Source organism: Monodelphis domestica, chromosome 2 (assembly GCF_027887165.1).
Source record: "Monodelphis domestica isolate mMonDom1 chromosome 2, mMonDom1.pri, whole genome shotgun sequence".
Classification (NCBI taxonomy): Eukaryota; Metazoa; Chordata; class Mammalia; order Didelphimorphia; family Didelphidae; genus Monodelphis; species Monodelphis domestica.
This window is the reverse complement of record NC_077228.1, coordinates 337,122,545-337,189,072: the sequence shown is the minus strand read 5'-3', so window position 1 is coordinate 337,189,072 and position 66,528 is coordinate 337,122,545. Positions and strand designations below refer to the sequence as shown.

General features: G+C 36.7%; 1 protein-coding gene across 3 annotated transcripts; it reads right to left on the bottom strand.

Annotated features, from left to right (window-relative positions):
* Positions 1-18,795: 18,795 nt before the first annotated feature.
* Positions 18,796-22,134, bottom strand: TPBG (trophoblast glycoprotein). Of its 3 annotated transcripts, none has more exons than XM_007484256.3 (2): positions 21,808-22,134; positions 18,796-21,227 (listed from the first exon to the last, which is right to left on the bottom strand). In XM_007484256.3, exon 2 carries the CDS (start codon positions 20,862-20,864, stop codon positions 19,557-19,559), a length of 1,308 nt encoding a protein of 435 aa, XP_007484318.1. In that variant the 5' UTR covers positions 20,865-21,227; positions 21,808-22,134; the 3' UTR covers positions 18,796-19,556. The 3 variants fall into 3 exon arrangements, with proteins under 3 accessions (XP_007484318.1, XP_001366205.1, XP_056674500.1); XM_001366168.4 differs by having other exon boundaries at positions 21,910-22,038; XM_056818522.1 differs by lacking the exon at positions 21,808-22,134 and adding an exon at positions 21,404-21,723.
* Between the last annotated feature and the right edge of the window lie 44,394 nt (positions 22,135-66,528).

The window sequence follows — 66,528 nt, the reverse complement described above, 5'->3', positions numbered from 1 at the left end:
TTAGTCTCTATGAGACTCGGGATTTTTGTTTGTTTGTTTCTATAAAAATGAAAAGGTTGGAACTAAATGACCTGGAAGATCTCTTTCAGCTCTAAATTTATGATCCTATGCTTTACTGCACAGTTAAAAACATTATTTTAGCAGTCATATAAAATACATTTCATTCCACAAATGTCTGAACCAAAATTCTTACCAAACCAAAATTATCTTAACCACTCCCCTCTATCAAAATGACTTCTCTTACTTTTTATCACTATTAGTGCCAACCTAGTAGAGGTCCTCTTTACCTCCCCACTGGATTATAGGAAAGGTCTTTTCCTCTTTGTAAAAGTTAAAAATTAAATCTCAATAACAAAAAGATTATATTTTAAGGGATTTATTAATGATCATTAGAAATCAAGGAATAAAGAGGATTCAAAATAAAGGCCATGTGCTCATGGTTGATTAGCCTATTTAAAATCTCCGCTCTTACCACTGCCACCAAGCTCGCTGTCATCAAGCAAAAGAGTACAGGACTCTCCATGTCCCTGCCTATCCCCTGTCTACAGGAAGGACGTAATGACAGGAAGTCAGTGGGCTCACGGAAAATGTAACTCTTTTTTAAGGTAACCAGATTTTCAGTTATACATCTTCTCATATATCCCACACACTGCTGCCAAAGTATTCATTTTTATGTGGCCTTTATTTTATTTTGCCTTTTTTAAATGAAAAAGCATTAATTTTCTCTCCTCTCCATTTCACATTTCCAGATTTAAAAAAAAGAGAGAAAATAATTTTAAGAAACATGCCATGGCCAATCAAAATAAGTTAATATGATTGCCAAGTTCAAAAATACTTGTCTCATTCTTTCTCTTGATTTCATCATCATAACTTTGTTGGCAGGAGGATGCCATGATTCCTCATAGGTCTATTGGAATTATGCTTGCTACTATGCTACTCATAGTTCTTAAGTTGGCATTGTTGTTTGCTCTTACAATGGTGGTGGTGGTGAACAATTTTTCTCTTGGTTCTCTTCATAGGAGCAGCTGGCATCCAGAATGATGGAAGGATATGGACCCAGAGAGGAGATACATGGCATGGCAAAAGGGAAGGGAATTATTCATGAGTAGGATAGAGGTGAGGAGAAATAAAAATGAAAAGAAAGTAAGAGTCAGATAATTAAGAAAAAAGGAAAAAGAAAGCAATAAATTATATATTCCTACTTTCTAAAACCAAGAAAAAAAAAAAAAGCTCTCTTAAAGTACATTAAGCCAAACTAGTCATGGAAGAAAGTGCGGAAGAAAGTGCTGGCTTAATAGGAAAGGAAGTTTTTTTTAAAATTCTAATTAAAAAAAAAAAAACTAGAAACTCAAATGGAGAAAAAATAAACCTAATTCTCACAATTTTAGTTATGAATGGATTAAACAAGCCAATTAAAAGAATGGCAGATTGGTTAATAAAATGAAACCCCACAATCTGTTTACAAGAAACAGCTGAAAGCAAAGACACATATAGAATAAAAATGAGAAACTACAACAAAATTTACTTTGCAGCAGGTGAATCAAAAATCTGCAAGATCTGCAAATATGTGACCAGAGAATGCCCAAATAAAAATTAAATTTATTAACAGATAAACAAGAAAGTTATATTATGCTTAAAGAAACATAGAAAGTAGATAATAGCAATATTAAATTAAAATGCTCCAAATTTCATAGCATTAAACCAAAGGAAAAATTTAATGAATTAAAAGAAGATGTAGTAAGAATAGTAATAGCAGATTTTCACATTCTCTCAGAGTTGGACATAATATCTACTATAATCTTACAGATTTTTTTAAAAAGGGGGAATAGAGAATTGCACAAACTACCTATGAATTAGAACCAAAAGACTTATGCAACCTTCTTAATGAAACAACCAAAGACTATACATACTTCTAAACAACACAAATTACTTTACAAAATCTGATCATTAAGCACAAAGAAATTACAAATTAACTAAAAGGGCAGAAATATAAAATACATCCCAATATATCCTTAACATACCATAACACAGAACAGTGAACCAATTCAAAAAGGGGGGGGGGTGAGAAGTTATAGGATTATATGGAGATTTAATAATTAAATCCTAAATAATAAATGTGTTAGAGAAGAAACAACAATTATGTGAAAGACAATGATAATGTTGAAAAAAGATGATATTTATAGGATGTAGGTAAAATAATTATCCAGATGAAAAAATATAACCTGATAAGCTTATGTTAACAAAATAATGGGAAAGGGATAAACTGAATATTCATTTTTTTGCCTTCAAAATCCTTTATTCAATTATTTTGTTTTGTTTTATTCTTTTAATGACAAACAAAATGGCGCACTCTAAAAATGTGATGGATTAATTTCGTGATTCCCGACCCTCACACATGGGTTGGTTGGCTGCCCTTGGCCATCTGCTGTACAAAACGAAACCTTCCCTGACCCAGACAAAACAGGCAGATGAAATGGATCCCATTCCCCCAAACGGCCATAAATTCCTCCCCCCAAAAGAGCAGGGTGGAACATCCTGTGCACACAAGCTACCAGAGTACCCTTCCTTCCCAGACGGTCAAAGGCAGTAGCCACACACTGGTAGGATTGAAAGGCAGAAAAGGCCCTCAAAGATCTCCCAAAGTCCAACCTTATCCTGTCAAAGAATGAGAGGTTAAGGGACTAACCTCTACCACACAGCCTTTCACAGGAAACCAAAGAGAGATTACAACTTGAAGCAGAGACAATGAGATCTAACCTTCCACGGGTCTTGTTGATCATTGAATCAAGTCATACACTTATAGATTTAAAGCTTCAAGTGACTTTAGAGGATATCTAGTCTGAGACCTTTGTGTCACAGATGAGAAACTGAGGCACAAGGAAGTGTGCATCAGGAACCACAAACGAATAGCAAGGAAGTGATTTGGGAGAATAACTCTAGAGCTGAAAGCATCCTCCAAGGTGATGGAGTCCAATCCCCTCATGGTAGAGATGAGAAAATGATAACCCAGAGAAAAGACATGACTTGGTCACACAGGTAATGTCAGAGGCAGGATTCAAAACTGGGTCCTCTGATTCCCAAACCATCATTCTTTCTGCTGCCACCAAGAACCCAAGCTCCTTAGCCTTCCAGTCAAGGTTCTCTGTTCTCTGAGCCTGACACACATTCTTTACACATTCGATCCTGTCCTTTCAATGACTAGCTGAGTGACTTGGATACATTCTATAACTTCCTCATTCCTAACATCTTGTGCCACTTTGTTCAGCCTGTCCTCCCACCTGGAATACCTGGGATTGACCTACAGAAGCCTTGATCTTTCGAGGTCTTTATCAAGGGCCCTGAAGCTTTGTCTGGCTCCGCACATCAGATATGATTTCCCCTCCTCTTTCTTCCCATAGCACTGTTTTAAAAACTCTCACCTTCTGTGTTAGTATCGATTCCAGTACAGAAGAGTGGCAAGGGCTAGGCAATCAGGGGGGCTAAGGGACTTGCCCAGGGTCACACAACTAGGACATTTCTGAGGTCAGATCTGAGCCCGGGTCCTCCTGACTCCAGGCTCTATCTACTGTACTCCCTAGCTGCCCCCATGGAACTTCTTTTAAACCTTTCTTAGGGCATGGAAGACATGCCCTGGCCCTCAAGGAGCTTTCAGAATGGTTGGAGAAAAACAGCTAAGACGTATATGGGGGGGGGGGGTCAGCTGGGTGGCTCAGTGAATTGATAGCCAGGCCTAGAAATGGGAGGTCTCAAATTCAAATCTGGCCTCAGTGAATATTCATTTTTAAAAATTAGAAACCAAAAAACAACAAATGCTAAATAAGCACTTAAGAGGAACACTTAAAATTTCAGAAGAAATAGCTGGAAACAAACAAACAAAAAGATTACAAAACTATTAACTTAAAGAAAAGCTGCTCCAAAATTGATAAACATTTAGCCAACATAATTTAATGAGGCTAGAAAACTGAATAAACAAAATAAAAATTAATAAGGCAAAACCACTGCTAAACCAGAGAAAATAGCATTTTAATAACCTGTTTTGCATAGATATTTGCCAAATAACCTGAGAACCCAAACAAAATGGTATTATATTCAAAAAATAAAATAAAATAAGAGTTTCCATAATGCAAATTCATAAAAGGAAACTAATTATAAAAGAACTATTTTTAAAACCTCCTCTGAGTGGGCATCTGGTTGGCTCAGTGGATTGAGAGCCAGGCCCAGAGATAGGAAGTCCTAGGTTCAAATCTGGCCTCAGACACTTCCTAGCTGTGTGACCTTGGGCAAGTCACTTAACCCCCATTGCCTAGCCCTTACCACTTTTCTGCCTTGTAACTAATACACAGTATTGATTCCAAGACTGAAGGTAAGGTTTAAAAAAAAAGATTAGAAAAACAGTCATAATAATTATTATTAAAACAAAAAAATTCCCAAATTATATAATTTTTTCTGGGATAGTGTATAACACTTATTTGTTTTAAAAAACCCTAATAAACAGGATCTTTTTATCTTTATTTTTAAAATAGTTGTTATTTTTTATATTCACTTAAATTTTTTTTAAGTTCAGAATTCCCTCCCTCCCTCCTAATATTCTCCTACCCGCTGAGAAGGCAAGAAATCTGATCTCAATTATACATGTATATGATGCAAAACGTTTCCATATTAATCGTATTGCAAGAATAGAAGTCAAAAACAATATTTTAATCTGCACTCTGACTCAATCAATTCTCTCTCTGGTATTGGATAGCATTTTTCATTATAAGTCCTTCAGGATTGTCTTAGATCTTTGTATTATTCAGAATGTCTAAGTCATTCACAGTCGATCATTGTATGGTTTGCTCATTTCACTTTATATCAGCTCATAAAAATCTTCCAAAGTTTTCATGGAAGTATCTTGCTTGGCATTTCTTATAGCACAATAGTATTCCATCATGATTATATACCAAAATTTTCTCAGACATTCCCCCAATTAATGGGAATTCCCTCAATTTCCAATTCTTTTCTAACACAAAAAGTGCTGCTATAAATATTTTTTGTACATATAAGTCATTTTCATTTTTCTTTTAATTCTTTGGGATACAGACCTAGTAGTAATATTTCAGGCAGGTAGATGGCACAGTGGATAGGATGTCAGGCCTGGAGTCGTGAAGACTCATATTTCTGAATTCAAATCTGGCCTCAGACACTTACTAGTAGTGTGACCCTTGGCAAATCACTTAACTCTGTTTGCCTCAGTTTCCTCATCTATAAAGTGAGTTGGAGAAAGAGATGGCAAACTTTTCTACTATCTTTGCCCAGAAAAGCCCCAAATGAGGTAATGAAGTGTTGGATGCAACTGAAACAACTAAACAAGCAATGGTATATTGCTGGGTCAAAGAGTATGAAGTTGTACAGCCATTTGTGCATAGTTCCAAATTGTTCTCCAGAATGGTTGGACCAGTTCAGAACTCCACCAACAGTGCATTAATGCCTCAGTTATGTTAGTCAATCTGATGGGTGTGAAGTGATACTGCAGAGTAGTTTAAATTTTCATTTCTCTAATCAATAGTGAGTTAGAGTATTTTTTCATGTGACTAAACTAGAACCTTTTTAAAAAATGACTCTACCTAAAATCAAAAACAAGTCTTATGTGCAATAGAAATAAATATGCTAGAAGATTTTCCAGTGAACCCTGGAGTAAAACAAGGGCATTTACCTTTTTCTTCTGCCATCATTTGTTATAGTTCTAGAAATATAAGTGATAGCAATAAGATAAGAGAACCAAATTAAAGTTACACAGTTGGGCAAAGAGGATAAAAATCTATCTCCACTTATTAATGACATGCTGGTATACTTGGGAAAAACTCAGTGAATCTACAAAGAAACTAACTGAGATAATAATTTCAATAAATTTATAAGCTACAAAATACTCCTTTCCAAATAGCAGAATTTCTAAATAATAAGAAAATTCATGAGGCACAAAGAGAAAGTAAATATTATTCAAAATAACTACAAAGGCATAAAATATTTGAGAGCAAATCTACAAAAGCATATTCGATATTTGTATAAACTCAATTACAAAATGCTCTGTACTGGTTCTTCCACATCTGGTACAATGGATCACTCAGCCCTGAAAGCATATTCCACTACATTTAAATAGAAGCATTTTTGAATGCTATTCAAAGAAGTTCAGAAAAATAAAATCAAATAAAAACCTCCTACAAGGAGATAAACAGAATATATAGAGGTTTCCTAGGGTGTCATGAAATCTCCACTAAAGTCCTAAAAGCTGTTTTTATAATATTTTTGTCTATAAGGTCCACAGCTGGGTCCCAGAGTAATCCATTTGAGCTAAAATTAACCCGGATCATCCCAGCTCTGCACTGCTTCACCACAGTCCAGACTGATGTGGGGGTTCCACCTAATTCCACCAGTATCTGAACCCACTTATGCTTATTACATAAATAAAGAACAACTAAAATGGTGGAAGGAATGCTATATGTTTGCATATAGGCATGTGCATATGTGTCTATGTTTGTGATATACGTATTTATATATATTCTGTTTTGCTTCATTATACATGTTTGTAGCAGGTATTTTGTTTTTCTTTCATTTTCAATCAAGGATGTATAGGAAGGGAAGGAAAAGAGGTAGATATTTTGCTCATTGGAAAAATAAAATTTAATTTAAAAAATAAGATCTTTCCAGAATAAATTGGGGATAATCTTTGAAGGAAGTCACTAGTATTAAGGAGGAACTAGGAAAAACTTTTTACGGGAAGCAGAATTTTAGCTGAGATTTGAAGGAACGGAGCAACCTCTGCTGGGTGGTTTGCTATGATAGGTTCCCAGGATTTGATCATCTTTATTATATAACTCTCTTCTCTGCTACTGGGGTCATGCTTCTCAAATCTGCTCCTTCCTTTGGATGATTAACACTGTAGCTGTGACTGAATTATATTTGTGTCTCTGCTTTCAGTTAGATGTAGTGTCTTCTATTGGTCTAATAAATTATCTTCAAAATTACATTACTTTTTTTAACCTTTATCTTCCATCTTAGAATCAATACCAAGTATTGGTTCCAAGGCATAAAGGTGGGAAAGGCTAGGTAATGGGAATCAAGTGATACGCCCAGAGTCACACAGTTAGGAAGTGTCTCAGGCCATATTTGAACCAAGAACCTCCCAGCTCCAGGTCTGGTTCTTTATCCAGTGAGCTACTTAGTTGCTTCCTCACCACATGGCTTATATAGGAGATGAGCAAAATGGCAGGGTTTGGGAATTCTCTCCTTCATCTTGCCAGAGGTTCTTCCTATAGGCAACTCCCAGATTGCAATTGTTCTTAGTCTTGAACTTCTGAAAATGTTCTAGGGTTTAGCTATTTAAATACCCCAGGGCATGGCAAATTTGTTTGCTCTGGACTCAGTCAGAGAGGTCTTCACAGCGCATAAAGGGACCACAAGGTGTCATACCTTATTAAACATTAAAACGTCATTGCATATGGCTACATTCTGTAACTATATCACCTGAGCTAAGGATGGAGGGTAGATGATTTGCCCCACTCCCTTACAGGTAAAATAAGAAGTGATGTTTAATGTCTCTTCCCTTTCTTAATAATATAATCCTCCACAATCTGAGTTCAACTTATTTTGGCCTTATTTCATAATAGTCCTCTATCTATACTCTAAGTTCCAGGGGAAATGGATCATTAATTGTTTTCTGAACTTGCCATGCCATCTTCCACCTCTCTGAATTTATTCAGGTAGTTCCCCATTTCTGAAATGAAGTCTTTATTCAGCTCTGCTTATCAGAATTCTCTCTTCCTTCTCTTCAAGTTCAATTTTTTAAGATTTTATGTAACATCCATGGCCCTCAGTTCTTTCAACTTTGAAATAAAGAGGTTAGATCAGGGGTTCTTAAGCTTTTTGTCTTGCAACATAGACCCCTTTGGCAGTCTGGTAAAGCTTATGTATATTTGGATTTCAGAATACTATTTTAAATGCCTACAATCAAATATATAGGATTAAAAAAGAGAATCAATAATTCTAAAATATAGTTATCAAGACATAAAAAGGTTACATAGGCTCCAGGTCAAGAATACTTGATTAGACTAAACAACCTCTGAGGTTCTCTCAATCTAGATCCTATCAAGTCTCATCTAAACTGTGGGATAACTTTGGGACTAAACTGTACTCCTAGAGACCATAGTCAGATATTACAAGCTCCAAAAGCAAGTCTTAAAACAGTCTATGAGTGACTTGAATTCAAATTACTTGAATTCAGGAACTGAAATGATTCTTGACTCAAAGAATATATTGCATGGTATTTGATTCATGGCATTCAATTATATGGATAGCTAAGTGGCACAGTAGATAGTGCTAGATGTGGTGAGGTCAAATCGGGCCACAGACACTTTAGCAGCTGTGCAATCCTTAGCAAGTCACTAGACCCTGTGTGCCTCAGTTTCCTCATCTATAAAATTAGATGGTGAAGGAAATGGAAAACCATTCTAGTACCCTTACCAAGAGGTTTACCCCCCCAGATGGTTTCGAGAAAAGTTGGACACAACTGAAAACAACTGAAAAATGACCACATTCAACTCTGTTGGTCAGCATGCCAGCAGGATTTCAATTAATCAGCAAACATTTATTAAATGCCAACTAAGTGTCAGGAACTGTGAATTCCAAATCCAATCATTCTGAATCAAAATTGTGCCCATTTTGCTCAGCTAAATTCACTAACTATGTTTTAGTGGCAAGAACACCTGGATTTGAATCCTGGATTTTGACACTCACTAAACTGACTTGGGAAGTCAAAAAGACCTCTATAAGTTTGTTTCATCATCTGGAAAATGGGGATGGTGTTGTTTACCTAGTGATAAGAAAGGATGACAGGAGACAGTCAGAATAACATACTGGTACCCTTGCATTGTCAAAAGAAATTGAGCAAGCAACACCATATTGAGAGAGGATCCATAATGGTGAACATCTGTGAAAACAAGAACAAGAGTCTCTAGGACTGTCAAGCATCAATGGGCAGGGATCTGCATTTCTAGAGGAAACACTGAAAGAATCACTAGTTTCCAAATTATTAAAGCACAAATTCACTCAAAGTGGGAATAATATTTATTTATACCTGCTCCACAAAGTTTTGACAAATGTGACCTTATAAAGAGTAAGCAGTGAATAAATGTTTGTCTAATTGGACTGAATTGAATTGAATGGGTTGGTTGGGTGAAATTGAATATAAATGTAAGTTGTAGGGAATAAAGAGACATTCCTCCTAGTTTTGCCACTCTAGTTAGCAAAATGAAAGATTAAACTTGATGGCTTCTTTCAGCTTTAAATATATAATCTAGTGAACAAATTTAAATATTGTTTTCTTTATCTCTAAAATTATTGTTGTTCAGTTACATCCAATTCTTCATGACCCCGTGGACCACAGAATGCCAATACTGGCCTTGGAATCTTCTTGGCAATGATACTGGAGTAATGTACCATTTCCTTCTCCAGTGGATTAGGTTAGTCCAAATCAGCAGTTTTCAATTTTTTTTTAATCTCAGAATCGTTTAACATTATCCAGAATTATTGAGGACTCTGCAAAGAGCTTTTGTCTATGTGTATTATAATCACCAAATTTTACTGTATTAAAAAATTGTTAGTATTATAATAAAAATAGCTTTCACTTCAAAAACCCACTAAAAGAGTCTGAGGGACCCACCATATAAACCTGGACCAAACTTTGAGAATTTCTTGTCTAGATCATTCTTAAGCTATCTCACAACTCTAAAATCTTACAACAATGTCATTTTTTTGGTCTTTGACCATTCCAACTCAATTTCAACCTAGAAGTAGCCATGACACAATGAAAATATAGCTCATTGATCAATAACAGTTCATTATATGGACACCTCACTGAATTATAGAATATTAGAAATGAAAGGAATTATAGAAGTCATTTATTCTTACCTCCTAATTTTATAAATTAAATAACTAAAGTCCTAAGAAAAATTTAAATGATTTATCTAAGGTCATATAAATTATTATTATTATTAGCTAATGCATTTGATTCAATCAGCATGGAAATTCTCCATAGTAGCATCATGAATGGATGAGTATACATGAGGCATAATAGATTTAAAAATGAGGTAGAGTAGCATTAATCTTGGGATCAGGAATATCTGGGATCAGATTCCATTTCAGATGCTTAGTGTGACCCTGAACAAGTCACTGACTCTCTATGCCTTGGTTTCTGCATCTTTAAAACAAAGTGGTCTAGATTTGATGCATCAAAGTTCCCTTCTATGATCCTGTAATTACATAGAATCATAGATTTAGAGCTTAAAAGCACCCACAATTTATAGACTTAAAGAGTAACTTTGGGGTCACTCAATCATGTGCCATTTGGGGAGTAAAGGCAGTACTAAAATATAAATGAGAAATTGTAAGGGGGTCAAAAAAACTTTATTGAAAAAGGTTCTTAGTCAAAAACTGTTTTTATTTGAACTGTTGTGAACCATCAAAAAATTGGAGAATAAATTGGCTCTTCCTTGGGAGAATCACATATGGGATGGAGTTAAGTTCCCCACTGTTGGGACAATTTATATAGTCATACCAGAGCTGGAGTTTGTGTGTGTGTGTGTGTGTGTGTGTGTGTGTGTGTGTGTGTGTGTGTGTGTATTTCCAGTACAGAGGGCTTAACATCCCTGGCTAACCAAAAGAGCAAAGGCTCTTGTTTTCAGCACCTCAACTATACAGGGGGCAATGGTCCAGCAGAGATTAAGCTGAAAAGACTTGACAAATGACCCAAATCTCTGCTGGCACTGAAAGTGAAGGGGAGGATTTAGCAATTATCTGATTCCTATGATTAATGTAGACAGTCAAACCAGATAACTGAAGCCAAAATATTTAAGTAGGGACTGAATTACTTCATTTCTCTGCATTGATCAAATTATCCAGATTTTTTTTTTTGGACCTAAACCTTATGGAATGTTTCCTTAAAGTCTTTCATTCAGAGACTGATTTGGCTAAATATGCAGAACTGAACAATTTTAAGCCACAAAGAAAAAATATGGATGACTAAGTTGATAGTTCTTATTAAAGAAAAACAGAAGCAAACATAAACATGTTTAGCTATAATGACATTTATAGGAGACTATTTTAAAAGGGTACTATTGTGGAAGGCATTTATATAGTGAAGTTCTTTTTTGAATTTTTAATTGATAGATTTCATTTTTATATCACCTTCATTTCCCAAAATATCCCTCTTTCAACTCAAAGAGTAATCACTTTTAACAAAGAATAAAAAAGAAAGATGAAAAAGACAACTTTTGTAAAGCAAATAATTCAAGCAGTAGGTTCTACAGTATATATAGTGCTCTGTAACCATTGCCTCCCACTTTTACAAAGAAGGGAGGGAGGTGCCTTCTATCTTTTCTTCAAGGCCTTTTCTTTTTTTAACAAAAATGCCACAGCATTTCTTAAAAAATTTAAATTGCCTCAATGTAGTGGTTTTATATCAAAACCTACTATTGTAATAAAATGCAAAATTTCCCTTATAATAAAACCAAGACATACTGAAACATATACTCCTTCTTGCTCCCCTCATCCCACACTACACATGTACTAATTTTTTAAGCACTGAATTATTTTTTTCCAAGTGAAAATGATTTCAAAGGAGACAATTCAAAATAAGAGTTTGATAGTGTCTAGTGTACTACTTCAGATTAAGCTCCACTCTTTAGATATGAGCAATTTATCATAATGACTATTTGAACTTAGAGCTACATTCTTTTAACTTGATTAGGCTGTTAGTGAATTATCCATTTTGCAGATTATTCAAGCTAACTACTCCTCCTTTATTCCCTTCTGACCACTCTTGGCCAATTCCTTTCTCATTAAAACCTCCATCAAAGGATAAGCCTAAGAAGAGAGGAAATGAAGTATTTATCTTTATTCCTGTCAGATACACCTGACACACTACATTCATTTGGAAGGCTAAGAAACTGATTCAATTTAATAGCTTAATTTTGGGAGGGTTTCTTAAATATCTGTAGACTCCCCCACTAGACTGTGGGCTCATTGATAACAGGGACTTCCCCCCACTTTCTTTACTTCTTCAGCATATAGCACAGTCCCAAGCACATAAGTAGGTGCTTAATCTATTTTAGTTGACTGACTGGAAGAGGTTGGAGGAAAATTTTATTTCTTAAAATAGTGACTTACCAGCCAAAGGGTCATGGTGACATGCTGGACTTTAAAATTAAAGATTAACATAAGAAAATTACTTGCATTGAATGTAAATTCAATCTAAGTATACTGACAAAAATAAAGCTTAATTTAAAAAAAACCAACAGTCTAAAAATTGGGTTAGTTTGAGTGAGTTGGACTTTCCTTTTCCTCCAAAATGGTTTAAAGGAAAGTGCTTGTACACTTTGAAGTGGTAGATAAATGCATTGATTATGGAGGTCCCTTGCTGGAATAGAAAGAACACTGTTTCTGCAGGCAAAGATCTCAGTTCAAATCTACCTCTGAGATTTATTTCTTATGCTTTTATACAAGGTAAGGGAGTTAAGGGAATAAGCACTTGTGCAACCCCTACTATGTGTCAGGCTCATGTTAAGAACTTTACAAATATCATTTTATGTAATTCTAACAATACCTGAGAAGATAAGTGCTATTATTATTCCCAGTTTATAGATGAGGAAACTAAGGCTTATAGCAGTTAAATGACTCTCCTAGGTTCATGCAGCTAAGTAAGTGTCTGAACTCTGGTCTTTCTGAACCTTGAAATAATTAGATATATGCAAACCATGACTCAGATACATAGAAAAGTATCAAGCCAGGCTCCACTTTCAGTTTCTAGTTTCTCTAGTTCTTAAGTAGCCCCAAACATGTATCCTGTTAGATGATAATTTTTTGTTTGTTAGACATGTACCGTGGTTGAATCCCTCTGTATGAAAGATATGGGGGATTCCTTCTGAAGGTTTTGAAGTTATCACCTAAAAAGTAACTGACAGAGAGTAGTACCTTCCGTGTTTGGGGTGATTTCTACACCTAGGTAAATCCACATAGCAAACATATCTATTCTCTTAGTCTGATTCTTCATACAGTCCATATTTATTAGCTCTCTTTTTGGATAATCAAAAAAAGCAGTAGGAATAAGGAAAAAAGAAAATCATTAGATCTTTTATAAAAATTATTGCCTCTATAACCTACCACCAACACGCTCGTTAAAATGATTATACTAGAATTTCATAGATTCATTAAACAATGCAGTAATTGTCATGGTTGGTTGTATTTTAAAGCACAGACTGCCCCAAAACAACTGTTTTTCTTTACATTAACCATTTTTCCAAGTTAAAATAAGAACCATAAATAAGTCCCTTTATCATAAAAAATATTAGTACATAAACTGTGCTTTTGTAAACAGTTTAATATACATTTACATCGTTGTAATCATGAGTCTTAATATAAAAACTATAGTTTCATTTTTTAAACAATGAAGCACTATAGATGAAGCAAACTACTTTGGAATAGAAGGAAAGATTGTGGCAAAGTGACACATGACATAGAACCATTATAGACATTCCTGAAAATTCAGTCTCAATATAAAATAACCTGGAATTGCACATGCCTAAATCATAAGCCTTTTGGAATCTGAAACAGGCATAACATGTCTGAAGGGAACTGGGATCCTAAAATGCTGCATTTCATATCTAAAGATATCCCCCACTGCTGGGCACACATGAATTGTCTTCCCAGTAGTGGACATGGATTTGTGCTAATCCAGCATCAATTTCTCACTCACCATTACAGCCAACAATTTAGGCGTGGCTGGTTAGGGTTAGGAGCAAAGTGGAGACACAGAAAACTAACTGAATCACATGAGCCCAGAGAATGTAAACTTCCAGAAGACAGGGGCTTTTTCATTTTTGTCTTTGTAGCCCTGGCACATAGTAGGTATTTACTAAGTGCTTCTGAAATCTAATTGAAATCAGAATTGAACATGATTTCATTGACTTGCTAAACACCTGAGCTACCTAGTCTCCTACATGGGTTAATATCAATTAATAAAGATGTCAAGAGTTTAAATCTTTCCTTTCCATGAGATATAACTTTCATTTGTTCTATAGGAAGGATTTCACAATACTATGCACAATGCACTAGAAAGTCTATGATATAAAATGACTGAATATTTGACCAACATGCCATTGACTCAATGCAATTTCTTAAAAATATAAATACTATGAATAAAATAACCAAATAAATTTAAGTGCATCCAGTGACCTGCAAATATTTGTCTTAATATTTATGGTTAAAAAGATATAAATATGCTTAAACCCTGTGTTGTTGATAGATTAGCTAATAAATTCTCTTTACCGATAGACTTCTCCATTAAATAGGACAGTCTCAAGGGCTCCAACTTAGGCAATTAGAGTCAATAGAAAGAGAGCTATTAAGAATAAAGAGATCTGAACTGTAAAGTAAGGGGGCTTGATGACATAACCTCTGAGGTCTTTTTTAGCTCTGTAGCCATTATCTCATGATCTGTTATATAAACCCAGTTTTAACAATGACTAGCTGAGCCTGCTTTAGGCCTCAGTTTTCACATCTGTAAAATAAGAGGCCTGATTGGTTAAGGTGATCTTTAAGATCCCTTCAGCTAAAAAAATTATGAATTTTGTTCTCTGTCAATCCTACATAAATGTGTGAAAAATACAAATGAAAATATTACATGATTAGATCATTCCAAAGGTATAACTTAAACCATTTAAATTAAAATACTACAGAAGTTGGCTTGGTTTATTTTATAACAAAAATCTGCAATGCAAGAATAGAAAATTAGCTGTACACAGTATTCAAAAAGAGCTATTTGTCCTCTACACAAAGGTGAAAGGATCTCATGCTCAGTACAGGGAGCATATTATCTTAAACCAATTATTTCTAGTGTATCAATCAAGTGTACTGTGACCAGTATTCCTGACAGATTTTAAAAGAAGGCTGTCAAGGTATTTTTCCTACATTACTTAGAAATGTAATTCCTTACCTTCTAGAATTCTCTTAAAGAAAACATAATCTGATTTTTACCTAATTCATTTCTTTTTTCATTGTATAGGATTGTTCTAAAGACTGGGGGGGGGGGCTTAATAGTTTGGGGAACAAGCAGAAATCTTAAGTCAGTTGGCTTTTTATTTCTACAAATATAAATGCTATATCAATATGAAATCATAGGTTATGAATAAATATGACAAGTCAAATAATAAGGCAGACATATAAGCTAGTTTTATCTGTTAATAGTCACATTGTATAGGATAAGGTTAAGCTGTATAAATAATAGGACTATTAGACAAATGGACATACTGCACAGAAGGATCCACAATACCCAAGGATCTGATTTCCCTCAACTTCCTTTTAAATCTATGTTGACAAAAAAGAAATAAAATAAAAAGGTTATTTTTTTCCAATTAATTGTTCAAATAATTACAAATTAGAGACAATAAAAAACTTTAAGCATCATGGTTCTCTACTCTGAAATTTTATATCAACAACTTTTCTTTTGTAGCTAGCTCATTTTCATTTACAAAATCAGGTAAAAAATGTTTAAATTCACACTTGAGCGTTCTCAACAACTATTAGTCATGCAATGTTCTATGTAGACACCATTTATTTCTCCTTCTGGTAGCAAAATTATGACAAAGAAGTAAGTGGAAATGCCAAAGGAAATGAGAAAAAGGGATGATTTCATTATCCTAAACTTTGTGCCATTTATAATGGAGACTTATTGGATAATTAAAGACATTTAAATTGAGGCAATTGCCAAATACTTAAATATGTATCTCAAGTATTTTACGTAAATGAACTTTGTAAAGAATTACTATTTTACTTTTGCTCTGAAAACTCTGTTACTCTTAGTAGTTCTATAAACAATGTATAAAAAATTAAATGTTTATTACTGTTCCAAATGCTTTTATATGTACTGACATCAACTGAACATGAACCTTAGAAAACAGTAGTTATACAGAATACAAATATACCTAGGATTTTCATTTCATTTCAATTTTATCCTGTATTTTCTGACTTTTGTTGGATTAATAGAGGTGCTACCTTCCAAAGAGCTCATGGGACTGTATTTATTATAGATTTTACATGGAATAGTATTAACTTTTAGGTCAAATAATATTAATATTTCTAATATTATACCACTAACTTTCAGTTAACAAGTACTGTTTAATGTTGAATGCTAGGGGATCAGAGACAATGAATGTAATAGGAAAGAAAATGAGGCAGAAAAACTCATGTACACAGGGGAGGAAATGATCAGAAGAAAAGGAAACAAGTAATGATAACTTCTGTTAGGGCTAAAGTCTTGCTTTATAAAGACTGTTGATTCTCATATAGGCAGGCAGATAGACAAGGCCAGAGATGCAGTATACTATCTCTTGCAATATGAATCTTATAATTCAGTTATTAATTACTGGTCTATGCCTATGCTTTCATTTATGTTGGGAACTTACAAAGAGCAAAGTCCTCTTACCCCATCAATTTAGATCAACAACTGTTTCTCTTAGCAAGTTGCCATGGACATTTAAAACTTAAGTGATTTGCTCAGGGTCACTTAGCCAATATATATTGCAGGTGGAACCTGAGCCCAGACTTTCCTGACTAGACTAGTTCTTTATCCACTATTTTGCCCCTTCTATCATTTCCACCAAACAATATGGCACAGAATAAATCATTCCTTCTGACATATGCTACAGAAGACAGTTCTGGCATTTGTTTCCCATACAAATTACTGATTTGTTGCACTCCTGAACAGTTCAATAGACTTAAGTGATTTTCCTAAGGTCTTTTATGAAAATTTATCTTTAAGTATAGCTTTATAAAATTATGTTATATTATAATTAATGATATGCAAATAATTCATACCTTACTTTTGGAAAATAAGGGCTTGCTAGTCAAGAATATGAATCTCTGGTGAACATTTCAAATGAATGGCATAAAAATGCTTTGTTTTCTCAAAAGTAATCATGACTCTAAAACAAAGCTCAAAATTAATGAATAATTTAATATTTCATAAAATAAAGTATCATTATTAAACTATTTGAGGTAGTTTGAAATGTACCTGCTTTTCAATATAAACAATGAACTGAAATAAATCTTTAGCCCTATTTTGAGAATTTTGACTCATGTAAATTCTAAGAAAGAAGTTTATGAACTCTGAACCATAGATTTGCATAAAGCACTAATTCTTAACTTCTGTCTCATTTATGAAAACATAGAAATTCATGTTATTTCATTTGCATCACAAATGATGAAAATAACCACTTTAAAGCGCAAAAGGGGGGGGGGGATTCCTGAGACTAATACAAGCTAGTTTAAAAAACTAAATGTAATGAAATCTTGTAAGTTAAATTTTTTAAATTTAATTTTATAGATAAGAGGCTAATTAAGAATATTCCCTTTAGGGTTTAAATCCTTATGGCAAATATAGAACAATGACAGCTACCTTGTCTTTTGGAAACAGGCCAAAGACTGTAAATGATGAAGCTAGACTAAATTATTGTTTTTTTTTTACAAATTATCAGTGTTTAGCATAAAATAAGTCAATGAAGATCTTAAATACCAAGTTACAACAAGAAGATATTTTTCACTTTCAAAATTTTAATGTTAAATTTAATTCTAAAAGGACAATCTTATCTGTTCCTGATGCTTCAAAATGATAAAGGATCTTCTTTTGCCATCTATGTCATCTAAATCAAATTCTCATCTAAATGAAATTCTAGGTGGTTCTGTCCTTCACAAAGTAGTGTCTTCAAATAATGACTTATATAAGATTGACATCCCAACTCCTTCCAACAAGAATTTTTAGTTCACATTTTCAAATTCATAGCTTGGTTAAAGTCAATAAGTGGAACAAAGGATCCAATCACTAAACACTTACCTGCCAAGTCATTTAAACTCCCTGAGCCTCAGTTTCCTCATCTGTAAAATGAGGGGGCTAGAAAACATGTCCTCCAAAGTTCCTTCAAACAATTAATCAACAAGTATTTATTAATTGCCTACTATGTACCAAGCATTTTGATAAACACCAGAGATACAAATACAAAACAGGTCACAGTTTTCTAAATGTACTAAGGCCACCCACATTTCACCATAAATGTGTTCCAGTTTAAATGAAAATTTCTACTCCAAAAAAACTAAAAACAGTAACAAAAGAGCAATACCTATTTAGTTTATTTTGTGATTTTGGAAAATGTATTTTAAAAAACCTAAATTCTATATTTTTTAAATTCTCCATTTCATAATGTTAAGATATATTTTTTAAGCCACTCCACATTTACACATTTTAATTTTTTAAACTTTCCAAAGATTTCACATTCTGCTTTGAGACCCCAAGGAGTGATTTCACCTGCAGAACTTATTTATAGTTAAGCATTCTATTAACCTCTAAAAGTAACTTCATTAGCATTAGCAGAGCAGCAAATTCAATTTGATTTACAGTACAGAAATTATTATCCAAACCTACTGTATAATGCTCTTCTTGAAAATCTAGTTCTTGTTTAGTGGACATCAACTTTTAGACCAAAAGAAAGCAGTTTTAAGTAAATATTCAGTCAATACAACTAGAATCTCTTAAATCTAACCAGACTCAATATTTCAAAAGGAATCTCTAACTTCATCCCATCCAATAATTATTCAGGGTATGCAATAAAGATGGCAACATAAATAATGACTGATTTCTTAGTCTGAACTAGTCAAACTATTGTCCCTTTAGAAAATCTAATATTAACAGCATACATAACTTTGACACTGTAGTAGTTCTTTTAAGAACCTTTATTGAAATTTTTAAACAACTCATTCTATTGAATCTGGATGCAGTTTACATTTAAAAAACTTGAGTATCTTCATGTAAACTGCAGTCAAAAGCAATTTTTTTCAAAGAAACTTCCTTTTTTTCGAAGAATTGTCTGTGTTTGGGAGTTATCTTTTGTAATATGCAGAACAGTTACTGTAGGCATGCACACTCTCTAATTGTTTGCTCCTCTGTGCACTACTGAAGAAGAAGAAAAAGCTTTCTAGACTGCAGGCAGTTTATGGAAAGAAACTGTTTTCTTTGCAATTTAGGTATACAAGAATAAAACCAGCATTGACAAATAAAATAGGTTCTCAAACAAGTTGAGGCAGCTTTTGTTGAATGGTATGTACAATTGCTACACCTTGCACTGTACTGTGAGAAAACCAGACTGCAAGAAGTCCTCAGTCAGGATGAAACTTGAAAAATCCCTCCAAACAAGTTCGGACAAAGTTCCAAAAACAGGTGGAGAGTGGGTGGGAGTAGGGAGACAGCAAGTCTCTTTCTGTCCAGTCAATACTATGTGCAATTGTCCAGTGTCTTAGGTTAACAGAAAACACCAGAGAATGCTACATAAAACATGGAAGCAGAGTTCCTGCATGGCTTTCCATCAAAGTTTGTAGTTTCTTTAGTGAAGGGTGGAGGGGAAGCAAGCCTAGGGTGCTGTAAAGCTTAAGTCTACATCTCATGCATAGCTGTTGTCAATGCTCTGCTTTCTTCACATTTCTTAGACATCTGAATTAGAGCTGAGGTTTGTTAACCTGGGGTCTGCATTGATTTCATATCTGTAGTGATAACCTTCCATGTGATCCCTGCAGGCATCTCTGATGTTATATAGCCACTTTTTTATGCCTTTGCGGTTCAAATACAAAACCAATAAGAAAATTGCTCCAATGAGGGCTAAAACTATCCCTAGAAAGACATAAGAAGTCTGCAAAGGGTCTACTAGAGAGGGAGGACCACAGTCCAGGTCAGAGCTGTTGAGTTTCACCAGGGGACGATTCCTCATTTTTTCTGGGGAGAAGCAGGAGAGGGTGGTTTTGCCTTCCACTAAATTGGTTTCCTTGAGCCAGGCCACCATATCAGCCAGTTCGCAGCTACACCGCCACGGGTTGCTGTCTAGGTTGACCCGCAAATTGGGTAGAGCCTGCAGCTGGACCAAGGTAGCATTGTACAAGGTCTTGAGCGCATTGTTCCCAAGGTCGAGGGTCTCTAGTTGCGTTAGGTTGCTCAAGGCCAGGTTGCCCAGACCTACCAGAGAGTTGTTGTGGAGATCCAGGTGCTTGAGTTTGGGTAGAGCAGAGAACATTTCCTGGGGCAGGGAAATGAAGTTGTTGCCGGACAGCTCCAGACGGACCAGGTTGCGCAGAGCACCTCTACTTTGCAGCACCTCCACCATGCCACTGAAGCTCAGATTGTGCAGGTCCGAGTAACCGGGTGGCAGAATGTTGTTCAGAAACAGCTCTGCGAGGGAACTCCGATCCAAGCCGCTGGCATTGCTGCTGCCGCCGCCACCAGAAAAGGAGAAGGGGCTGAGGACTACCAGCGGGTTGTGGCTGAGATCCAGTTGGCGCAGGCTGGGCAGGTGCTCAAAGGCGTCAAAGCTCACATTTTGCAAGTGGCTGCCACTGAGGTTGAGAGCGGCCAATTCGGCCAGAGGAGGGCGAGAGGCGAAGGCGCTGGCAGGGAGCACTGCCAGATGATTGCCTGTGAAGAAGAGTGTGCGCACGTAGCGGGGCAGGTCCCCCGGCACTTCGGTCAGATTTTTGTTCACACACTTGACGGTCCGGGCCGCCTCGGAGCACTCGCAGGGCGCTGGGCAGTGGCCAGGAGGCGGCGGCGGTTGGGGCGGGGGCTGAGCAGACACAGAGGATAGAGAAGACGAAGAGGTGGAGGAAGACGATGGAGACGATGAGGAAGTGCTGGTGGACGAGGAGACCCAGCCCAGGAGAACGAGCAACAGCCGGGCCAGCCGCAATCTCCGGTCCCCGACAGCGGCTGCGGCAGCGGGGCCCCGGGCGCACCCCGCAGGCATCGCGTTTAGCTGTCTATCCTGGGCTGGGCGGGGGACGCTCCCCACTCGCTAAACAGGGCGCCAGGGGCTGGGGCCTTCCGGAGGAAGGGGCTTCCGGAAAGTGGAGACAACTTTCCTTTTCAGAGTGAAACAGCTCCCGGGGAGACAGGAGGGACGCCACAGTCCAAACGCCCAAAGCTTCGCTACAGTCCCACTCCGCCCACCCCAGCCCCCAGCTTCCAGAGAGCGGGCGCACTGCGCGGCCGACTGGCAGTCGGTCCGTCCCAACACTCTCCTAATCCCTCCTTCTCTTCCCGCCGCCGCGGGTGGCACTTCCTTGGCTTTATTGTGGCCGCTTCTCCCAGCCAGTATTCACAGCTCGACCTGGGACAAGGAAAAGAGAAAGATGAGGAGTCGGTGGCGCCGGCAAAGTCCAGGGACTGATAATTCGTATGTCGAACGTGAAAGACTAGGCAGCGCCTCCTCACCCTGGGAAGCCACCCCAGGGCAGCCCAGACCTGGAGACAGGGTGTAATTACCTCCCCAGCCCCAGCGCATACCTCTTCTCTCTTTTTCCTTCTTTCTCCCTGCTGCTTATCCTGCCGGCAAGAATTAGTGCTCAAATATCCAGATTATATAGCCTACCTTCTCCTCCGCTCTGGACCAGACTCTTACCCTTGGGTCTCATTTCATTAAAAGTCCCCCGGGCCCTCTTTTCCCAAACTTCTCTGCCACCCCTCTGCTCTGCTTCTTTCCCAGCCTGCAACCTGCCTGCCTTCTGGGGGTCTCCACTCCGGCTCCTGGCCCCTCAGGATCCCTGTTCGAGAGTGAGGGAAGTTTCTCTATCCCTTCTCGCTCCCTCCTCTCCCTTTCTCCCCCCTTAGGTCCCAGCCCCTCCAGGGAGAGACTGGAGAACAAAGCTGCGAAAAGAGTCTGGGCAGGGCAAAGCCTGAGCCATCCCCACCTTCCAGCTGGCCCCAGAGTGGAGAGGATGAAGGGGCCGCCTCCACTGGCTGGTCTTATTTCAATTTCAATTCCCGATGCACCGGCTCTTTCGGCTACTCACCACCTCCCAGATTTCCCACTGAGCCTCCAGGTCAAACTCAGCCTGAGTCCCGCCTGAGTCAGAGTGACTTCCCCCGCACCGCCGGCGTCGACTCTCCCCACACCCCAGCCCCTGGCCCAGCCTCCGCAGTAGGGAAAAACCAATGGAGAGGGGGCGTGGGGGGAGAAGAGGTCGAGGCCCAATTACCTACACTTCTCTTTCCTCCCCAGGTCCCTGGGAACACCGTGCTTAGGAGGGTGCAAGGAGGTGGTATTTGGGGAGGAAGGTTCTTGGGATTCGTACCCTCCTTTCTGTGGAAGTTAACCGCGGATTTCCGGAGAAAGGTGAGGGAGCTCCTTTCCCCGTCTCCCCCTCCCGGGCATCTTTCCCTGGTTCCTTATTTTGCATACTGTACTTAACCATGGAAAGGCACCAAACCTCTGCCTTTGCATGTGAAGCTCACCCCAAGTTCTCCAAATATAAAGGAGCAAAAGGCTGTAGATCCGAGGAGCTCAGAAATGAGACTAGGACTAAATAGGAGAAAGGGAAGAAAAAGAAAGAAAAATCTCGGATAAATCCAGAGAGCCATACAATCCAGAGCACGTAGAGAGAGACTGGAACAATCTCCCGATCCATGTGGGGCTTTCAGGTTGCTAACTATGGGGAAAGAAATAGTTTTGGTAATGATTGGTCCTCCCCCTACCCCCTTCTTCATACACACACTGATCTCCTTCGTAGGTAACCACGGAACTCGGCGAAGAGGCAGAATCCACTTTAAAAGGAAAGTTATGGAGGAGAAGTCTATTCTTGATTCATTAGTTTTCCTCCCGGAATTAAAAACAGAGGGAAGAGAACTGCAGCCAAAGCATCTTAGAAACAAAGGGCAGAATAACAACACTGTTAGTCACAGTAAATTTGTCCCTGCCTTTCCCACCAGATGTGGAACTGTCAGCCTGAGCAGAGTAACTTTGGGGAATAGTTACTGACCAAAAGAATGTTATGGGTAGGAAAAAAAGAACCCGGTGGAACAACACTCTTAGGTATAAAGAAATCGTTTGGGGGCTAATAGTATGAAAGGAAGTTAATATTTAGTTGGTGGGGAAAAGACTTTGCTACTCAAGAGTTTACTTCTTGCTCTCTGTCTCTGTCATATTCTTTACACCATCGAATATCCAGGGTAAAGGTTGGAAGTTACTAATTCCTTTGAATTCTTTCATATTAGTTCTCAAATTGAAACTGAGAAAGACTGATAGTAATCTTAAAATCTGGGCATTTATGAAGTATGATTGCACTTCAGAATGATCATATAGGCTCTACCATGAAAAATGTGAAAGAGAGAGATAGGATTCTTAAGCAAAAACAGCAAGAATTGCTGAATTAATTGTCAGGTAACTTCAAAGGAAAGTACCAAAAGACATTCTGAAGAAAATTAGAAAATATAGCTCAATAGCATGGTGTAATGGGTAAGATACTAGATTTGGAGTGAGGAAGCCTGTGGTTCAAATCCCACCTCAGGCATTTAACAGCTTTCTAATGCTGGACAAATCTCTTGATCTCTTGATCTCTCTGTCTTAGTTTCCTCATCTGTAAAAGGAGGAAATTGGATTCCATCCAGCCTTTAAGATCCCTTCTAGCTCTAAATCTATGATGCAATGAACTTGAAGGTTAACTAAACCATATTTTATGATCTAAACTATATTTTGATGTTTGTTTTGCTTGTTTGTTTGTTTGTTTTTTGCCTGAACCTTTCATTTCATTGGATTGAGTAAAACCCAGTAAAGAAATTCCTTCTACCAATGCAAACTAGCATCTGATCTCCAACTTGGGTTCTACCTAACAAAAAATGATGTATCAGAGGCAGGAATTGAACTCAGGTCTTCTCATTAAGACAGACTACTTCTTGTTTTGAAAATTAGCTCAATGTAAGTAGTTACACTTTATTGCTGAAAGCCTGTAGTATTTCCATATAAGATGCCAGAGTTTCAGAGCAAGTGATCCTAGAATTTTCCTTCATTTATTTCCCTCTTTCCAAATGAAATTTTAAGAAGGGTCTAACTGTCTAGATGTTCAAAAGTACATTCCATGTGTTTCAATAGGTCAGTTTTTAGCTTCTAGGAACACTTGTGTTTTTTTTTTAAGCCTCCCTCTTGAATCATCTATTTAGCACAATGATTCTGCAGAAAGCATTTCTCTTCCAATAACTTAGATCAAATCATTAGTCAGCTCTTAGAATAATGCTGCTAGTTTCTAGGGAGATGGAGAATAAAGGAGGTTTCATTTATAGTCCGTGATTTTTGGCTAATATGATAGTTGGCAGAAATCAGTATTTTTGTCCACCTTAGAGGAAACAAACACCAGTTTTCTAAAAGCAATTTGTTTGGATCTCTGCTAGAGAGTAAGAAAAACAAAACAAAACAAGTTCTATCTTAGCCTATTAAAGAAGTTGATAAAGGAGAAGATACTCCCAGCTAAGAGAATGCCAACAGGGAAGACTGGTGGCAATGAATATAAATCAAATATGTCTTAAAGTAGGGAAAAAATAGCTAATACTAAATAAAGGAAACCAAGCAATCCAAAGCATGAAATTGTTTGTCACTTTCAAGTATCACTTTGGTAATATAAGAATGTTAGGGAAAATAATACATTTCAATAAAAAAATAATTTAAATAATAAAGTAAAATAAATGATTAAGTGAGAAGTAGTATTCTATAATTTTAATAGGGTTATTTAAATTGCTTTTAAAGAATTAGATTATAGCTACTATACATAATCTGGAATATAAAAAATATGAGTTAGTGAAAAGACCAAAAAAGAACATTTTTACATTATATGCAATATACACAATATGAATTTTAGCTAGCTGAATAAAAGTACAGTTGTATAAAAGTAAAAACTATTTAGAAATGCACTGAATATCAATTGAATTTCAATTAAAAAGAAGTCCAGAAGAACAATGATGAAATAAAAAATTAAATTGAACGGGGAAAAAAAGTGATGTTAAAAAAATGTTGTTTTTTGAGGTTGGAAAAATGACTGAAATTTCTAAAAGGTTAAGTAGAAAGTTGAGAAAGTTTCCAGAGAGAATTACACAATGATTACATAATCATCATTTAAAAGTAATATAATGTGATCACTATTAAAACAGTCAGAATATGCTTTATGCCAGAAATTGTTCTGGAATTTGAAAAATTGTAAACATGGTTTCTACATTTTAAGTAGTCAACTATAAATGATTCCAAGAATTATAAGCTCATTTATGAGTTATAACTTTTCTTAATGAAGCTAATTGACTAGCGAAAGCTAGAGCCATATTTAGATTTGGAGAAGAACCTGAGAAATATAAACTTGGTAAATTATTTGGGAAAAAGTTTAAATCTACATTATATCTGCAATCTTCCTATTGCATAGGTCATAGAATTAGATCATAAAATTTTTGTTTTGAAAAGTTCTCTACAAGCTAGCACCACACCATCTATACATGGAGTCATTATTTAAAGGAAATGGAGATATTTCAAATGCTATGGATGTTTTCTTACTTTGGTAGCATGCTTCCTAGGGATACACTCATAGATGATGAGGTTGATGCATACATTGCCAGAGCTAATTCAGGGTTTGGGAGGCTCTGAAAGAAAATATGGGAGAGGAAAGGTATTAGGTTGCCTATCACACTGAAGATCTATAGAACCATTAGTCTGATCTCATTGCTCTATGCCTGTGAAACCTGAACAATCTACCAGTGTCATTCCAGGAAATTGAACTGCTTCCATTTGAATTGCCTTAGGAAGATCCTGAAGATCATATGCCAAGATAAGGTACCAGACACAGGTCTTTTCTTGAGTAAACTGTTCATCATTCAAACAGTACTTCTGAGAGTACAACTCTTGGGCTAGCCATGTTGTTCAAATGCCAAATGCATGCTTGCCTAAAAGACTGTTTTACAGAGAACTCACATAGGGCAAGTGCTCATACAGAGGTCAAATGAAGAGATACAAAGGCACCTTAAAGGTCTTTCTGAGGAATTTTGTTATAGAATATGAAACATGGAAGATACTAGTACAGAACCTTACAGGATGGCATGCCTACATCAAAGAAAACCGTGCTGTATGAGCAAAGAACTGCAGTTATTCAAAAGAAATGTGAGCTGTGCAAGTGTAGACATCTCCATCCCAAAGGATCATATGGGCTATTAATGCCTGACCTATGGAAGAGCCTTCCAAGCTCATCTATTGCTCTGATCAGTCACAATTGGCACACTGTACATTGATCTCTACATAGTAATGCCATTTTGGTTTTCTTCAAATATGAAGAACAACCAACCAACTAATAAACATTTATTAAACATCTACTATGTGCCAGGAACCAGGCTAAGTGCTGGGAATATAAAGAGAGAACAAAAGACAGTCCCTTGCCCTCAAGGAGCTCACAACATAATGAGGGTGGTGACAAACAACAACAGCAAAAATGGACCAATAAGCTAAATCCAAAATAAATAGGAAATAATTAAAAGAAAGAAGGCATTAGAATTAAGAGGGGTTGAGAAAGGCTTCCTGTAGAAGATCATATTTTCTCCTAAGGCAGAGATAAAGAGGGAGGTCATTTACTAACTGTATGATCCTGGACAAGTCACTTAACCCTGTTTATTTGAGTTTTCTTATCTGTAAAATGATCTGTAGATGGAAATGGTGAGCCAATCCAGAATCTTTGCCAAGAAAACCCCAAATGGGATCATGGAGAGTTGAAAAGAATGGAAACCATTGAACAACAATAATGAACACGTAGACATTACTTTCTTGTGCCATGACCATAGTGTTCCAATAAATACAGCTTCAAAGGCAATGGAAGGGTCATTTCTGTATTTATAACTCTGCTGTAATGCTAATCACTAACTTGTCAGGGCAAATATCTACATCAAAGTTTTGGTTTCTTGGACCTAGTCCCTCTAATCCATTTCATTAGAATTGTCCAATGATAAAAAATGAATGGTTCATCATACTGCTTCTTCACACTGCCTAAAGTACTCAAAAATCAGTTGGTAAAGTTGTTTTAAGATTTGGTCTAGAAGATCATCAATAAAATATTCAGTTTTAGCAATTTCCAAGAATTTACCACCATATCCCCTAAACTGAAAACATTATGTATTATTTTACTATCACCTTAGAAATGAACACGAGAGGCAAAGGTATTATCATGGAACTAATTTTATGCAGGTTTTTGGGCTAAGTGATCAGTATATGTAGGGGGAGGGGCGAGAACCCAGATCAAAAATCACCCTATAAAGAACTAAAACATTTCTTGGAAAATCAGAAAATGACTTGATTCAAGAAGTGTTAGCTGGTGATCTGCATGGGTTGTTCAGGGAGGACTAGCACCTCTGATATAAGGACATACAAAGGGTTTACTTCAGGGCTGCTCATCCACTTTTAGTGTCCATCTTTCACCCAACTCTCACCTTTGGCTCCAAGAAGCTATATCTGAGTGAGGCTGATGACTTTGTGCAACTCTACCCTCATTTAAATCCACTTCATGCCCAAGTCAATACAACAATTCCTGATGTTATTAGTCCTCTTTGAAATAAAGGATGAACAACATTAACAGGTTAATGACCACATAAGGAATGCTGAACAATATTCAGTAAAAGTCTCTGCATTTTCCCATTAAGGTTTGTATGGTCAGTCCAAATAGAAGTTTTCTTTTTCTTTTTTTTTCTATAAAAATGTGTTAACTGCTTAGGATGTAAATAATAGTATTAGACAATACACATATTAAAAAAACCTCAACATCATTTCTCTCAAGGAGCATAAACTCTATTAGGAGACTATAACATGTACCAAGACAAATAAATACAAGGGCACTTGAGGAAGGAGAGAACATTAATACTTAGAAGTATCAAGTGAGGCTTCATAGAAAAGGTAGTACTACTTAAACTGAACCTTGAAGGAAGATAAGGATCTTGGAAGACAGAAGTGAGGAAGTAGTACATCTCAGGAATGGGGAGCACTTTAATTGATTATGTGTTAAATTTGAAGACTGGCTGGTAGTACAAAACTGAAGAGTTTTCCACATATTTTAGCATCCCTACAGTCTTGGTCTGAACATTCATTCAAATAAAGAAATGATTGAGTCTTTAAAACAGTATTGATTTCTCACTCTGTAAAAATCACTGTATTATATAGAGTCATTGGTTGTTTTCCTTCCTATTGGAAGAAGACCAAAATGGCATTCCTATGTCAGGGTCAATGTACATTGGATCTGACTGTGGCTGATCAGACCAATAGATGAGCTTGGAAAGGCTCTATATAGACATTTGGAATGGAGATGTCTTTAAATTTGTGCAACTCACATTTCTTTTGGACTACAGTAATCCCTCACCTATGCCAGGAGTTATGATCCCCGAAATAGGTAAAAATCCTCAAAGTAGCAGCCTTATATTTATTTTATTATTTATATATATTTTAAGACTTTATAAACCTTCCCACCTCCTATAAACCTTTTCCACACTATATGAACCTATAGTCACTGAGCCAATAAGCACCCAGGATACAGGAATACAGCACTGTGGTTGGTCACCTTTCATTCTATCGACCAACAATGAGCTGTGATAAGTGTAACTCTGTGATATAAAATTAAATATATATATATATATATATATATATATATATATATATATATATATAAACCCCAATATAGTGAAGCCAGGATAAGAGAACTGCAATATAGCAAGGGATGACTATACTACAATTCTGCTTTGCTCATAGAGCATAGTGCCTTCGTTAATGTGGGCACATCATGCTGAATACTCCTGTGCCAGTGTTTCCATTGTATGGATCAGGAAAATCAGAGCGGAGGTATGGTACAGATCTTATGGTACTATTTTTAGAACTATAAGGGACCTCTGAGACCATCTGTTTCAATTTTCTTACTCTAAAATCAAGAATCTGAGGCAGAGTTTAAATGACTAGCCTTGGGTCACACAGCTGTTAAGTGGCAGTATTTGAACTCAAGTCCTCTGATTCCATAACCATTTTCATTACTGATTATTATTAATTAGATAAATGCAAATCAACACAACTCTGAGATATCATCTTATACCTTTCATAGTGACTAAATAATAAAAGGGAAAAATGGCAAATGTAGGAAGGGATGTGGAAAAAATAAGGACCCAATACATTGTTGGTCAAAGTATGAACTGATCCAATAGTTTTGGAGAACAATCTGGAATTATACTGAAAGAGTTATGTAAAACTATGTATACCTTTTGACCCAGTGATATCATTATTAGTTTTATTTCCTATGGCAACCAAGGAAAAAGGAGAAGAAATGATGTGTTACAAAATATTTATAGCAGCTCTTTTTGTGGTGGAAAAGAATTAGAAACTGAAGGAATGTCCACCAGTTGGGGAATGGCTGAACAAGTTGTGGTATGTAATTTTAATGATATACTATTGTGCCATAAGAAATGACAAACCAGGATAAATCCAAGTGACTCATGTCCCAAAAAAAAGGGGGGGATATCTACCACCATAGAAGGAATAGAGTCTGAATGAGATTGAAATATACCGCTCTTCACTTTTTTCTTCCACGAATTTCTGGTGTGAGTAATATGTGTTTTGTTTCAGAACATGTCAAACAGGAAAATATGTATTATATATTGATATCTGCACAATCTATGTCATATCACCTGCCTTCTTGGGGTGGTGGAAGAGAACATGAATTTCAAAATGTCAGAAAATAAATGTTTTAATTGTATTGGTATACAATATGAAAAATATAAAAATTTAAAGTTCAAAAAGTTATTACTTTTAGAGAAAGAACACCTAGAACAAAAAAGCTGAACATTTCCACTTAAGTCCATTGTGATAAAAAATATGCAATGAAGAGAAACTGAGGCACAAAGTTTCCAAGCATAATCTATTTATTGGTAAGGCTAGCATTTGCCAGCAATAGAGGTCAATGGCCCCTCAGTGACCAGAGAGAAATGAAAGTAGAGTATTTGTTTATATAGCTGGTGAGATACAATTCAGTGATGCTAAACAGTGATTGGTCTATAGTTATTATTGTGGGACTAAAGACATCACAGGGTTATGTCTTTCTTGACATGTGTGTGAATTTTAGTGAGGCAGAGCTGCACAAAATTGTCAGCCTCACACTCTCTTCTAGAGTAATCAAAGTCCATTGGCAAGATTTGGTAGTGACAGTGGATATAGTGGGTGACCTTAGCATCTTGGATGTCTGACCAGGCTCAATGTTCTCGCAAGCACCTTCCTCAGATGCATTTATGATCACTGGAACAAATTAGTATCATTTTCCCATTCAGCCAGAGAAAGTCATCACATGTTTGGTGTAGACATCCTCCTCATTCATTGATGAGTTACCTGATCTGCAGAGGCTTTGTAGAGTTTGTCATCCATACCTTCTTGGAGCACAGATAAAAGTTGGGTCACAAGAAGAAACTAAAGTTAAATGAGCAGCCTTGGAATGGGCTCCACAAACCTTACCCTAGACCTGCTGGTCCTCCCTGAACCTCCCATATACCCCTTGTTCTACCATATAGTAGAAATGGAGTGAAAGTGTAGGGTGGGCTTACATGTGGCATTGTCATGCTGATTTGTAAAAGGGGAAAAGGAAAACAGTCAACACCCTCTGGAAAATACTTTGTTAAGCAACTCCCTATCCCAGAATGGTTCAGTGCTAGGCTTGTGACCAGGCAGAACATCTTATGGCCATGTAGACTCATCCTTCTTCCCTTCTGGGCTAAAATAAATTGAGACCACGCAGTTGCCCAGAGGAATGGAGGAAATTAAACTCTTATAATGAAGTCAAATTAGCATATAGACCCTAATTTTAAGTAGTCAAAGTGTTTTAAGTATTGATTCTAATTATTAAAAAAGTTGTATATCAATTTTCAGTTTCACAAGTCAAAAAGAAAAGGAAAAGGACAAAAAGGAGAAGAAGGAAATGAAGAAAGGAAAGAAAAAGTGGTGAAAATGGAATGAGGGGAGGGAAGAGACAGAAAAAGAAAATAAAATGGGAACTAAACAAGAAATAATGAATAGGGAGGTTAAGGGGGAAAGGGATAAGGCTAAGGCAGAGACAAAGAAACACGGAGAGACAGGAGGTGAAGAAAGGAAGAGAAGGAGAAAGAGGAAGAAGGAACAGGAGGAGGAAAAGACTGTTTCATTGCTTAAACTGTCACCTCTATCATCACAGATCCTTCTATCTGGTACCTAATGACTATCATTGCTCCTATACAGCATATGTTAAAATTCATTTTTGCCTTATTATCTTATAAAGATTATTATTTAAAGCATGAAATCTGTCATTTTTAAGGCTCCCAAAATAAGGAGTGGTGTCAAAAGGAAGCAAAAGCAATTTAGCAGCAAACTGTTAACATAAATCAATAGTTCTCAAAGCTTTTAGTCTCCAGACTCCTTTACACTTTAAAAATTACTGAGGATCTCCAAAATAAATTTTCATTATGTGGTTCATATTAGTTGACTTTTTCATATTAAAACTTAAAACATTTTAGTGTTATAACAATTATCATTTTGACTTTGCAGATCACCCAAGTGCTTTGGGGATCCCAGAACATACTTTTTAAACCATTGACATAGAGGATACACTTACCTAATGTTGGTTTATTATTATTATTATTTATATTTGAATGACTAAACCACTGAAGTCCTACTCAGACTTCTCATTGTTGTATGGCAGTGAGTCTGGGCTCTTGAAAGTTATTCTAGTGGAGCACTAGCTGTGACAAATTCAATCAAGTTGATGTCCCTTGTCCAAAGACCAGCCTATCTAAGTATTGAGATGTCCATTACCAATTTGACCATAGGGTGATTGAATTTTTTACTGCAACCTCTTCTGCAAACTTTTCAATGTAATAGAAGAACTATGATTAGCTTCATTTGAGAGAATATATTGATGAAAAAACAGGTCAATGGAAAATTGAACTAAATCAAGGAAGGAAGATCTCAGGCAGAATCAGAGGTTTCAAAAGAATAAAGACAACATAAAGCCAATGAACAGTTTTTGACAATCACTAAAAAGCCCATTGCCTAAGATGAGTGTGTAAACTGCACAGCTCAACACTGAAATAAAATCTTTAAAGTCTGATCTTGCTTCATACAGACAGTAAATTTAATGAAAAATAACCCAACTTTTAAAGTCCCAAAGTATTTTGAAGTTTAAAAATTCTGTAAGCCAATTTTGAAACAATTACAAAGGTCTAAAGTTATTTCTAAACAACTTTCTGATGAGCGCATCAGAATTAGAAAGTACTGTGATAAACTCAGCTTGACAAAATTATTTAGTGTCTGTTATGTGCAAAGTCCTATGCTAGGCATTGTTATAATACCTCCAAGCAATAAAATATCTTCTTCCTGTAGTGAAGGGCTACTAGGACATAATATTGTCTATCTTGTCAGATGAAGTCACTGGTTCGAATTTTTCATTTGATGGGTTTTTTCTGTCACAAGGGAGGATTCCATCTGAGAGAGAAGTTGAAAGGAGTATAATTTAAAAGACAAAAGGCATCAGCAGAAGACTTTTAATAAATTAGTAAAAGATTCCCTATAGTTTATGGAAGTATCTGACTGGATTCGATGCAGCTTTATTCAAAATAACTAGAAGGGTTTTTTCTTCAATATTTGCTTCAACTTTTCATAATCTCTAATTTGAAGGTCTTAGATTCAATCAGGGTTGTAAAAATTCAAGGACCTTAGGTAGACACTATACACCAATGACTTATTGTCAATTTCAAAATTATAGTAGATAACTGATTTTATATGCACTGAACTGATGAATCTAACTCACATAATGGTACTCAGGGACAGTTTTCTGAAATAGGCATATTGAAATCTAATGTTTTAGTTTAAACATTTTAAAGGAAGAGATGTACCCATGGATAAATGAAGTATAGTAAGGAGGATTTAATAATTCTGAAATATATTAATTTTCTATAAAGTCTTGACTAATTTACTTTATCTTTTTTCAGTTTTGGATAATTAAACTAGTTATATCTGATGCTTTTCAGGCTAATAGATTTTTAATGATGGTGATTTTTGATCTCATCAAAAGAAAACACTAGAAATTCATAGTTCAAAATTTACTTATAGAAATTGATGAGGCTCTTCCTATCACATCTCCAAAGTAAAGGCTACTAGCTAAAAATAAAGAGTAAGGAGGGAGAAAAAGAAGAGAGAAAAGAGGGAATAAAGGAGGGAGAGAGACAGAGGGGAATGGAGGGAGAGAAATGAGAGTGAAGGGGGGAAGGAGGGGAAGGAAGGGGAAGAGAGAGGGGGGGAAGAGGAAGGAGGGGAGGAAATTATTAATTAAATAAAAGGAAAGAGGGAGGGAAAGGAAACACAAAGAAAGACAGAGAGGTGAGTGAGAAGAGAGGGAAGAGAAATCAAAGAGAAAATAATTATGATGATATAAATTTTCATTTATTAAATGAGTCATTCAATATTTCATAGTTAAAGGAATCAGTGCTTAGCTAGCTGTTATGAAAAGACTGAATGATTTTAGGATTTTACCCAAGTAGAAGCAAAACTAATCAAAGTCCACAGAAGAACTATATTTGAATACTGACAAAATAAAACAATAATGTATCTAACATTTAAGGCAAACAGATAAATTGAAAGGCTAATGAATCTTGGATAATTAATGAAAAGAACAACAGATACATAGAGTCAGAAGACCTGAATTCAAATCCCAAGTCTGCTGTTTGGGTCATTTTGTGATATTGGTCAAATCACATCACTCACTTTCTTCATTTCTAAAATAAAAGAGTTAAAGTGGATGATCTCTAAGGCCACAATTCTATAATCCTATAAAAACAATTTTCCTCCTAAAGCACATTAGTAAAACATGCTTCTCTTTTCTACTGACAGAATTAGAAGATAGTGGATTGGAGTAGGTTGGTAAAAAAGTACTAATGCTTAGTTCTTCGAACATGAAATATCCCTTATAGTAACTCCTAATAGATTAATTGAATTTATTTATCTTTTCAGATTTCTAGAATAAATTCTTCCATTATTTCATAACATCATTTGGGTTAAGAACTGATATGTAAGGTCTTAATCTTTGTTTCCCTAGAAAGCTTTTACATGTTCAAGTTAATTGTTTCTCTCTAGGAATCTATAAAATTATGTAAGATCTATAAAATTATATAAAATATAACAAATTACATTTAAAAAGTTTTCATCAAATGCTTTGATTTATATTCCTGAAAGTTATTTCACTTCAAAAAGGAAAGAGTTTAGGATATTGGCTTGCATCATGAAGTCTATATGTGTTAGTTTTATGTCTTTAGAGAATGATTGATTTTGTACAAGTGCCCTTGCTGAATTAAAGACCCTTACTTGGGACATAGTACTAGGCCTACACCATTCTATCTTACTTATTGCACCCTGGATCCTTCTATTACCAACATTTTGGATTTGGTTTTTGGCACAGTGGATCCTGAAGTTGGACCCATAAAACCTTAGACCTGTGGTGTCAAACTTAAATAGAAATGGGACCACTAAACCAGATCCCTGTTGGTCACATTTTTACTTAGAAAACCACATATTGAGTTTATATTTATTTTGTTAAATATTTTCCAGTGACATTTTAATTTGGTTCAGGCCATAACCTGGAGGATTACTTTGTACAATACAGCTCAAGTCCTGTGTTTGACATTTCTGTCTTAGACATTTTGTCCTAGAAATAACTCCCTTGTTGCTGACCTAATTCTATTGATTTTGGGGAATGAGTTTGGGGTATATTTGGGGCAGATGGCAGGGAAAAAGAAGGGAATTTTCAAGAAGAAATAATATTGCTCCCCTTTGAACTCCCATAGCATTCTATTATTTCCTTTCTTATGGCTGTTAACAATGTTTTTCCTTGTATTATAAGTTCAGTAATAGATTCTCTTTATTTATAGATTTATAGGTAAAGATTATTTATAGATTTTATTCATTTATTTTTATATATCCCCTTCTTTCCCCTATTAGACTAAACTGTGGACTCCATTAGAACAAACATCAATGCATTGCCTACATCCAAACTGTCATCCTGATGTCCCTCTTCATCTAATACACTTTTATTAACTTATTAGTTTCTTTTTAAAAAATTCTTACCTACTATCTTAGAATCGATACTTATATTAAGGGTTGATTCTAAGACAGAAGAGCAGTAAGGGCTAGGCAATTGTGGGTAAGTGGCTTTCCCAGAGTCACACAGCTAGGAAGTATCTGAGGGCAGATTTGAACCCAGATTTTTCTGACTCCAGGACTGGTTCTCTATCCACTGTGCCACCTAACTGTGCCTAACATATTATGTTTAATAGTTTTTGTTTTTGCTTTCTTGGTCTATGTCTAAGTGCAACATATATATATCACATAGATATCTGTAAGAGGGGAAATTCAGATTCAGCATGCAAGAAAAGCAACCCAAGTAGGGGAGGAGCAAGGGAAGATGGAGAATTCTGGAAAAGACCAGAAGAGCTGAGAAGATTCAAAAGCAGTTATTTCACTTCTCTTTGGGAGTTTCTCAAGGGTGATTAGTCTAAGAGAAATCTATACAATACTAGATCCAATAGCCCAAGGAATGATCCACTGTCTGAGAAGTATAACTGCTGCTGCTCTGATGGTTAAAAAAGTGAATGACAGTTCTGAGATGCAGACTACATGTTTACTCTGTCCATCAAATTGAAAGCATACTAAAAATGAGTGACATGCGAGCATTTACAGCTGCTAGATTATCCCAGTATGATATCATATTGTTCACAATAAGAATCTGTCCCTGCATTGGTGTGCACCATTGAGCCCAGCAACTCTGATCCCTGATTTGCCATTAGCAGAAGATCCATTGCACAACTGTGAACAAACAATTGATCTAGTACAGAAGTTCAGGCAAGATCTAAAAGGTACTTCCCTTATAAATCCTGACCTAGAGTTATTTTCAGATGGATCCTTTTACATACACAGGAACAAAAGAGTTACAGATGCATCTGTAGTCACACAAGATGAGATACTCAGGCATTCTTCTCTGCCTAGCCAGGTCAGCACTCAAGGATCAGAACTATGACTCTCATCTTGGGAAAAGATAAAAGAATCACTATTTTCTGTGACTTGCAGTATGCTTTCTCCATTTTACATGGAATGGAGATATATGGGAGAATATGGGGTTCATTATGTCAGCTGGGAAGAAAATTGCATATGGGAAGTTTATATCACAGCTCTCAGATGCAGTTCTTTTGCCAAGAGAATAGTTGTCATGCATTGCAAAACTCACTCCTTTGGCAAAGATAAGATATCCCAGGGTAACAATAGGGTCAATATAATAGCAAAATTTGCTGCTGCTTTGGTCCCATACATGCACTGAACTTCTCTCTAGTTGAAAAGCAAAATATCATACAAGCTTACAATGAAGGGGAGGTTCAGTCATGGAAACAACAATTGTGAGCAAAATTAGTGAATGGGATTTGGATAGAAGAAGGAGGGAAGCCCATTCTACCCAAGGTATTGTACCATTATCTCTGCAATGTCATATATTCCAGAGGATATTATGGAACTATGGCATTGTTAGATGAAATAACCAGATTTTGGGTTGCTCAAGGGATATTTACACCTGCAATAAGAGTATGTCAGGCATGTGACCATTGCAGACAATACAACCAAGGTCATTTGAAAAGCAAGGCATTAGGGGTAGATCACTAACTTTCACACCCTTTAAATGCTTGCAAATAGATTACATCAACATGCCCAGTGACAAAGGATATGAATATGCTTTAGTTATAGTGGACAGATTAATCCAGAGGACAGAGGCATATCCATCTAAAAAGAATAACATAGCCATTGTGGTTAAGACACTCTTGAAATAAATAATCCCCAGATATGGCACTCAAAACAATATAGATTATAATAGAGGAACTCATTTTGTAGTGAAAATCTTGTAAGAAATCTATCAGAATCTGGGAATAAAGGGAAATCTACATATGACTTACCACCCAGAAAGTTCAGGACAGGTAGAAAGAATGAACAGAGAATTAAAAACTGCAATGAGGAAATTATGTGCATTAACACACCTAAAGTGGACAGAAGTTCTCCCATTTGCACTGTTCCACCTGAGAATGAAGCCCAGAAGAAATTTGCATATATTCTCATATGAAATATTATTTGGACAGCCTCTTTGGCATGGCAGGACCACAAATTCATCTTACATTTCCATGCTAGGAGGAGAATGCCAATTACACACCTATCTGACAGAGATACAAGATAGGCCAAAAGAACTGAGAAGCCTAGGATTGATGGTGCAACGAGTACCATTAGACTTTGCACTACACAACACCAGCCCAGGAGATATGGTGTATGTGAAAAACTTCAACAGAACCACAGCAATAGAGCCAAAATGGAATGGACCATTTCAAGTTGCGATCACAACCCCTACTTCAGTCAAAATCATAGGGAAAGAACTGTGGTATCAACTTCTCATATCAAATACCACTTTGCCCCAACTATCCCAAATGAAAATGAATCAGAAAATGATCCAGATCACAAACAAGATGCTCAAACCCAAAGAGAAGGTGATCAGAATGAGGACACACAACATATGTATAGCCCCATATAAAGTGATGCTGAAATATAAATAATAACTGCAAGAAAGACAGACTATAATCCAAAAAGAATAAGATCTAGCTCTCCATCTCAACCCTCACTCTCAATCACACTACAAGAACATGCATGCAACATGCACACAAACCCTGAATAGGAAGGAAGAAAATAGAATCAACAGACATGTGAAGAGGAGCAATTGTCAAGGAGTAAGTATATGCATGCAACAGTACATGCATACATTTAGAACATGAACATGAAAATATACTTTTATACACATAAAACAAACAAGATAAACATCATAAAAAGTCTTACACTCACACAATCTGAATCAATTTTATACACCCTCACACAACAGTAACTATTCTTACACACATGCATGTTCCTGAAAAAGAAAAAATCTACAAACAAAATGAAACGATAATCAAAATGGGTTTAGCTGTACAGAGGAAGAGAACTGGACCTGAGAAATCCTTCCAGAACATCAGATGGCAAATAGACAAAAGGAACACAGGAAAGAACTATAACCCATGAACTGTATAGAAAAAGAACTTCTAAAAAGCATGTCACATGAGATACATCACCATACAGATTAACTTCACACTAAGAACATGCATACAACATGCACAGAAACCCTGAATAGAAAGGAAGAAAATAGAATCAACAGACAACATGTGAAGAGGAGCAATTGGCAAGAAGTAAGTATATGCATGCAACAGTACACATCTAGAACATGAACATGAAAATATACTAATTTAGGGACCTTTGTCATAGATAAGCAAGGTCCATGATAATGAAATAATGTATATATTTATGAATACGGTTCTTGCAGAACTCAAACAAGCAGAAAAACAAAACAAAACAAAACAAAAAAAAAATGTTTTCTGTCTGGTTGACTCCAAAGCGGAACTGATGTATATATGTATATGTATGTATCATATGTATTGATTGTACAATAGGCAGACATGTACATAATGTATATTTAGAGCACTAACATATTAACAGTGCAGGAATGAACTAACATTCTTAACCTTCTTAAATTAGGGAAAGTGATAGGGTGGAAAAGGGAAGTTAAGATAACCTAGAGAGCTAAACATAGGAAAGAAAAATACTAACCTAAAATACACATGTAAAAATCTCATAAGGTAAAGAATTGTAATAGTTAGGATACTTTAAAAAGCATAAGATAATGTTAGGAGTAGAAAAATTTCACATTAATTAGAATTCTTTAAGATATTGTTACTAGTTAACCAACATTGTTGCATTGTTCAGAAATATTGTTAATCCTAAAGCCAAAGTTATTTCATTGTATCCACTTTTGTAACCAACACACTTAACCAGAACCTCTTTCCTGAAACCCTATTTTAGCATAGGTTAAATTAGCCAGGTATTCTATGGCGAACTGCCAGCTGGACTCAGGAAAAAAGGCTGACCAAAGAAAAGATTCAAGGATCAGCTAAAGTCAAACTTGAAGTGGGCTGGCATTACACCAAAGCAACTAGAACTCGCTGCCTCTGACAGAAGCAGCTGGCGAACCCACATTAACCAAGCCACCACCACCTTTGAAGATGAGCGACGTCGACATCTTGCCGCTGCGCGTGAACGCCGACACCAGGCCACAACCGCACCTCCCATAACAACTGGCGTCCCAGGCCCCATGTGCCACAAACTGCGCCTCAGCCTTTGGACTCCAAAGCCATATGAGGGTACACCATAGATGAAACTGCACAAAGACAATAGTCATTCTCGATCACCGAGAGACTACCACTACTACTACTAAATTAGCCAATAGAAATTAGGTTAAGATTAGGACAGAGTAAAGGGTTAAGAGATTTTTTTTATTTTGGGAGGGGATAGCATAAAGAGAGATAGGAGATTAGAGAGAATAGGAAACACAAGGTAAGTAAGCCATTCAATATCAACACAAATTGTCAAGATGACAAATTTGCAAAAACCAAAAAGGGGAATTATAAGAGAGGCAATTCAGATTCAGCATGCAAGAAAAGCAACTCAAGTGGAGAAGGAGCATGGGAAGACAGAGAGTTCTGGAAAATAACAGAAGAGCTGAGAAGATTCAAAGCCGTTACTTCACTTCTCTTTGGGAGCTTCTCAAGGGTGGTTGGTCTAAGAGAAATCTCTGAAGCAGAAAGACCTTCTAGAGCATTTGACCATTGTGAATTTTAAAATCTCCATCTTGCTTGGTCTAGCACCCAAAAATTGTGCATACCCACATTACATGGGCATGTGCTAGTCAATGACAAATCAGAAATAACTAACTGCCCACCTGGGCTGTCCTAAGCCAAGCCTGAGCCACCATTGGAACTTGTGAGTCATAGGAAGTGAGGTAGGGAACAGCCTCTGGAATTCACTGACTTCCTGTGGACAGGGTTCATTCTGACAGCTGGTGCCTGTTCTATTTCTCCCAAGCGAATTGAGAATATTCCAAAATTGAGTGCTCCTACCACTAAAAAATAGTTAAGAGCAATTCTGGGAGCAACGGGGTTTTGCAGACAATGGATCCCTTGCTATGGGGAAATTACTAAACCCCTTATAGCTCTAACAAGGGATTCGGTCCCTGAACCCCTCAAATTAGAGCCTGAACACCTGTCAGCTCTATCAGAGCTGAAAAAGGCTATCCTGTCTGCCCCTGCTCCAGGCATCCCAGATTACAACAAGCCATTTACTTTGTATGTACATGAGAAAAGAGGAGTAGTTTCAGGTGTTTTAACTCAGACTTTGGGGCCTTCTCAGTGCCCAGTTCTTATTATTCAGCCCAGCTGGACCCAATAGCATCAAGAGCACCACCATGCCTTAGAGGCGTGGCTGCTACTGCTTTACTAGTGACAAAAACCATTGATCTAGTATTAGGATGCCCATTAACAATTATGTGCCCACATGAGCTAGAAGCATTATTGCTAAGACAGAGAACACAGGCATTTTCTGATCAGCGAATTACAAGGTATGAAATAACCTTGCTAATGTTGTAATTAAAATAGGTGTCTGCCTTAAACTGTGGCAATTAAAATGGTTGAGGTTATAAATTATGATAGATATAAGAGAGAGTGAGTACATTTGACTGCTGAAATATGTTTCACTACAGTGTCTTGGTTTTTAAATCAAATATAAGGTGGTCGCCAGGGAATATATTCCCAATTATGAATATACCCAAGTCAATTGGGTTTTATAGAGATTTTAATTAACAATGCAATGAGTAATCAAAGAAAGAGAGAGAGAGAGAAAAGGTATAAGTATGAAGGGCCTTAAGCCAACATGGCCTAGACCTGAGTCTTAAGAGAGAGAGAATCAGTCAGTTTTTTTATCACTCACCACAAGATTTGTCTTAAGTAAGGATGTCTGGGGAACAGAGTCTCCCCAGAGGGAGTTCCAGCCAGAGTCAGCCTCCCAAGGGACTTCTCAAGAGATCTTCAAAGGGCCTCCTCCAAAAGGACCTATCTCCCAGGATTTAAGGATCTCCAACGAAATCCCTTGCTCTTCTTATATATGGGTTTTTTTCCTATGTCACCTCCCCTAAGTTCTTCCATCTACCAATTACTGTAGATGTTTTCTAAAAGACAGCCCATCTGAATTCCAGATAAGTCGACTAATCCCCTCAGTAAATCTGAACCAGAGAAAACACAGCTGAGTTGACTAATCCCAACAAGAGAAAACCTACCCGACCTTTATAGGTACCTACAATCCCATTGTATCAATTCTAAAAACAGGCATGGCTCAAAGAACTCCCTGCCTCATCATAAGCATGGGTCCAAGTACTTTCATTGTTTAGCAAGGAGTTTTCTCCCCTAAAGCAGTCTTAAGTATGGGTGGAGTAGAGGTCCTCCCATTTCTGATTCTGGCGACTTCTAACATCAAAATGGAGAATGTTTCCAGTAGGGAATTTGTTCCAATGGAGGATTCCTCAATGTGGAAATTTTTAACATTCACAAGTCTGAGAAATTTCAAGATTTACACTAAACAATGAAAATATTACTCTAAAACGCTGTACAACCCTTAATCCTGCCACTTTGCTTCCATATTTACCAACTTCAGGAGAACCATTACACAGTTGTGAAACACTAGTGTCCATGGCAGAAAAGCCTCGAGATGATCTCTTGGACACTCCCTTAAACAACTCAGACCTGATCTTATTTACTGATGGTTCTTCTTTCATGAGGGATGGCATACGCTACAGTGGAGCTGCTATAGTCACAGAATTTGCCACTGAGTGGTCAGCTTCACTGCCCTCTAACATTAGCACTCAAGGGGCAGAACTCATAGCTCTAAAACATGCCTGTATAATTGCCAAGGGTAAAAGGGCAACAATTTATACGGATTCTAGATATGCTTTGGGCATTTGTCACTCATTTGGAATGCTATGGCTCCAGAGAGGATTTTTAACCTCAGCTGGAAAATCTATAGCTAATGCTGAAATTATTAATGAAGTCCTTTCTGCTCTTCAGCTGCCTGAAGCCCTAGCTGTAGTTCATTGCTCAGCCCATACAGGTGGCACCAACCCTGTCTCTAGGGGAAATGACCGAGCAGATGCCGCTGCAAAGCTAGCAGCCATAGAAGGGCCTGAATTACTTTTAACATTAACAACCACTGATAACTTAAATTTATCACTTTCCTATAATGAGAAGGAAGTCGAAAAATGGAAACAAAAATTCAAAGCAAAACAGATCAATGGAGTTTGGGTGTCATCTGAAGGTTTTCCTGTTCCCTAGAAGTTTCTATCACCAAATTTGCCAATCTGTTCATAATAATGGCCACTTTGGTACCCAGGGCATTGTGGACTCTGTTAAGAGAGTGTGGAAAGCCCCTGGTATAACTACCATAGCCTCTAAAGTGTGTTCAGCCTGCTCTACCTGCCAGCCATATAACTAACACGCCTTTCGTGGCAAAGCCTTTGGTGCACGTCCTCTGGCTTACACACCTTTTGAGCACCTGCAGATAGATTTTATAACAATGCCAAAGGCTAGACAATATAAATTTTGTCTTGTCATAGTAGACCAACTGACCAGATGGCCGGAAGCATTTCCTACAGCCCGAGCCACAGAGGCTTTTGTTGCTAAGGTGCCTTTAAAAGAAATTATTCCTCGCTTTGGCCTGCCAGCACATATTGATTCCGATAGGGGGAGTCATTTTACTGATTCTGTCCTAAATCAGATATATTCTTGCTTGGGGATAACTCCCAAACTCCATGTTCCATATCATCCCCAGAGTTCAGGCCAAGTTGAGAGGATGAAAAAAGAACTTAAAACTATGATTGGCAAATTATGCACTGAGACACATTTAAAATGGCCTGAAATTCTCCCTCTGGCCCTATTTTATCTTAGAAGCAGGCCTAGAGGAGACTTACACATCTCACCATTTGAGATGCTTTTTGGACATCCACCTATGCAGGCTAAGCCTTTCTCCCTGGCTTATTATTAAGAAATTAAGGGAAAAATATAAACCCTTTATATATACATGTATTTATATTAAAGAAGAATTCAAAATCAGTACCAAAATATCAAAAAATATAAACACTATTAGGGGGAGATACTATTATTGCTTCCTATATACAGGAATTACAGCACAAACTGCGTGAGCTACGTGAATTTGGAGCTGCAGTACAAGTCGGGCCACTAGACTTCTCACTTCATGACCTGAACCCAGGAGACAACGTATATATAAAGAACTTCCAGCATATGGGAGCAACCCAGCCTTCCTGGGAAGGACCATTCCAAATATTGTTAACTACTCCAACATCTATAAAGGTTGGAGAAAAGGACTCTTGGATTCATTGCTCACATGTAAAGAGAGCATCTTCTATTGAGACTGATTGACTGTATCCTATACATGTATTGGAAATAACTACCCATTGACAAGTGGAACTGTTTTATTCTGCTTTTGACCCATTGAATTCTTAAATTTCTTTTTTTTTCTTTTTTTCCTTTTTCTCTTTTCCTTAATTTATTATTATTATTATTCTTTTATTAAAATATTTTATTTTTTCCCCTTTTTCTCATTTCTATGTACTTAAGGTACATACAATCAATATTAATTTTTATTCTATAATAATATTAGTTTAAATATATATACTTGCTATTATTATTAATATGTACCCAAACAGCTTTAGACTATGGGAACCTGCCATTTATTGATAATTGTTGTGGGACTATGATTAATGTTTGTGTCTGATTCTAGGAACGGGATCAAAAAGGAGTACAGAGATAACCTGGATAATGCCAAAAGAGCTCACAGGTCTAAAAATCAAAGACCAATCCAGGTAGGATTGATGCACTTCTAAGCCAATACTAAGGACTTGAACCTAGTGTGAGACTCAGGGTTGCGACACTTGACATACATTAAGATGTAGGCTTTCCTTGTATCCACACTCTTCGTGAAAATACCTACAGACAAGTACCAAAGGTTGGCTACCATCCTGGCACCCTCCATCCCTGAGAATGAAGGTAAAATCAGACAAGGGAATGACACTTCCATATATAAAATAAAAAAATCTGGTCCTTTTTTTCCTCTCCTATAATATGGCAACTTCCTGTAGCCTTGGCAGCAAATGGGTAAGTGAAATTTGCTGCATTCTGTCCTACAGACTTGTGGGATTGGAAATTACTTAACTGGACCCTAATACAGGGGCCTATGAGAAAATTTTATTCTTGCTTTCTAAAAATTTTGTATACATAGATTTTTGATATTTTGATACTGATTTTGAATTCTTCTTTAATATAAATACATGTATATATAAAGGGTTTATATTTTCCCTTAATTTTCCCCCTTTTTTTCTTTTGTTTTTTGTTTTTTCTTTTGTTTTCTTTTTGTTTTTGTTTTCCTTTTGAATTAACTCACACACCCCCACAACTAAACCTTGCATCCTCAGCTGGACTCAGTGTTTTTTTCAAAACTTTCTTTAGGGGGGATTGTATTTCATAAAATCCAAGATTTGAATTTTGTTCGAGATAGATCTTCAGAGAAGAAGCTTGCCAACTAACTGAATCCAGAGAATGAACTGTTTGCAGAAAGATATCTAAACCTTTTCACTACAGGAAGATCCAGAATGAACCTTGGGGTGTGGTTGATTGAACATTTTTTTGAATGTACACTCTTATGCCAAAGGGAACTGCCCCCTAATTGGCTTTTGTCAATGCTCCCAGCAAAACATTGGTTTGCTGTCTTTCTCTCTCCTCTATTTCCCCTAATCTACAACTATTATAGTTTTCCTCTTAGAGGGCAAAATTTTGTATACACTTGCAGTTAGAATTTTTTGGGGTGCAGTACACTTATGTTTAGTGATCAATTTGGGAGACTAGTCCCCCAATCATCATCAGGGGGGATTATGAATTTTAAAATCTCCATCTTGCTTGGATTAGCACCCAAAAATTGTGCACACCCACACTACACGGGCATGTGCTAGTCAATGACAAATCAGAAAATAACTAACTGCCCACCTGGGCTGTCCTAAGCCAAGCTTGAGCCACCATTAGTACCTGTGAGGCACAGGAAGTGAGGTAGGGAACAGCCTCTGGAATTTGCTGACTTCCTGTGGACAGGGCTAGATGCCAGTTGGTGCTAGGAGCTTGAGGAGGGAGGAGGCCGGCAGACAACTTCCCTTCAGATCGGTCATATGAGTCAAGGACTGATTTCTTCTCCACCTTGGCCCTTTGGGCCTAATCTCCCTTTGGGTTGGCCAGAGGTTGAGTAACCTCTTTCCCTTTTCTCCTCTCTCCTTCTCTCCCTCTCCCTTTTCTTACTCCCATTGTGATTAAACCACCATAAACTCCGTTCTGACTTGAGTGTTTCATTTTAGGAATTTCATAAGTAAATTCCTTGGCAGCCATGGTTTTAATATTATAACAACCTTTAAAGGTGATATTTTCACTACAACACCATCTCTCTGTGAACTCAAACCCCTCGGATCCAGCTGATGAGAAAAGGAGTGGATAGGACTTTGATTATAAAGCCATCCATCCAAAGAAGATTTTCTGCTCTATCCCCTAAAGTCTGTCCTTGAACTTTGTACTACAACCAGGGTAGATAGAAGTCAAGACAGCTCTCACATCTGACCTAGGAGGGTCAGGCTTACCCTTCAGGATTGGGGAGGGGGTCAGTTGTTAACCTTAGGGATCTCCTACTTTCCACGTTCCATTTCCTTACCCAATAATCCTATATACCCTGTCTTGGGTAGGGGAGCTTGGGGAGGAGATCTATACTTTCTCCTCAAGGAGGAAGAATCTGTTTCAGTCCTTGACTTTACATTCAACCCAGTCTCTGAAGAGATATATCCTGTAATTCTGAAGACAACTAGTGGTGGTTTTACTAAGGAAAGAGAGGGGAGGAACAATCTATCCCCCCTCTCCACCTCCTTGCTCCATTCCATCTCACTCACTCTCTAACATCAAAGTAAATATAGTGGGTGGCTCCATTTCCCCATCCATTACATATCATATATATATGAAATGTATGTATTTTTTTTTTATTTTAAAGTCATCTAGGTTCTCACTTTGCAGATTGACAGCAGTTGGTGTTTGTGATCATGTTGGCTGGGTAAAGTTTACCTGGGGTAGGAGAGTAGTGTGGCACTAGTTAGGGCTGCTCTAACCCTGAGGCATCCCTGTAAGTTTGATCTATTCCTTAACTAGAACTAATTCTAGAATGTTGAATCAATTTTAAACCTTAATGAAGAGTGGCAAATTCAAAGCACTTAACACAGTGTCTGGCACATAGTAGATACTGAGTAAATGTGTATGGAATGGATAAATGAAGTTCAGGTCTATCCATATAGATCTGAATGCTTTGTGTTTAATTTTAACTTTTTGGGTAACAGTGTGGACTATCAAATACTCAAACAGAAAAAAAGACCAAGGAATGTTTTAGATATCACAAAAATTACCACAATGCTATATTAATCATTAGTAAAGTAATAATTTAGTAATAAATTAGATTATGTAAATCAATTAATTAAATATATTAAATTATTGTAATTTATTATAATATAATTATAACGATACAATTACGTTAATTAAATTAATTAAAATACGTTCTGGGAAATGGAAAAAGATACTAGTATCTGAAGACAAAGATTATATTCCACAAATATCAGATTGTTACATTTCCCAAGGATACCAGTTTGGGCAATAGATTTATCAATAGGATAGCCCTATGTTCTAGGTTGGTTCTCTCTCACTACGTAACTTTACTTGTGAAGAACAGAACTGAATCACAAATAACATGAACAGAGGAATCCACATGTGGCAGATGCATGATCAGTGAAATATTAATAATGAATAATTATTAATTTGCCAAATATTTGAATACCTACAAAAGGCACAGACTTGTGAAAGACATTATAATATTTTAAAAAGTGGCATATGTTGTACTTTTTCTATCCTCTCCTTCCCATTCCCCCCCCCCCCACTCCTAAAATGTAATTTCCTTGAGAGGTAGAGCTTTTCATGTTTGTCTTTGTGTCCATAGTAGATTAAGCATTATATTTGGATTCAGGAAGATCTGAGTTCAAATCCTGCCTCAGATAGTTACTAGTTCAGTGACCTTGAGCCAATCATAACTTCTCAGGCTCCATTTTTTTCAACTTAGAATGATAACAACAGCAACTGTATTACAGGATTGCTATGAGGATCAAATGAGATAATATGTGTTGAAGCACTTTGCAAATTTTAAAGTGCTATATACATGTTAGCTACTATTTTTACCTCCAGCTTTTAGCAAATTGCCTGCCACACCCTGAGTGTTTAATAAATGATTGTGGGGCTAATTGTATAGAAGGAATTGTCTTCAACTTGGATAGGAAAAGCACAAATACATAATGATTGAAATGATGATAGAAAAGTTAAACATCAAAATAAAAGATACCACAAGGAAACATGAGGGCAAATGAATGCTACATACAAGAACTGTAAAGAATAGGGCATTCCTACATTGTCTATCATTTTGCAATTGAACTTATCCTCTGACTGCAAATACACATGTAAAAAGAATACAAGTGTTGAATGAAAATGAAAAAGAAAAGTACAAACTGTTGTGATGTGAGTTTTGAGAAGGATGATAGTCAAGAAACGTTTAATGGAGAAAGTTGAATCTGATCTTGGCACTGAAGGATTGATAGATTACGCAAAGGGCACTTAAGGCAGGCGAAAAGACCGAGGAGTGGCAAATACGTTTGGGGCACAACAAGTATACTAAGATGACTGGAGAAACATATTTATGTTAGGGGATTAGCCTGTGATGTTTCTCAAGAAAACTTGGGTTCAAATAATGATGCCAAGTTAAGAAATTTATGTTTGTCCTATAAGTAATGGGAAACCTGTTACAGAAGGTGTAGGCGGAGAGCTACTTCAGCTACTCTAGGCTTCAGTGTATCAACCCTGCCTGGGAATATGGCCTGGGAATTAACACCAAGATATAAAAAACACTTGGCAGGTTAAACCCCTTTTGAATGAGGCTGAGCTCAAGCCTAGACCTCTTTGGTCTATTTAGGCACATAACTCTACCCCATCCCCATCCCCAGAGAAAGTAAGTTGCTCAGGTCTTACTGAAGTCTCCTTCTAAGCTATGAGAAAACTCACAACACTGATTGCTACATCCCCAAGATTCAGGACATTCCCAGGACCATAGGAACTATGCCAAGCAGCCCCAGCTGCTTTGTGTCATTCTATAATCTGCTAACCTCTCTATGCCCTTCCTACTAACCTCTTTAATTTTCAATAAAGTCCATACAATAAACCTATCACAAGTATCTTCCAAGTATCAGAACACAGGAATACAATGAAAACAATAGCTCAGATCAAGACAATTGGGGCAGCAGTGAAATTCCTGACATATTTGCCTAGAATCTTCAAAGTTTTCTAAGTAAGACATGTGACTTGTTAAAATGGCATTTGGGGCATATAAGTGGCATGAAATTTACTTGAAAGGACAAGAACCTGGGAGTAAGCATGTTATTTCGTTGGGTAGTGTAATTGTAGTGATCTAGGAACCCCCTCATACATAGGCTTCCCCAAAACTACCCTTGGGTAAAGGAACTTACTTGGTAAGTTAATATCTACTTCATATAATATAGCTCATTAGCCCCTACTGATATATTTATTTTTACCAGCCAGCTAGAGAACAAATTAGTACAACATATAAGAAATATAAATGTAATATATAACATTTAAAATATAATATTAATTAAATATAATAACTATATAAATATAATAGAATAAAATATAAATACAATATGTAAATATAATATATTACTTAATAAATAACATAGAGAAAAAATAAGTTATAAAATAAGCTCTCTACATTCAACTCCAAGTACACATGTACATTTGGGGTACATTCTTACACAGATTACATAGGAGAGTTCCCAGAGGGCTATATTCCCCATCGCTTGTATTGACCAAATCACTGAACCAATAGCAGAAAATGTATTCAAACGGGAGCAGAGAAAGATACAATAAGGACAAACATGAACATAAACAGTTATAGAAAAAAGTCACCTAAAGGGAAAAAACAAAACAAAACATGACCTCTTGTACAAGAGAGGTATGCTAGTTAGGGATTCAAGAAAGGACTTCTGGTAACTAGGAATTGTGAATTTAGTCTTTTGCTATGCACATTTTCTACAATCGAAGCCCATTCTCATATGGACTTAGGAACACCTTTGGACAGTGTGCCCTATATTCTTAAGGTGATACCTTTTACCAACCCAGAACCCTCTGTTAGGGAGCACCCCAACCTTCTTCAATAGCCACCTTGGAGATTGAACAGACTCAAGCCCAACTGATTCCTTTATAACAACCCTCTGGAAGCTGGAAATTTCACTAGTCATCTTCCATCCATTATTGTCCCTATGAATTTACCTGTTTATCCCTTGTTCTAATCCATCACTGTCCATTTAGGAGAAAATGTCTAATAATCACACTATCTGTTTGCACAGCTTCCTCTATTCTCTCATCTCCATTGATCTCAATCCTACTCTACACTTGTTCTCCTCCATAGAAGTGACATACAGTGTCTTCTCTAAAATTCCTATTTCATAGTGAACAAACTCCCCTTCATTCTGGACATGTTTTTCTCACATTCTTTAAATAACAGAGACCTGGCTACCCTCTAACAACGCCTCAACTTGGATTATCTTCTCTAGCACTAGCTGTTACATCCTTTCTGAAAAAAACAAACAAACAAAACTCCTTACTATCACTTAAAAAACTCCTTTTGCCTCTTTAACTCAATAATCTTTCCCCTTTATGAAGTCCCCTCCATCAAAATTTTCTATCCAATCCAAATTATGATTACTGTAATATACTGGCCCTCAGATCATTCATTCTCCTTTCTTCCTTCTCAAAGACTTTAGGGTCTGGCTCACCACCTACCCCTCCTCAACTCCTGTCCTTATTTTAAGGAACTTTTAGTATCTATATAGATGTTCTCTCAAACTTCATGATCTATTTCCTTAACCCCCTAAATTTTATGGCCTATTTCATCATCCCATGTAAGCTATATATGATTATGGTTACATACTAGATACTAGATCATATTATTTCCCAATCTTGAGATTTTAGTTAACTAATCTAATTCTAAAACACATTAAAAAAAAAACCTCTTACCTTCCATCTTAGAATCAATACTGGGTGTTGGTTTTCATGCAGAAGAGTGATAAGGGCTAGGCAATGGGGGTTAACTGACTTGTGTAATATTTATAGAAAAATGGGTGGATTTGAAGAACAGGATACTGAAGGTTTTGTGCAGGGAATGGAGGAGTTGAAGGGAGAGAGGGAATATGGCTGCTGGTGAGGTAAAAAGAGAGATGCCCCCTGCCTAAAGGTTATCTTTGAAAAATGGGGTTCCTGAGAAATGGGCCACTTATGATAGCCTGAGGGGATGTCTTCTCTATAGATTGATGTTGCAGAAACCTCAGAGCAGGTAAGCACAGACCCTCCTGAGGGACAAGCCTCCTCCCAGACTTAGTTGCCCAGTAGGGGTCCAATAAGGACAGTTTATAGGTGAATGGCTGTTCTGAGTTTCAGCTCCCTCTATGTCCCCTGAAATGTCAGTTCTCTTATCTGACTGCAATATTAAAATAGAGATAAATTTTAATAACAAGTTTGGATTGGGGAGGTATCAGAGAAGAGGGAAGAGGGATGTCTCTAGATGAGATTTGAATCTCTCTCAGCTTTTGAGCTGAGGCCAGGTCTCACAGGCTGGTGGAGGGTTTCTTTTATTCCTGTCTATGCTATATCTGTGCTAGCTTTCTCAATTTCAAAAGTTTTAGCAGTAGACAGCAAGAGGAAGGAAAGTTCTGACTTTCAGAGCTGGTTGGCCTGTCTCTTCGGGCTGATGCCCCTAAAGACCAGGCTTAAAGTTCAAACTGCTTCCCATAAGTCCTTTTGTCAATGATACGATCACAGGAATCCAGGGAGAGCACACAGTTGGGAAATTCAGGAATAGAGCCACTTCTATCCAGAGAAAGGGAGAAAACTCCTTCCACTTCCAGGGCCAAGAAGGAAGTGCTAGTCACAAGACCAACTGCCAGCCCCCCCCCCCCACAACTGTCAATCTTGTCAATATCTTCTCTCTACCATTCTACCTGCTTTTTATTCCAATTCAGTGGCAGAAAGTCCAGAACTTGCTTTAGTTTTCCTTTCCACACTTGCCCAGGGTCACACAGCTAGGAAGTGTCTGAGGCCAGATTTGAACACAGGACCTCCTGTCTCTGGGCCTGACAATGAGCCACCCAGCTGCCTTCTAGAACACATTCTAATATCGCAATCCTCTTCTCCTTATATTATCTCCACACATCCCTTACCATCCACCAGCCCTGAATTACTATCTCCTATACTCCTATTCGAGAGCTGCTAGATGGAGCTGAAGGAAGTCATATAATCATATAACTGCCTAGATACACTACAAATTTGTGTAATTTAGCCCTTTTTGGACCATCTCTGTTGTGAGATAATCTTTTGGTTCTACCTTAGTTAATTCTCTAACTTATTTGCCACAGAAGTTATTTGAAATCTTTTATTATTTCCTCAAGCCTCCCACATCCTACTTCTCCAAAGCTAAAGGCTTTGCTTCTTAATTTGCCAAGAAAATTAGAGCTGAATAAAGACATTTTATACCTAAATGTAACAAAAAAAATCACTTCTTGAGAAATTTGGTCCTCTTACCATGAAATGCTCATAATTAGTACAATAGTGTGACAAGGAAATCACTTTAAAAGACTGATATATATTAATTTAAGGTCGCCAAGGAATTCAGCTATGTAATTCCTAAATGAAAACTCAAGTCAGCAGTCAACCTTTTATGGAGTTTAATTACAAATATGAGGAAGAAAGGAATTAGAGATAGAGAGAGAGAGGGAGAGAGAGAAAGGGGAGAGAAGGGAATAGGGCTTAAATACCCCTTCTGTTTAGGCTGGGCCAAAAGGCCCAAGCCCTTAGATAGCTGGGGCAAAGAAAAGAGATCAGTCCCTATTACTCACGTGACCAAAATGGAGAAACAGTCTCAGAGGCCCCCACCTTCAGCTTCCTTCAGAGCAAGCTCCTCAACCACCCCCCTGAGTCTTCAGACCCCTCTCTCTTTAAGGAAACCATCCAAGTTGCCTCCCCTCAGTTCTCACATCTACCAATCACTGTCCATCAATTTCCCTGTGCCAATGGAGGCTCTAGCTTAACCCAGGACCGCCCAGAGGTCTCTGGCTTTGCACATGTCTGTTGAAGGTCATATTTTCAAATAATTAAATCTTTGATCCTTTGCTAAAGCCCTTTCTAAATCCTGTTAACCTGAGTAGGGTAGAGATTGGAATAATTAAATTTTGATCTATGCTGCAGCCCTTACTCAATCCTGTTAGGACTGAGTAGGGTGGAGATTGATTCCAAGTATCTCCATTGTATCAATTCTAAAATCAATCATGACTCAAAGAAATTCCTGTTCTATGCTTAAGCATAGGTCAAAGTCCTTTCCATTGTTCAGCAAAAGGTTTCTGTCCTAAAGTAATCTTAAGAAGGGAGGAGAAGGAACCTCCCATGCCAATGGGGTTCACATTCCAATAGTCAAGACCCACTATCAATAGGAAGTTTTTCAAGTATGAAATTTCCCAATGGTGAAATTTCCAACATTTATAAGTCTAAGAAATTTTGAGGTTTACAATAGACAGGCCACTCTGAAGATAATTGCCCTTTATGGTGTTGTTATGGATTAAGAAATATAGAAGTTATATGAAGAATGTGCGATTCTACAAACTAAACCAGAATATACTTAGATACATGGTAACTTCAGTATGAAAGTGAACAGAAGGGAAGATCTATGAAAACCAGATTGGAAAATCTGTTTTAAGATCAAGTAATGAAAGAAACTAGAAGCATCCTACCTACATATTACGAATATTTTCTTTGAGAAGAAGATGCTGCACATAGGAAATACTATACGACATAAGGAAAATTCAAGTTAGAAACCAACTGGTTCCAGACATGGGAATGATTTCAGAATCAGCTCTATATGTGATATCATAATGTCAAAGATTTAGAGCTGAAAAGGACCTTAGAGATCATCTACTCCAACCCCCTCATGTAGTTAGATTATCAACTAATCAGAGCAAATGTCAGAGTAAATACCAAGTTAGAGGAAAGAAAAAAAAAAGATGAGAAGGGAGCACTGTGTGATGACTGCAGTTTCTGCCTGATGTGTTTAAACAAGCTGTCAACTCCCCCAAATGGAAGAGGAAGATACAGGCTTATGCAACAGAAAACTTTTTAAAAATCAAAACCATCCAAAAGTAGAATGGAGTAGATTGATTCAGGAGGTAGTGGGCTCCCCCTTTTGGAGATCTTTCAAGAAAGATTGAATAGCCATCTGTTAGGGATGGAAAAGAAGGGATTCCTGATCAGGAACAGTTTTACTAGATAATTTCTGAAGGTCTCATGATGCTAGGATCTTGTGATTCTGGAGATGAACCAAAGTAAAGGGATTGACTCTATCAACATTCCTTAGAAAAGTTTAACTGATACAAAACTGTCACCAAATTGAAGTCAAAAGAATGTGGAAACCATCTCAGACTTAGATAAAGACTTAATCTCCTTACTAAGTGTAGAGATGTAGCAGCCAAGAATGACACTGATTCAGAATGAAAGCTTATTTGTTCACTCCCTGAGGGAATTTTGATCAAAGATTACAAGAAATTTTGCCTTATAAAATAGTAAAACACAATTGAAGAGACACCAAACCTGAGGAGAATTTGCCATGAGATCCTGATAAACAAGCATTTTGAAGTAAAACAAGGAGAATAACAAATATCTACAACATGGAACAGATAAACAAGAGGACAGAAAAGTAACTTGCCCTAGTGGGAAGAGCATAGGAATAAGAGGCAAAAGATCCAGATTTAATCCTTCTTCTGCTACCTCAGATAAGTCACTCTACCTCCCTAGGCCTCAGGTTATATACATCATAAAATGACTGAGCTGGGCATAATGACCTCTACTCTTAAATCTTGGGTCCTATCATCATAGAGGCAGCTAGTAGGTAAGTGGATCATGTGTGTGTGTGTGTGTGTGCGTACTGGAGTGTGTGTATACTGGAGTCAGTAAGGCTTAAATACTTCCTATGTGACCCTGAAGACATTACTTAACTATTATTTGCTTCAGTTTTCTCAATTGCATTTTCAACCATAAAATGGGGATAATAACAGCATCTACCTGTGAAGAAGATCAAAAGAGAAAATATTCATAAAAACATGTAGCATGGTGCTATATAAATGTTTATTCCCTTCTCCTATGATATACTCACACTTTTGTTTATGGTAATCTGTTTTCTTTTTTATTCCACATTACTTTTTTAGAATAATTTTCCATCGTTACATGATTCATGTTCTCTCTCTACCTCCTTCCTCTCCCTTCCCAGAACTGTCAAGCAATTCCACTGGCTTATACATATCTTATTACTCAGAACCTATTTCCATATTATTCATATTTGTAATAGAGTAATCTTTTAAAAAACAAAACCCCAAATCCTATATCCATATAAACAAGTGATATGTTTTTCTTCTGTTTCTACTCCCACAATTCTTTCTCTCAATGTGGATAGTGTTCTTTTTCATGAGTCCCTCAGAATGTCCTGGAACAATACATTGCTGCTAGTAGAGAAGTCCATTACATTAGAATGTCCCACAATGTTTCAGTTTCTGTGTACAATGTTCTCCTGGTTCAGTTCATTTCACACTGCATCAGTTCATGTAGGTCTTTCAAGCTCACATAGAAATCAAGCAATTCATCACTCCTTAGTCAAAATAGTATTCCATTACCATCATATACCATGATTTATTCAGCCATTCTCCAATTAAGGGATATACCCTCATTTTCCAATTTTTTTTTTGCTACCACAAAAAGCACAGTTATAAATATTTTTGTTCAGACATTTTTCTTTATTATATCTTTGAGATGTAAACCAAGTAGTGGTATAGCTGTGGATCAAAAGACATGCACTCTTTTAAAGTCCCTTGGGCATAATTCCAAATTGCCTTCTGGAATGGTTGGATCAATTCACAATTCCACCAGCAATGCATTAGTGTCCCAATTTTACCACATCCCCTCCAATATTTATTATTTTCCTTTATTGTCATATTGGCCAATCTGCTAGGTATGAGGTAGTACCTCAGAGTTGTTTTGGATTGCATTTCTCTACTCAGGAGAGATTTAGAACACTTTTTCATGTGACTATTAATAGTTTTGATTTCTTCATCTGAAAACTGCCTATTCGCACATGAACTAAAATAAGAAAATAGTGTCTTGAAAGCCAGAATTAAACAGCTTGAAAACAAGGCAAAGAAGGTGAAAAACAACCTACAAAGAAAATCAGACCAGAAAGAGAAGGATGACCAAAAAGCCAGGGATGAAATTCAGTCTTTAAAAACTAGAATCCAAAAACTAGAAGCAAATGACTTCACAAGGCAGCAAGAATCTATAAAACAAAATCAAAAGAATGAAAACATTGAGGAAAATATGAAACACCTCATTGACAAAACCATAGACGTTGAAAACAGATCCAGGAGAGACAATTTAAGAATTATTAGACTATGGGAAGATCATGACAAAAGAAAAAGCATGAACATCATTTTACAGGAAATTATCCAAGAAAATTGCCCCAACATTCTTGAACAAGAGGGAAAAGTGGAGATTGAAATAATCCACAGATCACCTCCTGCATTTAATTCCCAAATGATAATGCCCAGGAATGTTATAGTCAAATTCAAGAACCACCAGACCAAGGAAAAAAAATATTACAAGCTGCTAAGAAGAAGTCATTCAGATACCATAGAACCATAGTTGGTATAACACAGGATCTGGCTGTGTCTACACTGAAGGACTGGAAGGCATGGAATATGATATTCTGGAAAGCAAGGAAATGGGGTCTACAACCAAGAATCAACTACCCAGCAAAACTGACTATATTCTTGTAGGGGAAACTATGGTCATTTAACACAATGAAAACCGCCTATTCATATACCTTCACCATTTGTCATTTGGGGAATGGCTTGATTTCTTGTAAATTTGACTTAGTTCCTTATAATATTTGGGAAATTAGACCTTTGTCAGAGAATTTTGTTATAAAATTTTTTTCCCAGTTTGTTGTTTCCCTTCTAATTTTGGTTGAATTGGTTTTGTTTCTTCAAAAACTTTTAGATTTAATATAATTAAAATTACTCATTTTGCATCTTGTAATGTTCTCTATCTCTTGCTTGGTCTTAAATTCCTTCCTTTCTATGGTGATCTATTTTCAGTGCTAATAATAGAGGAACATTAGTGACTTACATGAATAATGACTCACATTTATTTTGTGTTATTCTTTACACAAGAATCTAGAGGAAGTAGATAGTACAAGTCTTAATATTAGTTTTATGGATGAATAAACTGAAGTTTAGTTAAGTGACTTGCCCATGGTCATACATCTGGTAGTACTAAAACTAGATCTCATGCCTAGTCCCTCTTCCCTTAAGACTAGTATTCTTTTCACCATACCATACTGTCTAGGTTCCTAATGCATCATATAAAAAAATAGGATAGTGGGTGGGACAGCTAGGTTGCACAGTTGTTAGAGTACCAGGACTGAAGTCAGAAGGACCTGGGTTCAAATCTGACACTTACTAGCTGTAACCTCTGATTTCATATTTAAAAAATAAAATACAAGAATACAATGATGAAATCAGGAATAGTAGAAGGACCTGACCAAGTCATTTATGAAAAACATGTGTAAGAGAGAAGAGTTTTAGAAACACTTAAGGATAGCTTCCCAGGATATTTCAATGAAGACAAGATCCCAAATAATGCTATGTACTGGAATAGAGTGGGAGAAGGCAACTGAAAAGGCAGAAGCATTTACTGACCCATAAGTCTACTTCCCTATCCCTATAAAATCTTTATGAGACTGGCCTCTCATATATCAAGGGCATCCTCTTCAGGTGATTTTCATCTCAGGCAATTTTCTATAATAAACCACATCTTCACAATCACTGAGTTTAATGAGAGGTATGGGGGTATAAGAGCCTTCAGTGTTTATTGTTTACTGATGGCAAGAAATCAGTGCTCTTTCTTCCAAAACAGCAGAATAGAGTCTCAAAATCTATCCTCAGACAAGGTGTCTCTTATGTATGTCAGAATTATACAAGACTCCATGACAGATGCAATTATAGAGATTGCTGTGTTAACAATCCACTGAGTACTGACATCAATCAAGGCCTTAAAGAGGAAAGTAGATGTTTGCCAAAGGTGTTCACCAGTGTCATTGAAGATGTGCTGTGTAAGGTCCAAACAAAAGCAGGATTTCATATGAAAAGGAAAGTTTATATCTTGTGGGAGTGGATAAAATGCTGGACCTGGGCTCCAAGTCAGGCTCTGAGACTTGCTAGATATTTAGCATTACTGAGACTCACTTTCCTCATCTGTTAATAGTAGATAAAAAATATTTGAAGTACGTGTCCCACAGTGTTGTTGTGATGATTAAATGAGATAAAGCAGATCAGAGGTCTTAATCTTTTAAAAAAATTGTCATAGACGCCCCCCCCCTTAGTAGTCTAATGAAACAACCTTTTCAAAGTGATGTTTTTAAATATATAAGATAAAATATGTAGGGTAACAGGAAAACAACTACATCAAAATATAATTAATAAACAATTTTAAAAATATGTTCAGAGACCCCTGAATGAAAATGTCAGTTATCATCAACAACCTCATCACTCTCCAAATGGATCAGTGACATCATTAAACCCTGGAATGCAACATTGACTCCTTAAGAAAATTCACAGTAATTTGAAAAGAAATATGATACTTTGAAGTTCATGTGCATTTTTACTCTTTGTTTTCTTCTATACAGTTCTATTAAATAGTACTGTAATAGACAGAGAGTTGAACTTTAAGTTATGAAGACAGGTTCAAAAACCATCTATGACATACATTGGCTATGGGAAAATCACGACTTCTCAATGCTCTGTGCAACTCTTTAAGATTAAAATTTCTGCAGAGGTCCTAAACTGTATTGTAGGAGTTTTGTTGTTGTTGTTGTTGTTTTTAATTAGGAGTTCCCTTTACCAACAAAATTATAGATTCAGTCCTTATACCATCCCACCTTACATTACATTACATTATCTGATCAGAGCAGCCACACTAAATAAACAAGGTAGATGAATAATGCTTATTACCCTTATTATGACAGGCAGATTTATGTATGTTCCTCCATTGTTGTATTTGCATATTGGATATTGGATACTCAATGAAGATAGAAAATAAGCCAAACCCAGATTGAGTAGAAGGAGATAGAACTGACTCAGAATTGGCAAATTAATCAGTTTTCAATTATCTCAAAGTTACCACCACTACTGGAGCCACAAGACCATGCTATCATCATCATCATCGAGGTTATGCTATAGGACTATGAAATTTTTGGAAATTACAATCTTTGAAATAAATAAAATTTATATCTGGGGTCCTTTTAGACACTGTTCTAGGACAAAGCGAGGAGTTTCACAGCATTTAATTTATTACAGAGCCTACAGGTAAATCTCAAGTAGTATCATTTTGGACTTAGAATGTTCGATCCCAAGTACTTTACATAAGTTCTAGTAAATGAGTTGCTTAGATAAGGGGAGAAAAAAACATGCCACAAGTATCCTATATCAACCACACAAACTCTCTGCTGACTTCCTAGCAGATTAGCACAAATGATGAACACTTACACAGAATGAAAGGAAAAGCTCCAGGTCACTAAGACAACCATAGCTGCCTAATATTGTGCTTCTTGAGCTCCTAATCCAAAAATAGTCTAAAGAAAACCAATCAATTCAATAATCCCCGTGGTAGGTGCTGGAGAAGGCACAAATTTCAGGCAAAATATGGAACTTATTATAGTGTAATAGGAGGATATAATAGGGACTCAAAGTCTGATCAACAAACATCAGGGGAAGTACCATGTGCCATTTCTAGTTATGTATCCAATACTTCCAAAAATGATGCCACAGCTTTTAACTCCATAAATACTACCATAGACTGGGCTTGACTTTAGGCCTGCCTTATAGCTCAGATTTGAGGATAAAATGATGCACTTAGAGAAGAGTTAAGTTCACAAAAAGAAGTTACTTAGCCATACCGGGGAGAGGCTATTCAGAACAGGAAAAGGATATTCAATGAGGATACAGCATTGATTCAGCATATTGGCCAGGCTGTTTTGCCAGCCAGAAGCCAGCCTTGTCTTTTTTGAAGTTTGACTACCAAAAAGTTACATTAAAGGCTCAAGCCCTCAATCTTAAGAATTCATTCTCAAATATGGCTTTAATACTTTTTTATAAGGGGGAAAAAACTATTCAGTCTAGTATAGGTAGGATATTAAGATATTATTTCTTCTATAGAGAAGTATTCTATAGAGAATACTGATGGTTCAGTAAAAGTTCAATGGGGAATAGAACAGAGGTGGGAGATGGATTGACATCTCTGAGGAACAGAAAAAAAAAAAGCCATTTGGGATGCATCACAAAGTAAGGGAGGAGTATTGTCCAATGAGACTATAGGTTGGATTCAGAATATGTAGGGCTTTAAAAACTAAGCAGTAGAATTTATATTTGATCATGGAGACAATAGGAAGACACTGGAGTTAATTGAGTAGGAGAGTCGTATGGTAAGGAAATTAATTTCTCCATTGAATATAAGAAGTTATGGTTAAAGATTTGCGGAGGGAGGCAGTCAGTATGCAATTGGAAAAATCTAGATGAGAGGTAAAGAGAATCTGAAGTAAAGTTGGAGCTGTATGGGAGCAGATATCTGCAGATAAAGAGTTGGGTACTAAAGGTGCTCTGAAGGTTGAAATGGCAAGATTTGACAACAGATTGTATATGTGGGATGAGAAAATGAGGGGATCAGGAAAATTCCAAAGCTACAAACTTGGAGTCTTGGAAGAATAGCAGTGCCTTTAATATAAATAGAGGAATTTGAAAGAGGGGGCAGATTATAGGGAAAGGTAGTAGTTTCTGTTTTGGATAGATTGAACTTAAGATGTTTTTGTAACACTCAGTTAGAAAATTTTAATAGACAATTGGAGATGGGAAACTGACACTCTGGGAAGAAAAAAGGCATTTTCTGTGAACTATCTGAATAGAGATCATAGTTAAACCTAAGTGAGCTGATGATATTAACAAAAGAAATCAAAGAGAAGGCCCAGGAGAGAATCTTGAAGAAAACACATAATGAGCCAGCCAAAGAGATGGAGAAAGGGCCAGACAGGTAGGAGGAGAACCAAGAAAAAACAATGTCAAGAAATTCCAGAGAGGTAAGAGTATGCAAGGAGAAAGTGTGTCCAATGTAAATGCATTAAATAGTTTGAGAAGGACCTGGACAGAGAAAACCCTCAGAATTGGTAATTAAGACATCATTAGTAATGATGGAAAGAACACTTTCAGTTGAGTGATGAGATTAGATGTCAGGTTTCAAAAGATTAAGGAGTTTGTAAAAAGAGGGAAAGTGGAGTTAGTAAGTATAGAGTTTTTTTCAACGGATTTGACTAAGAAAGAGAGAAGACATATAGGACTGTAATTTAAGTAGCTTAACTGATGAAATTCTTTGATTTATCTTGTTATGTTTTTAAGAATGGGGAGACAAGAACATGCTTGAAAGCAATATGGAAGGAGATAGTAGATTTGGGAAGAGGGGGTGAGGGAGATAAAGACAAAAACAGGGATGATTAATGAAGCCATCTACTGGAAAATATAGGAAGGGAGGGATTAAATTCACATGTAGCAAGGTTGGCCCTATCAAAGAAAAGAACCACCTCATTGTCACAGACTAGAGAAAAGGAGGAGAGAGTAATAGGTAATGTCAAGGGATTTTTAGGTGAAGAGATGGAAGAAGATAAGATTTATGTTGAATAGTTTTGCTTTTCTCAGAAATGTAAGAGGCAAGATTTTCAGCAAAGAGAAAGATGGGAGAGCTACACGTGGGAGGCTTGAAAAAGACATATAAGGTTTGAAGTAAAGTTCCAGGGATCAGTTGAAATTGGATAACATGAATTTAATACATATAGTCAAAATGGTTGGGAGTTTCCTCCATCTGCATTCAGCAGTTTGTGGGCAGGAGTGAAGTAAGTGGACAATAGAAGTACTTTAGAGCTGATATTTGGCAAGAGATGAGCTGTGATAAGACAAGGCAGGCAATGAATCCTAGAGAAGAAGATCATTGGAATTGAATACCTGGAAACAATACTATGTTGAGATTAAGAGAGGAAGGAAAGTGTAGCCAGAGCAAAGAATATGGCCTGAAAAAGTATTAAGAGGTTTAGCAATTAGAGAATTTAGAGAAAATGATGGAGGAAGAGGAGGGGAAATAACCATTTATTTAGCACTTACTAAGTGCCAATCAATGTGCTAAGTACTTTTACAAATATCTCACTTGATGATAAGGGATAGATTTGATGTGAGGCGTGGGGAGAGAAAAACTAATAAGTTATGGATTTCTTATCTTAAGTTGTTAGACTTAAGATGTTAGAGTTTCTAATTAGGAAGCAGAACACTTGTGCCTGGAATATAGTAGGCACTTAATAACTGTATATTTACTGACTGACAAAGCAGAGGCTAAGGAAACACTCAGGAATGGGAGGATTGAAAATTACTCCAAGATGGTAGAATGAGGATGAAGGAAGGTTGAGGCATAAGGAGAGATAGACTTATAGGGAGTTTGGGTCAAATCAAGGAATGTCTGAGTTTTGTGGGGTTTTTTTATCTAGGAAATGGAACCCTTGTGGAAAATGATAAGATATAGGGTAGCATCAAGCACTGCATGAGTTGCTGACATGGAGTGGAATATCACGGTATTTGAGATAAATTGAAGAATTAAGATCTTAGGGTGCTTAAGAGAAAAATCAATATGAATGTTGAAGTCCTTTGGCTTAAAGAAAAAGGGTTAGGAAGTAATGAGAGACAATAAACCAAATGCTAAACTCCTTGAAATAGAAGACAGAATGACTAATAGGAAAAGAAACACTGTGATTAACATAGGGTGAAAATATTAATAGAGTTAGACTTTAAAGATGGAAAGATGGAAGCATAATGTTGGCAAAAAGAGAGCCTGGGAATATCAGTGGGGAGCCAGGAGTATTTCAACTCTTCCTCCAGGACCAGTTCAAACAATTAATGAATTGGATACTTTGATGGTTATATGGATTCATGATCTTCATTACATAGATACTTTTTTCAAGGGGACATCACACGCAAGTCATACATACTATCTCATTTTATAAGATTCTTGTTTGCATCTTTCCATATCCTACATGAAGAACCTATAGTCCTTTTTCTAGGACTTTGTTTCATGGGTGCCAAATGTGTCTTTTAGGGTGATAACACTGTTCAATTTCCAAGCTCTAATGTAGCCCGTTTTTCTTCTTCTATTCAATGCTGAACCAAGTGTATCATCCATCTGTAGTACTTGTCCAAGGTAAATACATTAAAAAATTCACTCAATGTTAGTGCTATCCATCCAAGTGCATGTCATAGGTTTGAAATGGGCATTATTCATTCATTTTATTTTTCCTGTGTGCAGAATATCATCTGTAAACAAGAATATCTAGACCACTTTGACATCAACAGGAAATGGACAATATGGAAATATGTTTTGCCTGATAATGCATGTATAACCCAGTTTCAATTTCTTGCCAGCTCTGGGGAGAGGGAGAGAGATAATTTAGATTATCTAACTTGGGAAAACTTACATGGAAATTTATTACATGTAATAGATAAAATAAAATAGAAGCATTTTTTTAAATGTCCCTCAGTCCTAGGTGATATGGTGGATAGAGTGCTGGGCCTGGTGTTAAGAAACCCTGATTTCAATTCTGCCTCAGACACTCACTATCTATGTGATCTTGGGCAAGTTACTTAACCTTGTTTGCCTTGACTTCCTCAACTGTAAAACAGGACAACAGCATCTACCTCACTAAGTTGTTGTGAGGCTCAAATGAGATATTTATAAAATGCTTAGCAGAGTATCTAGCACACAATAGGTACATATAAATGCTTATTCCCTACCTCTTTCCTCCTTTTCCACTTACAAAGTTAAATACCAAACTAACATAAAAGGAGGTTTTATTTAGATCCTCAGACAAGCATTAATTTTACTTTTGATGATATGTGCTCTCTGGCCCCAAACCACAAAATTACCACACTATAGAAATTGCAACAAAGAAACATAATATTTTAATATAGTACAAATTCTTGGTTTTGAATCTTTGTCTTGGTTGTATAAAGCCAAACAGTTGATTAGCTCCAAGTCCAGTAAAATTATTGATTCTTCATGCTTGCGTTAGGCAGGAAGGAAAGGAAGGACTTAAGTATATGCTAAGCATCTACTATGTTCCAGGCACCGTGCAATGCATTCTACAGATTTTATCTCATTTGGTCAGAGAGGTATTAATGTAGTTGTGGTGAGTCAGAAGAGTTATATTCAAATCCTAGCTCTGCTCCTTACTTTGTGTGTGACCTTGAATAAGTTGCTTAAACTCTGAACCTCATTTTCCTCATTTGTAAAATAAAGAGATTAGACTGGGAGACCTCTGACTAGGTGACCTTCCAGCTCTAAATTCCTTGACATACTATTGGTGAGACTTCAGAATTCAAGTTACTCTGACAAAGAGGAACAAGTATGTACTATTGCTTGCTCAAGGAAAGGGGATGTATTTGTTATACCTGATTATTCCTTATGTACCTTCCACATAGAGTACATTCGGAGCCAGTTTAAGTAAAGTACACACAAAGATTCACTGATAACTTGAGGACTAGATAAGGGATTAAATGATCTTTTAAATTTTAATCCAATACTTAGTAGTTCTATAGTCCTGAATAAGCCACTTACCTCTGAATCTGTAAAATGGAAATAATAATATCTATACTGCAAATTGTAAAGTTTTACAGAAAGGTGTGCTATCATTAATTAATTGTAGGCTTTTCTTGAAAAGATATGGTCAAAATATGTAAATATAATATACATTTTAGCAGCCTTCTTTGTCGTGGCAAAGAACTGGAAATTGAGGAGATGCTTATCAATTTGGGAATGGCTAAACAAGTTGTGGCATATAATTGTGATGGAGTACTACTGTGCCAAAGAAATGATGATCAGGTTAATTTTCAAAAATGGAAAGACCTACATGAAATTATAAAGAGTGAAATGAGCAGAAGCAAGAGAAAATCATATACAACAGAAATATCATTTGAGGAATAATTTATATATTCCACCTCCAGAGAAAGAACTGATAAATAGAAACATGACAAAGTTTTACATATACATTTCTTTTTGTCAGATGATGTCTTCTCTAGTGCAGAGAGGGGAGATACCTGGGAATTTTAATGTAACAAACAAATAAAAACACTTTAAAAAGAAAAAAACAAGTAAGCTCCACTAGTAGGCAGCTAGGTGGCACAACAGGTAGAGAGCTAGACATGTAATTAAGATAACCTGTTTAAATATGGTCTCAGATGCTTACTAGTTGTATGATTCTGACCAAGTCACTTAACCCTTATCTGTCTGAGTTTCCTCATCAGTAAAATGATAATAATAATTGTATCAGTCTCTCTGGGTTGTTGTGAGGACAAAATTAGCTAATATTTGTAAAGTGTTTACAAACCTTAGACCTATATAAATGCTAGTTATTATTATTATTCAATTGTCGATGTGCAGAAACATGACTTTGTCATTGTGTCTCCTCAAGTTGTCAATCTTTCTTATCGGAGAGGCAATCTGATCTAGTTACTAAAGGGAGAACCTTGGGCTCATACAGACTTGGGTTTAAGTTCTGCCTCTGACATATTATCTCTGTGACCATGGGCTAGTCAGTTAAACTCTCATTGCTTTCAGGTAACTTTCTAAGATTATGAATTACAGAAAAATTGTGTATCTGCACTGGCAGAGATAAAGTTCCATACCAGAAGTTCTCAGCACCAATGAAATCACAGATCTGAACAACAATAACAACAACAAAATCATTCTTAATAATTGGTAGAAGATTGAAAACAATTTATTATTGAAAATCAGTGGAATTACTTTTTTCCATCCCGAAATAGGACCATGTATACACAATTAAAAACAGTAATAACCCTTTCTATACTCATTACTTTACTTGTTCTAGTCTCCTTCTACCCTCTCAATTACCAAAAGGAGTCACACTCTTCCCGTCCCCCCTCCCTCCTTTATTTTATCCAGGCCACCTGTTACTGAGCCAGAGGGTTCCATTTAAACTGTTATTTGTTAAACTTACAATGAAACCCTGCCCTTTTCCAGGCTTAACAAGATCCAGACAAACATTGTTTCCATCCAGAATGTGACAAGAACTAAAAATCGAAAGACTTGTGCTGTCTGGGCTGCTCTGATTCAAAAGCATCAAGAGAATAAGTTAAGCACTGAACTACTGCATCTGCTAGTTTTTTCTTCCAGCCCTGTCTTCCATTTTATGTCAAATTCTCAATTTCCTTCCATTTTTTTTTCAGTTTGGTTTTATATCCAGAACTCTCAAATGTCAGAAGTTTCATTGACCTTTTCTGTTCAAGTATGTGACAGGCCTAATAGTTCTCAGGATTCCCCTATCCCCATTCCTCCCCCCTTCATTCCCACCCCTAATAAGTGAGGTCAGATGAGCCTGGGAGAGGGACTAGGCTCAAACTGTGCCTCCTTTGTAATCTCAGAAAATATTCATGTGGTTTCCCTGGTCACCTAAGAACATGAAAAATCCTATCCACAGAGAATTTGTCCCCTTTGATCTTGGTAGATATTTTGAGATCACTTAAGTCACCACACCTTCTCCTGCTGATCAGATTCATTTCCATATAGAGAGGAGGGGGGCTGTAACTATGGAATTTTAAATCCTACCGTATCCTTGTTGCATATCCTTGCTATGTTCAAGTTAAGTAAATGTCCTTTAGTTAACTATTCAATCACCTACAAGGACCTCATTTCATCCTGAAATTGAAGGTTGCTGGTGCCAAACTTGCTCCTAAAAATCTGCAATGACAGGGCAAATCTGTTTAGGTACCATTCGTGGGTCAAACAAAAGGGTGATCAAGAATCAAGAATAATTTACTAGCTTGGGATTGAGAATAAAAAGATCAGAAACATTAGTTGAAGACATAACAAACAGGAAATAAGATTTAGAGCAAAAGAAGTAATAATCTGTTAAACCAGCATCAGGAATCATAAAATCTTAGAGTTGGAGTCTAAGTTATATTTGAAAAGGGATATCCCACAATATTCCTAATAAATTGTCATCCATCCTCAGGTTAAAGACCTGCAGTGATGGCAAATTTGCTACCTTCTGAAGCAGCCCATTCCATGTTGGGAGAGCTCTAATTCTAACAATGTTTTTCTATCCTTTAGTTCCTTGTATCAATCCAAACTCTGCCTCTTTCCATAACTTCTGCTCATTGTTCCTAGTCAGGCCCCTGGACCCAAGAAGAATAGGTCTAATTCCTCTTTTCAATCACAATCTTTCAAATACTCGGAGAATGCTATGATGTGTTGCCCAAATA

Coding starts and splice junctions, on each gene's coding strand:
- TPBG (XM_007484256.3), bottom strand. CDS start 20,864: ATGCCTGCGGGGTGCGCCCGGGGCCCCGCTGCCGCAGCCGCTGTCGGG.